Genomic DNA, 72,089 nt, shown 5'->3' with positions numbered 1-72,089 from the left:
TCACTGAACTATATGTGGCAGTCATGTTGTGGAGAATTGAACCAAACTGACGTTTTACCCATTTGTGATTGCGATCCACCTTTTGATGAAGATTGAGGAGAAGCTCACGATCAGCCATCACCCTAGGAGCTATTGCCTGAGGACTTTGCTTTAAGGCATTAGAGGCAGAATCATGAGTAGCAGAGTCATCATTGGTGGAGTATGAAGCAGCTTTGCGAAACTGTCCATCTAATGGTCGAATGCCCTCAACAATAACAGCAGTGGCCTTGCCCTTTTCATCAGCTGAGGAAAATGTCTGTTTGACAACTTCAATTGGGGGCAAGTAGCTGACATGGTTGAGTGTATTAGCTTTGTAGTTGAGTGAGGACCTTGATCTGAGGAATCTCATAATCCAGGGAGCGTAAGGCTTCAACTCAAATGGGGACATTGAAACGTTTGCCAAAGTCCTCATGAAGAAATCATGATAGTTCATGGGAATACCGTGCATGATGTTCAAAAGAAGATTCTTCATGGTGCCAACGACTTCTTCATCATTTGAGTCGTGGCCTTTGATTGGACTCAATGTCTTCGTCAGAATGCGATAGACTGTCCTTGGCACATATTGCAATTTCTTCACAAGGAATTTTGTCCTTGAGGCTTGTCCAGGCTTCAATGGCTTCATAAGCACTTGCATGAAATGATCTGACAACTCAGTTTCAGAGTAGATGTGACGTGCACCTTCTGGGGGAGGACTGACAGGCATGGCTTGAAGAAACTCAGTGGACGGTGCCTTATAGTGTGTGTTCTCTGTCATCCAGTCCAACACCCATGAGTTTACATCTTCAGCATTGCCGGTGATGTGTAGCGTCGCACAGAATTGAAGAATGATTTCTTCATTTCAATCACAAATGTCAGTGCAGAAATTGAGTACACCAGCATCATGAATGGCATCGAGGACTGGCGTAAAGCAAGGCGGTGATTCCATATCCAGGTGAGGAATATGCTCATGGTCGAAGACTTTATCCTTGTTGAATATCACTGAAGAATAGAAATTTGCTTGACTAGCTGTCCAGAAGCGCTTCCTCCTCAGACGAGTAGGATCATAGGGATTGTAATTAGTGAAGAATACATGTTCATTGAAGAAGGCATCAACCTTGAGCTTCGGAGTTTTGGAGAATGGATTCTTCGGCTGTGGCTGAGGAGTGTCTGTGATTTGAAGAATAACTTCTGGAATGTCAATTTCTGGAGCCGTGGGCTGAGGAATATTAGCTTTTGCTTCAGTAGCATCCTCGGCTTCCATTTCTTCAGCAGCATTTTCATTAACACTGGTGGCTGGAATTTCTTCATGAATGGAAGGGGCAGTGTGTATTTCTTAAGAGCCCTTCTGAACTTCTGTTGGTGCTGGGGACTAAGGAATTTTCTGTAGTGGAGTGAACAGAGGAGAGTTGGGGTGTTGACTATCCCAAAAATCATCGTTCATCACTGGAGTGGTGTAGCCAATGTCCACATCCTCATCCACTTCCATTTCTTCAACGCCGGCTTCTTCAGCAGTAAACTGAGGCGTTGGCGATGATACTTGAGGAGTTGAAGTGAAAGTCTCAACTTCAGTTTCTTCATCCATCTGCTCTATGGAAGCAGCAGAGGAATTTTCTTCAGCAGATTCATCTGGAATCTAATATTCTTCATCATAAGGAACAAGTTCCTTTGATGGCATGCTTGCAAGAGGAACATCATCAATGGGATTGTCCATTGAACTTGTCAAAATCTTCGCCTTCTTGGGGGCCAAAGATTCTGAGGCAGCCGATGCTTTCCTCTTCTTCAGAGAAGCACGCTCCAAAGATTTGGTTTTCTTCACTTCCAGAGCAGAAGGAAGAACTGGGCTTGGTGTTGGTGCAAGCAGAGCAGTGGGAGTAGGATCAATTTCTTTAGGCCCAACTAATGCAGTTGGCCAATCTTGAGCAATTTCTTCAGGCACATCAACAGAGTCTTCAGCTGGCCTGGCAGATTCTTCAGGCGCAACACTAGTGGTTGCCCTTGCAGTTTCTTCAATGGATGGAATTTCTTCAGCAGCCCGGGTGCTTGCACTTTCATCAACAGCCTGATTTTCATCACCGGTGCAGGCAATTTCTTCAGTGGCTTGTGCAGATGCTTCAGCCGGAATGACTTCAATGTGCACAGGAGCAGCATCACTTGAAGTGAATTTCTTCGTCAGCTTGACGAATCTGACCTTGGCACCCTGCCATTCAACCTTGTAGGCGTCAAATTCATTGTCCTTTAGATAGCGCTGCTTCTTGTACTGTGCTTTCTTAACCACTCTGGCTTGGTCATACTTCCATTTTTCTTCAGCAATGCACACCATCACCATGTGCCTTTGTCTAGGAGTGAGGCCCAACTCTGGCATTGGAGCATTGGGATATTTGTGCCAAAGATCGATGAAATCAAGGATCTTCTTCGGATCCAGTAGAAGGGGCACAACACTCCCTTTGGCTCTAGCGGCCCGCTTCTATCTATCCTTGATGATATCAGCTAATTCATCATCATTAGCCTCATCATCAGATGGAGTTTGAAAGACCACCTGCTTCTTGTGAGGACTAGGTCTAGTGCCTCGTCCAGCAGTGGCCTTTGTCTTCAGCAGAGTGGGACCGGTTGATGAAGGATGAGCTGAAGAACTTGTTGAAGCTCCTGAGGCAATTGATATGCCAGTGGTCCTTTGGCATGTGGCGAGATGCATGGGTGCTGAGGACTTTGCGAGAGGAGCTGAGGGTTTTGAAACCCGAGGAACTTGTGCAGCTTGAGGAATTGGCCTTGGTGGCACTTAGGAGATTGGCCATGAGGGCATTGAGGAAGAACTAGGCCGTGAGGGCATTGCTGAGGAAGGTGGTTTCTTGGCTGGCTTCATTGGCATAGCCTTTTTGCTTGAAGAAGCCTCAGCAGCGGCAGCGGCAGCAGCAGAATCCTCATTAAATTTCTTCACTGCTTCTTTGGCCAGCTTGGCCAACTTAGCTTGCTGCCTGGCACATTCATCAACATAATACTCACCACGTTTAAGGCTTGTTGGATCAGCTCTTTGGCCAGGTGCCAGAGGAGGTCTTGAGCATGGAGGGTTAAGAGAGAATTTCTTCATGTATTTGGGAATGACATATCTGTACTCCCTCCACTCTCTAACCCATCTTCTTTCAATCCTCTGAATGCGCACTTTGCGCTCATTCTTCGTCTCCGTGCCATGAATTGCCTCATCAGGCATGCAGTACCCTACATAGATGTCCGCAGGGATCTCAAAAGCAATATTAACTTCAAGCTTCTTTCCTCCTTTCTGAGGCCGTTTACCATCTGCAATTTTCTTCAACCGAGGAATTTGCACAATCGAGTTCTCTGAAGAAGTATGCAACTTTTCTTCGAGGAACGCTACAAATGAGTTAAGTTGATGAGAACCTGGTGATTCAGCAGCAGACATGTGTACCTGTGAACAGAGTATAGGTGCGAAGAATTTGGAGAGGTCATATGCGTTCTCAGAAGTTTTTGTAAAATTTGAACAAGTTTGAGGAAATTGACCCGATGTGTCTTGAAGAATTTCACTAAGCGTTCTTTGTCTTAGGATCCAGAGTTGTGCGGCTCGTGAGATTCACACAATTGAGGAATCATGAAGAAAAACGTCACTTAGAGAAACAGATCAAGAACTGAAGATTTGTGCTTGGTGTTTAGAGTGTGGAGGTTGAAGAATAAACACCTTTTGAATATTTGATGAAAATCATCAGTAGAATAAATGCGGTAAAAAATAACTTTTAATTACCCTTGATGAAGAACACGACGAACAAGAGGTGTAGATTTGGAAGTTTGTCAGCTAGGATCTTCCACGCCCTAACTTGGCCGAGGAAGACATCTACGGCGGCGGCGGAGGGAAGATTTCCGCGGCCGGCGCGAGTACAACGGCGACGAGGTCGAGGCAGTGAAGCTCTTCCTCACCTGCGACGATGGAGGTAGCGGTGGTGCTAGGGCTTGAGAAGCTCGAGCGAGGGAGTGAGGTCGGGCGGAGTAAAAGTGAAATGAGGATGGGAAGGGGGTTGTTATTGCTGAGGTGAAAAACCATTCGCCTGAAGAATTTGGATGAACGTGCCCCTGACCCTTCTCATTCGCGCGACATGTGTCACCCACGTACTGAGAGGTGGAGATCGTGTGAGATCGTGGGTGAATAGATAAGTATATCATGGAATGCGTAACAGTTTGAGCGGAAAAAGTCGAAAATTCGGATAAGAATGTTTTAAAGTTTCGTTCGCAATTTCTTCAGCTGACATGTACACAGTGAAGAATTTGAACGAGTTTCAAATAGAACACACATGAAGAATTTGTGAACATACTGGGTTGAGTTTAGCATAGAGGGGGAAGGGTCCGATCACATTCACTTAGCAGAAAAGTCAACTTAAAGAATTAACAATAAGTGAATGCTGTAGAGGACATAAACTCACATATATATAATGACATGAAGAACAACGATGGAAAGAGTGAAGACAATGCAAAGTTGAAGAATTTGAAAAACTCAGGAATTTCAAAAATGAAGAAAAACTCAAGTTGAAGATTTTCAACTTTGGTTTGTGGCGTAACCCACCATATAAGAAAGCTGATTTCACACACCGCGTACAACTCTCGTAGGGTCCTGAGAATCAATTTCTTCATTAATTTCTTCACACTTAGAGGGTTAGTCTTCATTGATTGAAGAAAAAATGTTACTTCATGTGTTGCACATCTAAGTCATCAAGTCAACATAAGTGTTAGGATGTGTGTCCTTTTCAAAGAACATTCGAAGATTCTAAGATATTTAGCTCACACCGCAACTTGCTAAATCTCTTCTCATCCAAGGGCTTTGTGAAGATATCGGCCAGCTGGTCTTCAGTACCAGCATGGTCGATGGACATGTCGTCCTTCAACACATGGTCACAAAGAAAATGATGACGAAACTGGATGTGCTTTGTCTTCGAGTGCTGAACTGGGTTGTGAGCAATCTTGATAGCACTCTCATTGTCGCAGTAGAGTGGCACATTCTTCATGTTGATGCCATAGTCCTTGAGTGTTTGCTTCATCCATAGTAATTGAGCACAGCAAGATCCAGCAGCAATGTACTCAGCTTCTGCAGTGGAGAGTGATACGCAGTTCTGCTTCTTTGAGGACTAACATACCAAGGATCGTTCGAGGAAATGACATGTGCCTGACGTTGACTTGCGGTCCACCCGATCGCCAGCATAGTCAGAGTCTGAATATCCAATGAGATCAAAGGAAGAGCCCTTGGGATACCATAATCCATGTGTTGGTGTGTGAGCTAGATATCGAAGAATATGCTTCACAGCCTTATGGTGTGATTCCTTCGGTGTAGCTTGAAATCGGGCACACATGCAAACACTAAGCATAATATCCGGCCTAGATGCACATAGGTACAATAAAGAGCCAATCATGGAGCAGTATACCTTTTGATCAAAGTCTTTACCATTTTCATCAGTGCATAGATGGCCATTTCTGGGCATAGGAATTTTGACGCCTTTGCAATCTTGCATGTCGAATTTCCTCAACACATCCTTGAGGTATTTCTCCTGAGATATGAATATGCCATTGTATTGTTGACGAATCTAAAGACCTAAGAAGAATTTCAGTTCTCCCATCATAGACATTTGATATTCTTCACTCATCATATAGGCAGATTCATCATTTTAACGTTGGTTAGTACAACCAAAGAGAATATCATCAACATATATTTGGCACACAAATAATTCATCATCATATGTTTTGGTGAAAAGAGTTGGGTCAAGTGAACCGGGTTTGAAGCCTTTCTTCATGAGGAATTCCTTCAGTGTGTCATACCACGCCCGAGGTGCTTGCTTGAGGCCATAGAGGGCCTTGTTGAGTCTATAGACGTGATCTGGAAATTTTGGATACTCAAAACCTGGTGGTTGAGCAACATATACTTCTTCCTCAAGCTTACCATTGAGGAATGCACTTTTCACATCCATTTGTTGTAAGATGATATTATGATGGTTAGCATAAGCAAGCAATATGCGAATAGCCTCAATTCTAGCAACAGGTGCAAAAGTTTCATCAAAATCAATTCGTTCAACCTGTGTGTAGCCTTGAGCTACAAGACGAGCCTTATTCCTCACCACGAGGCCATTTTCGTCTTGTTTGTTGCGGTAGATCCATTTTGTACTGATGATGTTGTGATTGCATGGGTCTGGTCGCTTGACAAGCTCCCACACATTGTTGAGCTCGAATTGATGCAATTCATCTTGCATGGCTGGAATCCACTCGGACTCCATGAATGCTTCATCTACTTTAGGGGCTCTATGATAGAGAAAAATGCAAAATGCCCACAAAAGTTAGATAAATGTGAAGCTTTTGAGCATGTGAGGGGACTTGGTGCACGAATGTCATCGATGATCTTCTCAACTTGCACTTCGTCTGCAATGCGAGGATGTGCGGGTTGACGACTTTGCTTAGGCCCAATAGTTTCTTCAGGACCAGTTTCTTCAGCAACACCAGCATGATTTTCTTCACGATCAGGAATGACTTCTTCTGCAGATTCTTCGGTAGGGATGACATCCTCAGTAGCTTTGAACTTGATGGATTCCTCAGGCAACATTTCATCTAGCACAGGAGGTAGGTGCTCTCTTTGTGAGCCATTAGTTTCATCGAACCGCACATCTATAGTTTCAACAACCTTGTGATGATTGATGTTGAAGACTCTGTAGGTGTGCGAGTCCTTTCCGTAACCAAGCATAAAACCCTCATGTGCTTTCGGTGCAAATTTAGAGTGATGGTGAGGATATCTAATCCAGCATTTAGCACCGAAGACTTTGAAATAACTTACATTGGGTTTCTTGTCAGTGAGGAGTTCATATGAGGTCTTTTTGAAGAATTTGTGAAGGTATACCCTGTTGATGATGTGGCACGCTGTATCAATTGCTTCAGGCCAGAAATGCTAAGCGTCTTGTATTCATCAAGCATAGTGCGGGCCATCTCAACAAGAGTCCTATTCTTGCGCTCCACGATGCCATTCTGCTGAGGAGTATAAGGAGTAGACAATTCGTGAGTAATACCAAGCATATCGAGATATTCATCGAGGCCAGTATTCTTGAACTCGGTTCCATTATCACTCCTGATATGGTTTATCTTCACACCGAAGTTAGTGGAAGCCCTTGAGGAAAATCGTCTTAAGACTTCCTGCACTTCATTTTTGTAAGTGATGATATGCACCCATGTGTAATGAGAATAGTCATCAACTATCACAAAGCCATATAATGATGCCGAACTAGTGAACGTGGCATAATGAGTAGGGCCAAATAGATCCATATGAAGTAATTCAAAGGGACGAGAAGTGGTCCTCATAGTCTTCGAGGGTTGCTTGGCTGTGGTGATCTTTCCAGCCTCACAAGCCCCGCAAAGATGATCTGTGAGGAATTTGACACCCTCGATGCCAATGACGTGCTTCTTCTTTGCCAGTGTATGCAAGTTCCTTATCCCAGCATGACCAAGTCGTCGATGCCATAACCAGCATTCTGAAGCTTTTGCAAGTAGACATGTGGCAGGCTGTGGTCCCACAGAGAAATCAACAATATACAAGTCTCCTTTCCTAAAGCCTTCGAAGACTTTGGAGTTGTCAGATTCCATTAGCACAAGGCAATGAAATTTTCCAAAGACAACAACCATATCAAGATCACAAAGCACTAAGACATACATAAGATTGAATCCTAAGGACTCAACAAGCATGACCTTGTCCATGTGTTTATCCTTTGAGATTGCAACCTTACCGAGGGAGTCCTGGATTAAGGGGTCCTCGAACAACCAGACTATATGCTTTGGCCGGACTATTGGACTATGAAGATACAAGATTGAAGACTTCGTCCCGTGTCCGGATGGGACTCTCCTTTGCGTGGAAGCCAAGCTTGGCAATTCAGATATGTAGATCTCCTTCTCTGTAACTGACTTCGTGTAACCCTAGCCCCCTTCGGTGTCTATATAAACTGAAGGGGTTAGTCCGTAGAACAACAATCATAATCATAGGCTAGCTTCTAGGGTTTAGCCTCTACGACCTCGTGGTAAATCAACTCTTATAATACTCATATCATCAAGATCAATCAAGCAGGAAGTAGGGTATTACCTCCATCGAGAGGGCCCGAACCTGGGTAAAACATTGTGTCCCCTGCCTTCTGTTACCATTAGCCTTAGACACACAGTTCGGGACCCCCTACCCGAGATCTGCCGGTTTTGACACCGACATTGGTGCTTTCATTGAGAGTTCCACTATGCCGTCCCAATAAGGCTGATGGCTCGCCTTGTTGTCAAGGACAACATCACCTCTGGAGGAACCCTGGCTGTAGGCCAGACTCTCCGGTTGGGCGGTTTTGTTATGGTCGCCCATTCGGCTACCACGCCGATAATGACTTCTCAGGTCATCAAGAACAGACTCCACGTCAGCTCGGAATTCACCGAGTAGATGGATCCAATGGAGCTCTCTTCACTGAACGAGCTCTTGGATCACATCGCCGCCCTAGGAGTCGCTACAGACTATGATCAGATCGGGATTAAACCCGACCAAAGGGAGATTAACTCTCCGCCGGTCACCCATCAGATAGTGGTGGTGGAGGTACAAAACAACGATTCTTCCTCTATTTTGAGGACAAACTATGTCCGGATTCCTGAGCTCTCTGAGCCGGACACCCGTCTACGGGAGGACATGGCCCAGGCTCCAAACATAGAATCGGGCAACAGGCCACAAATATTGGGCAACATCCCGGAGTCCGAGCTGCCAAGCTCGGGGGCTCCCTTGGCCCTGGGTCTCAAATTGGGTCAGGATTTGGACTTAGGTCTACCCACCCACCCAGACACAAGTGATCTTTCCCACATTAGACAAGAGCCCCAAGAGACAGTACATCACTTCTGGGCCAGATCCCTCCTTGTAATGAGAAAGGTTCAGGACTGTCACGAGAAAGACGCAATCTCATTCTTTTGCAAAAATTGCACGGACAAGGGAATCCTCAACGCCATAAGTCACCGTGACATAGCACACTTCGCCGACTTGGCGGCCATAGTACAGAAGTACTGTGCGATGGAAAGCGCCTGGAAAACCCAAACAAAATTCTGGGATCCTCCGGCTCTAACTAAACCCCTCGTCCGAACTAAAAGGATGCGCTCTCGCAAGTCACCCAATCCAATTACAAATAAGCCAAAGCCCTCTACAGGGCGCGGAACCGTACTGGAGGGATGGCTCAACATGCCATGCAAAATTCACAGCACACTGGGCATCATACCAACACACAGCCTTAGAGCATGTTGGATACTTCGACATGTGGCCAAGAGCGGCGAGGACCTTCTCGTCAACAATACCGCAGAGCACCATCACGCTGAGAATAACAACCCAGTACTGACAGTCTTTGAGACTTTCGCCTCAAACAATAGGCGTAAGAGAGCGCTCTGCAGCCTTGCCGAAGTCTGCCACGTCGCAGCAATAAACCCGTGGAATGATACGGTCATAACCTTCAATGCCAGCGACGAACCCCAATTCGGAACAGTCCGAGCACCGGCCGCTTTGGTCCTTAGTCCAATTGTGGATGGCTTCCAGCTTACTAAAGTGCTCATGGATGGCGGCAGCGGATTAAACCTCATCTATGAGGAAACTCTTAACAAAATGGAAATAGATAAGAGCCACATTGAGCAAAGCAGTACAACCTTCAGGGGAATCATCCCTAGTCGGGAGGCATGATGCGCAAGAAATATTACACTGGATGTGGTATTCGGCACGCCGGAGAATTATAGGTATGAAGAAATCACATTCCAAGTGGCCCCGTTTAACAGCGGATACCAGACCCTTTTTGGGCAGGATGCCTTCACAAGCTTCCAAGCCATACCCCATTACAGGTACATGAAGCTTAGGATGCCTGGGCCCAATGGGATCATCACTCTAGCCAGTGATCCGGACATAGCACTCCACGCCGAAAATAAAACCGCCGCACTAGCCCTGGAGGCATTATCCGAAGCCCTTGCGGCCGAAGAGTTAGCTGCGCTGTGCTCCGCGGTGGACAGAGACGACGTCATACTCGACAAATGACCCAAGTTCACCTCTTTTAAACCAGCAGACGAAATACTCAAATTCCAGGTCCACCCGACGGACCCTACAAAAATAGCATCAACTGGGGCACAGCTAAACCCCACAATAGACGCCGCACTACAAGAGTTCTTGCGTGAAAATTGGGACATCTTCGCTTGGCATCCTTCAGACATGCCAGGTATCGCACACAAGCTGGTCGAGCATAGCCTAAACACACTAAATGGATACAAGCCGGTGAAGTAGACTCTTCGGCACTTTTCATAACCCAAGCGACAAGCCATGGGAGAAGAGCTAGCCAAACTACTCGAGGCTGGATTCATCAGAGAAATAAAACATCCAGACTGGCTAGCAAACCTGGTGATGGTACCAAAGAAGGACAAATCCTGGCGCCTATGCATCGATTTCAAGGACCTCAATAAGGCTTTCCCCAAGGATCCCTCCCCCCTCCCCCGCATCGATCAAATCATCGATGCTACCACAGGACACGACTCTTCGTGTTTCCTCGACACATACTCCGGATACCATCAAATCAAGATGGCAGAGTCCGATCAAGCGGCAATGGCATTTACCACTCCATACGGCCCCTACTGTTTTAACACCATGCCTTTCGGGCTCAAAAACGCTGGTGCAACCTATCAACGCATGATTCAGACATGCCTGGAAACACAGATCGGCAGAACAGTGGAGGCATGTGTTGATGATGTGGTCATCAAAACCAGACACGTTGAATCTTTAATAGACGACTTGAGGCTTACGTTTGACAATCTCCGAACATATGACATCAAGCTCAACCCGGAAAAATGCGTTTTTGGCATACCTGCCGGAAAGCTCTTGGGCTTTATCGTTTCCAATAGAGGAATCGAAGCAAACCCGGCTAAAATTCGAGCTCTGTCACGGTTGGCTACCCCAACAGACCTCAAGCAAATCCAGAAATTAACTGGATGCGTGGCCGCCTTCAGCCCCTTTATCTCCCGATTGGGAGAAAAGGCACTGCCTCTTTATAGCCTTCTTCGACGCACTGAACACTTCAAGTGGGCGGATGAGGCTACGGCCGGACTGGAAGAAATAAAAGCCCTCTTGGCCACCAAAACAATCCTGGTCGCGCCAAATATCAGCGAACCCATGCTGCTATATATAGCTGCAACACACCAGGTCGTAAGCGCAGTGCTAGTCGTCGAATGAGAGACAGATGGAAATAGGTTCCCGCTTCAAAAGCCGGTATATTACGCATCCACTATCCTCACTCCATGCAATTCACAGTACCCACATTATCAGAAGATAGCATAGACGGTCTTCATGGCATCCCAAAAACTACGACACTACTTTCAAGAGTGTTCAATCACGGTGGCCTCCAAAGTACCACTCAATGACATAATAAACAACCGCGATGCCACGGTCTGGATTGCTAAATGGGCCATCGAGCTCCTCCCGTTCGACATAACATACAAACCACGGCGAGCCATTAAGTCGTAGGTACTGGCCGACTTCGTAGCCGAATGGATAGAAGCCAAACTCCCTAAAGAGTACGTCGCTTACTCCAATTGGATCATGCACTTTGACGGCTCTAAGATGCTGGCTGGTCTAGGGGCAGGCATTGTCCTAACATCCCCCACTGGAGATACAGTCCAATATGTACTCCAAATACTATACACAGATTCCAACAACGCAGCCAAATACGATGCCTGTTACATGGCCTCCGGATGGCAGTCTCCATGGGCATTCAACACATAGAAGTGCGTGGGGATTCAAACCTCGCAATATCTCAAATAAATGGAGAATTTGATGCCAAGGACCCTAAAATGGCGGCCTACTGCAATGCCGTCCTCAAAATGTCAGCTCGGTTCGAGGGGCTCGAATTCCACCATGTGGTCCGAGAAAACAACCAAGCGGCGGATATCCTCGCCCGCATGGGCGCTAAGCGCGACCCCGTCCCACCTAATATCTTTTTGGAAAGGCTGTTCAAGCCATCCGTGGTATGGGAAGGGGAGACCGGCAATACCAGTCCAGATCCGAACACAACCCCAGACCCTGAACAATCTGACGTAATCGGAGGCTCCGCCACCGAAATAACACCTTCAGCCCACATGATTATGGCTGTCATCGCCTCGTGGACAGAACCCTTCTTGGCCTACTTAAATAGGCAAGAACATCCCGAGGACCAAAATGAGGCCTGTTGCATTGTGCGTCACTCTAAAGCCTACAAGGTCCACGAGGGAGAGCTCTATAAGAAAAGCGCGACTGGAGTGCCCCAAAGGTGCATCTTCGAAGAGGAAGGGCGGCAGCTCTTGGCCGAAATTCATGCCGGACTCAGCGGCCACCATGTCGCAGCTCGAGCGCTAGTAAGCAAGGCCTTCCATACAGGTTTCTACTGGCCGACAGCTCGGGCAGACGCATAGGACCTTGTCCAACATTGCGTCGGTTGCTAGCTTTTTGCAAATCAAAGCCATATGCCACCTACTGCTCTCCAAACAATCCCCATAACTTGGCCCTTTGCAGTCTGGGGGCTCGATATGGTTGGACCCCCTTAAAGGAGGAAGCCATAAGAAGAAATACTTGTTGGTCATGGTCGATAAATTCACCAAATGGAAAGAAGCCAAACCAGTTAAAACGGCCAAATCCGGACCAGTGATAGACTTTATATCTGGGGTCGTACACCATTACGGTGTCCCCCACAGCATCATCACCGATAACGGCTCAAACTTCACAACCGACGAGGTGAAAACTTGGTGCAGCAAAATGGGCATAAAACTTGATTATGCCTCCGTCTATCACCCCCAAACAAATGGTCAAGTCGAACGAGCGAATGGTCTTATTATGAGCGGCATTTAAACAAGACTAGTGCGATCCTTGAAGGAATCAGATACACACTGGGTCGAGGAGCTCAACTCTGTACTATGGGGGCTGCGGACCACGCCAAATCACACAACCGGATACACACCATTTTTTATGGTATATGGCGCAGAGGCAGTGCTACCCTGCGAAATCATCCATGACTCACCTAGAGTGCGCATGTACGAAGAGAGAGAAGCCGAGCTGGATCGGCAGGATAGCTTAGATGCCCTAGAGGAGGAGCGTGACGTCGCAAAAGCCCGTTCCTCATTCTATCAACAACAAGCTCGAAGGTATCAAAGCAGAGAAGTACGGGCCAAAACCTATAACATTGGCGAGCTCGTTCTACGCCTACCAGAGAAGAAAAAGGACAAGCTCAAGCCCAAGTGGGAGGGTCCCTTCATCATTGATAAAGTTATCACCGGAGGAGCGTACCGCCTGCGTGATGCATCAGATAATCGACTCGCCGAACCCATGGAACGCGGCCAGACTCCAAAGATTCTACGCCTAGTGCCGAACTCTGTGTTTGTCTCCTTACCTACGTCTTTCTTTTTTATATCCTCCTTCTCTCTCTCTCCTTTTTATATATATAGCCTTAAAAGCTTCAAGTATGCTTTGACTGCACAATCCTGCCGCGCTATGCGCTCTCAATATACCTTGGGGCTTCTTATACAGAAGCTTAATGTAATATCTTCTGGGATACACACCCACCACATATGCGTCACTTCTCCATATGTGCCTTTTTTCACCACTATATGCATCGATATGACTTAAGTTTTGGCCAAGCTGGGTTGCCTGGCTTTTGTGTTTATGCCCTACGTTCCTGTTAATTCGGCTAGGGCATAAGGGGAGCACCTCTGCGATTGTTACTGCCGGGTCAGCCGGATGTGTACCTCAGACTGGGTGAAGCCGAGAGCTAGCGTTCTTAAGGGAATATTCGGTCGGTGAATGAAAGATGTCTTTTACCTATTACAAAACATGCCCCCGGATGTTTATATCCTGCATAGTTTTTTGCAGTTCGGAAATGCACATTAACGCATGCACACCTAGGGAAAGGAACCCTTAATGGAACTATTCTCCCTGGAAGATATTTCTTACTACCTATGTAATATAACATAACTAGTTGGGTACTTGTCTGTTCAAGCAATTATGACCCCTACGCCTGGTTTCCACACGTGCCCTAGTTCTCACATAACCGAGCGGGTATTCGTATACATTCTGGACTATCGGGTCCAGAGGTTGAAGTGAAAAGGTCCGCCAAGACAAATTATTTACAATCCGGCTAGGGACAAAATGTGTTCTACGAAGTACAAAGTCACTTAGACTGACTAAATTCTTCCTCTATACCATCCAACATGCTGTCTAGCCTACAGTCCTATTGGGAATACTTAGCGGCTAATGCTACCTGGTCATACACCAGATTTACAGGGATCTCTTTCCCATCTGACCCTACAGGACTGACCTCGGCCATATGGTTCGGGTCAGCCTTGGTGTATCACGTCTTCACCATGGCCAAGGCTTCCCTTGCGCCTTGTCGGCAGGCCGATATCTTCCACAATCGGAAGCGATGCCTCACTCCCTTGAGCATCTCCACAAGCTCCCCCATGCCCCCTGGCAGGGAGGCGGATGACCATAAGGCCTGGGCAATGCCCTGCATCACCTACCGAACTTGTTCGTGCAGTTGTGAGAGCTCTTGCAGAAGATCGCCGGCAGATCCGGGCATCTCTTCTTCGGGACGACCTGTCACCATACCTACAGACATAATTCTGTTAGCACGCTTCTTCTCCGAACTTTGTCGAGGTTCGTTAGAGCACTTACTAAATATGCCGCGTCGAACCCTCTTATTATCCTTCACGGAGTCAACAAGCTGGGCCCGAACATCCTTTAATTCGACGTCCAGTTGGGTGTTTGCGTCCTGGAGATTATTTTTCTCCTGTATAACCTTTGTAAGCACGCGCTCGCCAGCCTTCAGCTGTCGTTGAGCATATTGCTCATCCTCTGGTACAATCTCCGGATTGCCTCTGAGATTGTCTGCAGAATCTATTGTTAGATTTGCATTCATACCGAATACTAACTGATACATGCTTTTACATTATTCTCGATCAAAACAAGCATTACCAGATGGTGCCTTCGTGGACTCTTCCATTCCGGCAATTGCGGCCCGCAGTTGGGCCTTGCACTCCTCCAGCTCTTTAGACAGCTGAGTATTCTTCTCTGTCAGAACCTATGCACACAAGGATCCTTAAATCAATTGTGCCAACTGTTTCAAGTCTCAGGGGCTACTGATATACATACTTATCAAATTTTCTTACCCGTATATCCTTTATGTACTGGTCCGTGGCTCTGGCGAGGCCATCTCGAGCAGCCTGGATGTATGCGTCCCCTGAGTTGAAGGCATTGAACGCCTCGTCAGAGAAATTAGGGTCGCGTAGTGTGGCCCGTCTGCGCCTATGATTCATGGCGCTCTCCACTTCGGAGTTTGTAGCGGAGAATCTATCTGCATCCTCTGTAGGAGGATTGTACGGCGTTGTCCCCGCGTTGACCTCCGCCCCTGAGTACGGCCTCTGTGTCTGGCTGGTGGAGGCGTGGCCGGCAGGCTCGCCGGATATAGTCCGGCGAGCGTTTTTTCTACCAGGAGACAATGGACATTGTCATATTTTAACAATGATAATTGAGTGGCAAGTTTTTAAATATACCTTTGCGACGGCGTCTCAGTCTTGACCACCTTCCTTTTAAGCCTACCCGGCTTCGGTGCCCCTTGTTTATGAGTCACCGCGGGTTCGGCAGGGCGTCCTGACGGCCTTCCTTGTAAAACGCAATATGTGCAGTGGGTAAGGCACAAATAGGGAATCCTTCTTGGAAGTTGGGACTCCAGTTTTACTTACCTGAGATGCAGGGAGTAGGCCAGGATAGTCAGCTATGATGGCCACCAACGCACCATCGTAGCTTAACTGATAAAATATCCTGTCGATGAGCTCACAAATGTGTCCAGATCTTCTTTGAGTCCGGGGTTGAGGGCCCGGTTGGGGTCCTCTGGCTATGGAGATGGGCTGTGAACATCCCTCATAACTATTCGATGTTCCTGCTATCAACTGACGAGGTAAACATTTGTGCTAAAAAATGCGGGAAAGACTAGAATAAAAGATAGCAGCTCACCCAGCTTGGGGGGTTGTACATGGAGAATCCATCCCGTGGCTTGATATAGATGAACTCGTCCTCTTCTCCTTTGTACAAATCGGACATTATCTTCACCAGAGCGGTGGGAGAGTCTGGACCTTTACGGCCGCAGCGGGTTGATACGTCCATTTTGCATCATGCTTTTGTATCAATATTTATTGCATTATGGGCTGTTATTACACATTATATCTCAATACTTATGGCTATTCTATCTTATTTTACAAGGTTTACCATGAAGAGGGGGAATGCCGGCAGCTGGAATTCTGGCTGGAAAAGGAGCAAACATTGGAAACCTATTCTGCACTGCTCCAAAAATCGTGAAACTCCACGGAACTTATTTTTGGAATTAATAAGAATTCTTGAGCGAAAGAAACACCAGAGGGGGCCCACACCCTGGCCAGGAGGGTGGGGGGCGCGCCCACCCCTACTGGGCGTGCCCCCTATCTCCTAGGCCCCCTGGTGGCCCTCCGATGCCCATCTTCTGCTATATGAAGGCTTTTACCCTGGAAAAAATCGTGGGCAAGCTTACGGGACGAAACTCCGCCGCCACGAGGCGGAACCTTGGCGGAACCAATCTAGGGCTCAAGCGGAGCTGTTCTGCCGGGGAAACTTCCCTCCAGGAGGGGGAAATCATCACCATCGTCATCACCAATGATTCTCTCATCGGGAGGCTCTATTGGAAAAGGCAGTGCCTAGGAGGCGCTTAGGCACGCCTAGGCGCAAGGCAATGGCTAAACGCCTCGCCTAGGGCACAAAAGGAGGTCTAGGCAGGGCAAGCAAGGAATTGCCTACCCAAGCAAGAAATCATGCCACATACTGCACTGATATGCAAAATGTGTTATATTCCAATGGCTGTAGATGGTAATTAACTTATTTATATGCCCTTAACTAATATCAACACCCATATAATAATCACAAATGCACTACGATTGAAAACTATATTACCGCCTAGGCCGCGCCTACGGCGCTTAGGCACTGCCTAGGCACTAGGAGATGGCCAGCCGCCTCACTTACGCCTACCGCTTTTTCCAACCTTGTCGGGAGGGGGTCAATCTCCATCAACATCTTCACTAGGACCATCTCCTCTCAAAACCCTAGTTCATCTCTTGTATCCAATCTTGTATCAAAACCACAAATTGGTACCTGTGGGTTGCTAGTAGTGTTGATTACTCCTTGTAGATGCCAATTGGTTTACTTGGTGGAAGATTGTATGTTCAGATCCTTAATGCATATTATTACTCCTCTGATTATAAACATGAACATGCTTTGTGAGTAGTTACGTTTGTTCCTGAAGACATGGGTGAAGTCTTTCTATTAGTAGTCATGTGAATTTGGTATTCGTTCGATATTTTGATGAGATGTATGTTGTCTTTCCTCTAGTGGTGTTATGTGAACGTCAACTACATGACACTTCACCATTATTTGGGCCTAAAGGAAGGCATTGGGAAGTAATAAGTAGATGATGGGTTGCTAGAGTGACAGAAGCTTAAACCCTAGTTTATGCGTTGCTTCGTTAGGGGCTGATTTGGATCCATATGTTTAATGCTGTGGTTAGGTTTACCTTAATACTTATTTTGTAGTTGCGGATGCTTGCAATAGGGGTTAATCATATGTGGGATGCTTGTCCAAGTAAGGGCAGTACCCAAGCACCAGTCCACCCACATATCAAATTATCAAAGTACCGAACGCGAACCATATGAGCGTGATGAAAACTAGCTTGATGATAATTCCCATGTGTCCTCGGGAGCTCCTTTCTCATTATAAGAAATTGTCCAGGCTTATCCTTTGCTACAAAAAGGATTGGGCCACCTTGCTGCACTTTATTTACTTTCATTGCTTGTTACTCGTTACAATTTATCTTATCACAAAACTATCTATTACCTACAATTTCAATGCTTGTAGAGAAAACCTTACTGAAAACCACTTATCATTTCCTTCTGCTCCTCGTTGGGTTTGACACTCTTACTTATCGAAAGGACTATGATAGATCCCCTATACTTGTGGGTCATCAAGACTCTTTTCTGGCACCGTTACCGGGGAGCGTAGCGCTTCTGGTGAGTGGAACTTGGTAAGGAAACATTTATATAGTGTGCTGAAATTTTCTGTCACTTGTTACTATGGAAACTAATCCTTTGAGGGGCTTGTTCAGGGTATCTTCACCCCGACCAGAAGAGCAAAGAGTTTCTCCTCAACCTACCGAACCTACTGAAAATATGTACTTTGAGATTCCTTTGGGTATGATAGAGAAACTGCTAGCTAATCCCTTTGCAGGAGATGGAAAATTGCATCCCGATTTACACCTTATCTTTGTGGATGAAGTTTGTGGATTATTTAAGCTTGCAGGTATTTCCGATGATGTTGCCAAAAGGAAGGTCTTCCCTTTATCTTTGAAGCGAGATGCATTGACATGGTATAGGCTATGTGATGATACGGGATCTTGGAATTATAAACGATTGAAGTTGGAATTTCACCAGAAGTTCTATCCTATGCATCTTGTTCATCGTGATCGTAATTACATATATAATTTCTGGTCTCGCGAAAGAGAAAGCATCGCTCAAGCTTGGGGGAGGCTTAAGTCAATGTTATATTCATGCCCCAATCATGAGCTCTCCAGAGAAATGATTATTCAAAATTTTTATGCTCGGCTTTCTCTCAATGATCGCAACATGCTCGATACTTCCTGTGCTGGTTCTTATATGCTGAAGACTATTGAATTCAAATGGGACTTATTGGAAAGAATTAAATGCAACTCTGAAGATTGGGGTTCCGACGATGGTAAGGAGTCAGGTATGACACCTAAGTTTGATTGTGTTAAATCTTTTATGGATACCGATGTTTTCCGTGGATTTAGCGCTACATATGGACTTAACTCTGAGATAGTAGTTCTTTCTGTGAATCTTTTGCTACTCACGTTGATCTCCCTAAGGAGAAGTGGTTTAAATATAATCCTCCGGTTGAAGTAAAAGTAGTTTCACCTATTACAGTTGAAGAAAAGACTGTCACCTATAGTGATCCTATTGTTCCTACTACTTATGTTGAGAAACCTCCTTTTCCTGTTAGGATAAAGGATCATGCTAAAACTTCGACTGTTGTTCGTAAGAGTAATACTAGACTTATACACCTCCTGAGCAAATCAAAGTTGAACCTAGTATTGCTATGGTTAAAGATCTCTTGGATGATGATTTAGATGGGCATTTATTTATTTCTTGGGTGAGACTGCTAATATTGTCTAACCAGATGCTAAGATACATAGGACCTGTGGTAGGCATGCCTGGTATTTCTGTTAAAATAGGAGATCATTGTATCATGGCTTATGTGATATGGGTGCTAGTGCTAGTGCAATACCCTATGACTTATATAAAGAAATTATGCATGATATTGCACCCGCTGAATAGAAGACTATTGATGTTACTATTAAGCTTGCTAATAGGATACATTAACCAGTTGGGATTGTTAGAGATGTTGAAGTCTTGTGTCGGAAGGTTAAATATCCTGCTGATTTCTGTGTTCTTGGTTCCCCACAAGATGACTTTTGTCCCATTATTTTTGTAGACCCTTCTTGAATACTGTATGCTAAGATTGATTGTGAAAAGATATTGTCAATGGCTAGAGGGTATGTCTCATGAGTTTAATTTTGCTAAGTTTCGTAGACAACCTCGTGATAGAGAATCAACTAGTAAGGATGAGATTATTGGTCTTGCTTCTATTGTCGTGCCTCCTACTTATCCGTTAGAACAATATTTGCTAGACAATGAAAATGATATGTTTATGAAAGAAAGAAGGGAAATATATAAAGTGATCCTTCAACAGGAACCAATGCTAAAACACAACCTACCCATTGAAATTCTAGGGGATCCCTCTCCACCCAAGGGTGATCCCGTGTTTGAATTCAAACCATTACCTGATAATCATAAGTATGCTTATCTTGATGAAAAGAAAATATATCCTGTTATTGTTAGTGCTAACCTTTCAGAGCAAGAAGAAGAAAGATTATTGAAACTCTAAAGAAGCACCATGCTGCTATTGGATATACTCTGGATGATCTCAAGGGCATTAGTCCCACGTTATGCCAACACAAAATTAATTTGGAGGACGATGCCAAACCAGTTATAGATCCTCAATGACGACTGTATCCTAAGATGAAAGAAGTGGTAAGAAAGGAGATACTAAAGCTCCTTGAGGCAGGTATAATCTATCCCGTTGCCGATAGTGATTGGGTAAGCCCTGTCCATTGTGTTCCTAAAAAGGGAGGTATTACTGTCGTTCCTAATGATAAAGATGAATTGATCTCGCAAAGAATTATTACAGGTGATAGGATGGTAATTGATTTTCTTAAATCAAATAAAGCTACTAAGAAAGATCATTACCCTTTACCTTTTATCGATCAAATGCTAGAAAGACTATCCAAACACACATATTTCCGCTTTCTAGATGATTGTTCCGGTTTCTCTCAGATACCTGTGTCAGCGAAGGATCAATCAAAAACTACTTTTACTTGCCCTTTCGGTACTTTTGCTTGTAGACGTATGCCTTTTGGTTTATGTAATGCACCTGCTACCTTTCAAAGATGTATGATGGCTATATTCTCTGACTTTTGTGAAAAGATTTGTGAGGTGTTCATGGATGACTTCTCCGTTTATGGATCCTCTTTTGATGATTGCTTGAGCAACCTTCATCGAGTTTTGCAGAGATGCGAAGACACTAGTCTCGTCTTGAATTGGGAAAAGTGCCACTTTATGGTTAATGAAGGCATTGTCTTAGGGCATAAGATTTCTGAGAGAGGTATTGAAATTCATAAAGCCAAAGTTGATGCTATTGAAAAGATGCCATGTCCCAAGGACATAAAAGGTATAAGAAGTTTCCTTGGTCATGCCGGTTTTTATAGGAGGTTCACTAAGGACTTCTCTAAAATCTCTAGGCCTCTGACTAATTTATTACAAAAAGATATTCCTTTTGTCTTTGATGATGATTGTGTAGAAGCATTTGAAATACTTAAGAAAGCTTTGATCACTGCACCTATTGTTCAACCACCTGATTGGAATTTACCTTTTGAAATTATGTGTGATGCTAGTGATTATGCTATAGGTGCTGTTCTAGGGCAAAGAGTTGATAAGAAATTGAATGGTATCCAGTATGCTAGTAAAACTCTTGATACTGCCCAGAGAAATTATGCTACTACTGAAAAAGAATTCTTAGCAGTTGTGTTTGCATGTGATAAGTTTAGACCTTACATTGTTGATTCCAAAGTTACTATTCACACCGATCATGCTGCTATTAAATATCTTATGGAAAAGAAAGATGCTAAGCCTAGACTCATTACATGGGTTCTTTTGCTCCAAGAATTTGATTTGCGTATTATTGATAGAAAGGGAGCTGAGAACCCCGTTGCAGACAACTTGTCTAGGTTAGAGAATGTTCTTGATGACCCACTGCCTATTGATGATAGCTTTCCTATCGAACAATTAGCGGTCGTTAATGCTTCTCGTACTGCTCCTTGGTATGCTGATTATGCTAATTACATTGTTGCTAAATTTATACCACCTAGTTTCACATACCAGCAAGAGAAAAAGTTCCTTTTATGATTTAAGACATTACTTCTGGGATGACCCACACCTTTATAAAGAACGAGTAGATGGTGTTATTAGACATTGTGTACCTGAGCATGAACATGAACAAATCCTACGCAAGTGTCACTCTGAATCCTATGGAGGGCACCACGCTGGAGATAGAACTGCACATAAGGTATTGCAATCTATTTTTTTGGCCTACTTTCTTCAAAGATGCTCATAAGTTTGTCTTATCTTGGGATGAATGTCAAAGAATTGGTAATATTAGTAGACGTCAAGAAATGCCTATGAATTATTCTCTTGCTATTGAACCGTTTGATGTTTGGGGCTTTGATTATATGGGACCTTTTCCTGCCTCTAATGGTTACACACATATTTTAGTTGCTGTTGATTACGTTACTAAGTGGGTAGAAGCTATTCCAACTAGTAGTGCTTATCATACAACTCTATTAAAATGCTTAAAGAAGTTATTTTTCCGAGGTTTGGAGTCCCTAGATATCTTATGACTGATGGTGGTTCACATTTTATTCATGGTGCTTTCCGTAAGATGCTTGCTAAGTATGATGTTAATCATAGAATCGCATCTCCTTATCACCCGCAGTCTAGTGGTCAAGTAGAGTTGAGCAATAGAGAGCTCAAATTAATTTTGCAAAAGACTGTGAATAGATCTAGAAAGAATTGGTCCAAAAACTTGATGATGCATTATGGGCCTATAGAACTGCATACAAAAATCCTATGGGTATGTCTCCGTATAAGATGGTTTATGGAAAAGCATGTCATTTACCTCTTGAACTTGAACATAAGCATATTGGGCTATTAAAGAGCTCAATTATGACTTCAAACTTGCCGGTGAGAAGAGGTTATTTGATATTAGCTCACTTGATGAATGGAGAACCCAAGCCTATGAGAATGCCAAGCTATTCAAAGAAAAAGTCAAACGCTGGCATGATAAAAGGATACAAAAGCGTGAGTTTAACGTAGGTGATTATGTTTATTATTCAACTCTCGCTTAAGATTTTTTGCAGGAAAACTTCTCTCTAAATGGGAAGGTCCTGACATTATTGAGGAGGTCTATCGTTCTGGTGCTATAAAAATCAACAACTTCGAAGGCACGAATTCGAGGGTGGTAAACGGTCCAAAGAATTAAACACTATATTTCAGGTAATCCTATCAATGTTGAAACTAATATTATTGAAACTGTAACCCTTGAGGAATACATAAGGGACACTTTCCAGAATGTTCAAGACTCCGAAAAGGCGTAGGTATGTGGTAAGGTAAGTAAACCGACTCCAAAACAACTTCAATGGCAATTTTTATCAGTTTTGGATTATTTAAGAATTTTAGGAAGAAAGAAGTAGTCCGAAAGGGACACAAGGCTCCCTCGAGAGTGGAGGGCGCGCCCCCTGTCTCGTGGGCACCTCGTGTGCCTCCCGAACTCCATTTTCTTGCATGTTACATATTTTGGTCGGTAAAAATTCATTATATATACTCCCAAAGGTTTTGACCACCGTATCACACAAATATCCTCTGTTTTTGTTTCGAGTTATTTCTGTTTCAGATTTAGAGCACCATGACTTTAGCCTCCTCCAACAATGAAGACAAGGATGCTTGGCTATTGAAGATAGAGCTGAAAAGAGAAGAACTGGAAGAGATCAACAAGGATGAAAGGGATCAAGGAAGCCATGGAGGTTCAAGCTCCGGCGGTGAAAGAAGAAGATATCCCTCAACCTTACCTAACCTCTTTACTCCAACAGAGATTGAAGCTTTCAGGATGATCGAGTTAGCTCGCATACAGAACAAGTATCTCACACAGGAGAATATTCTGTTGAAGGATCATATTGCTGGACTTAAGGGCATTATCCGCAAGTTGGAGGAGCTTTTACGCTCGATGTGCGATTATCCACCATCATCATCACCACCTCCATCACCTCCGAGGACATAATCACATGGGTATGGGCACTCCCCTTGGCAACTGCCAAGCTTGGGGGAGGTGCCCCGGTATCGTATCACCATCACACTCCTATCTCTACCGCTTTATTTAGTTCGATCCTTTTAGTAATGTCTTGATTTAGTAGTTTGAGTTTTGCTTTGTGATTTCTTTATGTAATCAAGTCCGTGTGCTATCTATAATAAAGTTTAGTGTTGAGTCAAGGGCTTTGCTATGTGCTATTATCTTGAGAAAGTAGAAAGAATAAAAGAGTTCATATTGATCTTCTGGATAGTAATAACTTCACATATAGAAAGTATGAGGCATAAAAATTGTTGAGAGTTGATGAACGTAGCCTTGGTCATCGTTGCAATTAATAGGAAATGATAAGGAAAGAGGGGTTCACATATAGATATATTATCTTAGACATCTTTTATGATTGTGAAGCACCCATTAAGTATGACATGCTAAAAGAGTTGATGTTGGACAAGGAAGACAGCGTAATGGTTTATGTTTTCCGACAACTCAGTTAAAGTATATTGTCATTAACCTCCCAAACATGTTGAGCTTGCCTTTCCCCCTCATGCTAGCCAAATTCCTAGCACCAAGTAGAAATACTACTTGTGCTTCCAAATATCCTTAAACCTAGTTTTGCCATGAGAGTCCACCTATACCTACCTATGGATTGAGTAAGATCCTTCAAGTAAGTTGTCATCGGTGCAAGCAATAAAAATTGCTCTCTAAATATGTATGACTTATTAGTGCAGAGAAAATAAGCTTTGTACGAACTTGTTGTGGAAGTAATAAAAGTGACAAACTGCATAATAAAGGTCCACATACAAGGGGCAATATAAAGTGACGTTCTTTTGCATTAAGATTTTATGCATCCAAGCCCTAAACGCGCATGACAACCTCTGCTTCCCTCTGCGAAGGGCCTATCTTTTACTTTATGTTTTACTTTATGCTTGATTCAAGGTGATCCTCACCTTTCCTTTTCATTTTTATCCTTTGGCAAGCTCTTCGTGTTTGAAAGATCGTGATATATATATCCAATTGGATGTAAGTTAGCATGAATTATTATTGTTGACATCATCTAAAGGTGAATACGTTGGGAGGCAACACAATAAGCCCCTATCTTTCTCAGTGTCTGGCTGAAACTGCATAACCACAAGTATTGCGTGAGTGTTAGCAATTGTAGAAGACTACATGATAGTTGAGTATGTGGACTTGCTGAAAACCTCTATTCTTGACTCTTTATGATGTTACGATAAATTGCAATTGGTTCAATGACTAAGATTATAGTTTGTTAGTTCCCAATGAAGTTTCTGAACCATACTTGACATTGTGAATTGATTGTTACTTGAGTACAAGAAATCATATGATAAAATCTATTTATGTTGCTGTTATAAGAATGATCATGATGCCCTCATGTCCGTATTTTATTTTTATCGACACCTCTATCTCTAAACATGTGGACATATTTTTCGTTATCGGCTTCCGCTTGAGGACAAGCGAGGTCTAAGCTTGGGGGAGTTGATACGTCCATTTTGCATCATGCTTTTATATCAATATTTATTGCATTATGGGGTGTTATTACACATTATATCTCAATACTTATGGCTATTCTCTCTTATTTTACATGGTTTACCATGAAGAGGGGGAATGCCGGCAGCTGGAATTCTGGTTGGAAAAGGAGCAAATGTTGGAAACCTATTCTGACAACTTCAAAAGTCCTGAAACTCCACGAAACAAAATTTTGAATTAATAAGAATTTTTGAGCGAAAGAAATAGGCCAGGGGGCCCACACCCTGTCCAGGAGACAGCCCCCCCTATAGGGCGCGCCCCCCTATATCCTGGGCCCCCTGGTGGGCCTCCGGTGTCCATCTTCTGCTATATCATCACTTTTATCCTGGAAAAAATCGTGGGCAAGCTTACGGGACGAAACTCCGCCGCCACGAGGCGGAACCTTGGCGGAACCAATCTAGGGCTCTGGAGGAGCTGTTCTGCCGGGGACACTTCCCTCTAGGAGGGGGAAATCATCACCAACGTCATCACCAACGATCCTCTCATCAGGAGGGGGTCAATCTCCATCAACATCTTCACCAGCACCATCTCCTCTCAAACCCTAGTTCATCTCTTGTATCCAATCTTGTATCAAAACCACAAATTGGTACCTGTGGGTTGCTAGTAGTGTTGATTACTCCTTGTAGTTGATGCTAATTGGTTTACTTGGTGGAAGATCATATGTTCAGATCCTTAATGCATATTATTACTCCTCTGATTATGAACATCAATATGCTTTGTGAGTAGTTACGTTTGTTCCTGAGGACATGGGTGAAGTCTTGCTATTAGTAGTCATGTGAATTTGTTATTCGTTCGATATTTTGAAGAGATGTATGTTGTCTTTCCTCTAGTGGTGTTATGTGAACATCGACTACATGACACTTCACCATTATTTGGGCCTAGAGGAAGGCATTGGGAAGTAATAAGTAGATGATGGGTTGCTAGAGTGATAGAAGCTTAAACCCTAGTTTATGCGTTGCTTCGTTAGGGACTGATTTGGATCCATATGTTTAATGATGTGGTTAGGTTTACCTTAATACTTCTTTTGTAGTTGCGGATGCTTGCAATAGGGGTTAATCATAAGTGGGATGCTTGTCCAAGTAAGGGCAGTACCCAAGCACCGGTCCACCTACATATCAAATTATCAAAGTACCGAACGCGAATCATATGAGCGTGATGAAAACTAGCTTGACGATAATTCCCATGTGTCCTCGGGAGCTGCTTTCTCATTATAAGAAATTGTCCAGGCTTATCCTTTGCTACAAAAAGGATTGGGCCACCTAGCTGCACTTTATTTACTTTCATTGCTTGTTACTCGTTACAATTTATCTTATCACAAAACTATTAATTACCTACAACTTCAGTGCTTGCAGAGAAAACCTTACTGAAAACCGCTTATCATTTCCTTCTGCTCCTTGTTGGGTTTGACACTCTTACTTATCGAAAGGACTATGATAGATCCCCTATACTTGTGGGTCATCACGGGTGTCGTCGTCTTCTCCATTTTAGTGCCACATGGGTTTCCCCTGATACTGAAGTGGCTGCACTCCCCGCATTATACATATTGACATAACCTCGATTATTTTCAGTCCTGATTTGGCCAGCGTCTTTATCCTGTCCATCAGGAAAATGATCTCTCTGTTATCTTCCCCCTGGGGGCTCCAAGGGCGCCAGCTGTGGTGTTTCTTCAACGGGGCATTTACAAACTCGGGAAGGCCCTTCCGAATAGGGTCCAGAAGAGGGACGTCCTCTATGTAAAACCACTCCGAAGGCCAGTCCTCAGATGTATTCTTCGGGGTACCGGACAGGTATCCGGTCTCGGCGATGCGCCATATTTCGGCTCCGCCCACTTGATATACCGACCCCTCCTAAGTGCGGGGTACGAGGCAGAATAGCCTCTTCCACAGCTCGAAATGAGCTTCACAACCCAAGTATAGCTCACAGAAGGCGACATAGCCTGCTATATGCCGTATGGAGGCTGGGGTAAAGTTATGCAGCTGGAGGCCGTAGAACTCCAGGAGCCCGCGGAGGAATGGATGGATTGGAAATCCAAGTCCCCTCAGCAAATAGGGGACAAAGCATACCCGCTCCCCCTTTGATGGGTTTGGAGAACTCTCCGCTTGCTCCCCGCCATTATAAGTGGCTAGTCCAGCTCAGATAGGGACCATGTACGCAGGCGGGAGAAACCCCTTGGTCTACAACTCTACTAATCGGCTGTGGGGGACATAACATTTCTCCCAATCGCCTGGCCTAGTGCTTTGGGAGCAAGAGGAGGAGCTGTGACGGCCGACCATGATAGGATTGTTTCTTCCGGGTGCACTCTGATGAATACTTGCTGGGAGAGGATGGTGTGATTTGGATCTGAGGATCCTCAACTCTTTAAATAGACGATTTACATGTATGGTCAGTGTGGCAAATGAAAAAATGCCCCGACTTCTCACATTCGCCCGACACGTGGAGATAGCCATTATTGAAGCACAGAAGCCGAGGAGTGCGACATTGATGAGGAGCCGGACACTGCTCGCTACAACAGATACTCTGGAGAATTTGGAGAAGAGCCCGCCTTGCAATGCCGAAGACAATCTGCGCGCCGAACTCATCATCATTGAAGCCTGGTTCGAGGGCTACTGAGGGAGTCCTGGATTAAGGGGTCCTCGGACAGCCGAACTATATGCTTTGGCCGGACTGTTGGACTATGAAGATACAAGATTGAAGACTTCGTCCTGTGTCCGGATGGGACTCTCCTTTGAGCTTGGTAATTCAGATATGTAGATCTCCTTATCTGTAAACGACTCTGTGTAACCCTAGCCCCCTCCGGTGTCTATATAAACCGGAGGGTTTAGTCCGTAGAACAACAATCATAATCATAGGCTAGCTTCTAGGGTTTAGCCTCTACGATCTCGTGGTAGATCAACTCCTGTAATACTCATATCATCAAGATCAATCAAGCAGGAGTAGGGTATTACCTCTATCGAGAGGGCCCGAACCTGGGTAAAACATCGTGTCCCCTGCCTCCTGTTACCATTAGCCTTAGACGCATAGTTCGGGACCCCCTACCCGAGATCCGCCGGTTTTGACACCGACACTTACCTAGACCCAATACCTTGCTTTTGCCTTTGTCAGTGTAGGTGATATGCTTCAGATGAGATGGTGACAAATAAGTGTTCATCAACAAACTCCTGCCACCAGTCATGTGATTTGTACATCCACTATGGAGGACCCACTCAGTAGTTTTGGTTTATTCATCTTGCAGATGAATTAGTGCAACTTACGAACCCATATACTTCATCAGTGAAGAATATGATATAAATTTCATCAACAGTAACTGATATACACTACAGAAAGAATACACTTCCGTGATGATACGAGTTTGTCATAGTAGGTCGCGTTTTTTGTCATGCATGTACATCCATGAAAAATTTATGACAGAATCAAGATAGTCATAACTGTGCTGTCGTAGAAGTGTTCCATGACATTACCAAAATTATCATCACGGAAGTGTCCACTTCCATGACGATAAATTGCGCGTCACAGAACTGCTTTTGTTAAGGGTGACCGACATGTGGCATCCACCGTAACGGAACGTCGTTAAGCTATCGGGTCGGGTTTTGGATCCGATAACCCGTTAATAGCCCCGACCAATGGGGATTTTCCACGTGTAAAATCATCATTGGCTGGAGGAAACACGTGTCGGCTCACCGTTGGGACAGATGTCATCCGCTCATTGGACCGAAGGCACCTATGATACGGCGACACGTGGCACGGCCCAACAGAGGCCCATTCCTGTGAAAAGGCCGGCCCATTTGACTTGGTCAAAAGGTGGCGGGCCGGCCCACGGAAAGCCTGTTAACGGCCTGTTCGCATATAGCCCATTTACAGCCCGCTAACCCAGGGCCCGTTACGCCCTATCCGAATTAGGCCCAGTAGCGTCATCTGGGCCGTCCAATATGATTCAGCCCGTTTTAACTTCCGGCCCATGTGTGGCCCATGACTTCTTTCGGCCCATATGAGGACCTTTGTAACTCTTGGCCCATTAACGGCCCGTGGTGAAACTGGCCCGTAATGAACAGTGTATCACTTTATACCCATTAACGGCCCGTTATTCCATTGGGCCGTTTCCAGCCCAAGTTATCTTTCGGCCTTCTCAGGGCCCATTGATTCTTGGGCTCATTTGCAGCATTCGGTTACATACGGCCCGTTACTGTCATTTTCTGCTTGTGGGCCAAATTCAGCCCGTCGTTACAGTCGGCCCGTTGCGGACCGTTAATACGTTGGGCCGTTTTCATGTCAAAAAAACCCGTTGGGCTGTTTTCATAGAGTTATCAAATACGGCCTATTAACGGCCCGTTATGGTCCACGAATAGTACGGCCCATGATTGGCGAAATGATGATACGCCCCGTAGAAGGCCCATGGATCCTACGGCCCGTATGAGGCCCATGGATAGTACGGCCCGTAGAAGGCCCATGGACCCTACGGCCCGTAGAAGGCCCATTGATCCCTAAGGCCCGTATAGAAGGCCGATGGATCCTACGGCCCGTATAGAAGGCCAATGGTCCTACGGCCGAACGAAGGCCCATGGATCATACGGCCTGCAGGAGGCCCATGGTTACAACAGTCCGTGTGTTGCCATGATTATTTTGGCCTAGTTACCAAAAATAGGCTATTGTGGCCACTAGAAAAACACAGAAAAAGAACTGCAGTGACTACAAGCAAACAACTAAACAAGACAATAAGGAAATAAATAAGCAAGCAATTAAGGCTAGCCTATTACCGCTATTACACATATTACATCCACTGGGCATCAAAGTTCGCCACCAGTGCAAATATAGGGAACAAAGCAGCATATTACATACACTGGCCGTCAAAATTGGCCACCAGTGCAAATAAACGCGGCAGCAAAACAAGAGCATAACTGAAACAACTTCAGAAGAGCTCAAGAAACGTTATCCTGGGTATCCACCATGCTGGCAATAAGCTTAGCAAGCTGATTAGCTTTGTCCTGTTTGGCGCTAAAATCCTCCAACGCTTGCTGTTGCACCAGAAAGTATGCATCTGAATGCTCCAGGGACTTCCGCAGTCCTTCCGCTTCTTGTCGCAGCACAGCTGATCGATGTCTTTCAGCTTGTAGTTGAGACTCAAGAAACCGAACTGATTCAGACAGTGAGTTTGAATAGCTTGTGCAAGCGGTAGTGGCCAGTAACTCGAACACTAAACCAAGACAGGACTTTGGGGTTGTCTCGCTGTCTTCAAGATAGTCTTCCTTAGCTGTTTTATCAGCTTTGTTGGAGACCAACAAGGATGTGTCACTATCCTGAACCTTATCTGCATTACTTCCTTTACCATTGCTTAATAAGGCACTCTTCCCCAATATTCTGTCAGCATTCTAAAAGAAGAAACAAGCAGACACATAACAAGTTTAGCATGTACTAGTATATGAAACTCATTTCGGTGAACCAGTTCATTAGTAAGGTGGACAGGATTAAACTACCAAGTCTTCTATTGCCAAGTACTAGTACATAATAAAAGCATCAAACAAACATATATCTATGTCCTATGGTCACTGCATTGTCTTGCCAAATCAAAATAGAGACACGGTTCAAATCATATCAGTTCAAGACAAAGCAGCAGTGAAAGAATACAAAGCGTGGGAAACTACACGGCACAACAAGATTTCAGATGGGTACCACGGGTCTACATGTACAACAACACTATTGGCTCTGTTGTGATGCTAGTAATGTGCATGATATGAAAGTCAACTGTATACACAATTGAAATTGAAATCAAAAGAGCTATTGATAAGAGCAAACCTGTTAAAGAAACATGCGTGAACATACCTGCTGTGCCATTGGAGTTTCGATTGGATCCTTCAATTTAAAAATAAGTTTGTATGAGTAAATACAGTGATACAAGAGCAAAGCAATCATAGTTAAAAAAGGCGCGCCTAAGCGAGCGCTTAAGCGCGCCTAGGCTCTAGGCGTTGGCAAAACGCATTGCGCATAACTACGCTTAATCTGTGCATAACTGCGCATAAGCATGCGCTTTGGTCAGTAAAGTGCAAGGCGGTGGCAAAACGCACAATTAACGCCTAGCGCTTTTTTGAACTATGATAGCAATGGAATCTTAAATTAGAACAGTTGTTCTTCAGGTTTAGGCACTTGTTCTACATGAACAGAGTACAGTAAGACGCAAGAATATAATACTTAAAAATAGAAAATGAGCTCATAGACCTTACCACATTCTTGGTTCGGGACCAGTACAGAACAAGGCGTTCCCAGTCATCGTCCAGTAAATGTGTCTCAGGAGAACGTAAGGGAATTTGATGAGTTTCTTTGCCGGTGAAGTACGTTTTCTTCAGGTAATTCCGATACTGCCACCAAGCATTCTTGAAGATAGCAGAGGTATTAGCACAGGTTACCTCATCCTGAGTTTCCAAATCGGTCCTTCTCTATAGAGAAAAATGGGAAAATTTGCTGTATTATAACCATCATGGAGGTAGGATGTATGGGACGAAGCAAAGTAATTGCCATGAATAACATTACTTACACATAACTCCTGGACAAACACCTGCAACTGGCATTTTCCTTCATCTTCAGTATAATATTTCCAAGATGGGAAGATACGCACATACGATTTAACAACATCAAATGCGATAGATGCTAAACTACGACTGGCTGGTTGTGCTTCCTCCACAGGAATAGGCGTACTAACTGGTGGAGTTGGGGTTCGCCGTGATAGTACTGGCCCTTTGGGCACTGGAGCTGCCTTACTAACTGCTCTTGTTTGGGAGCTCTGTGGTGGAGATGGTGCTGTGTCAACAGGAACTGGGTTACTATCGGCTGGGGTTGGGGTTAGATTGGGTGAAGCTGGTTCTCTGTCCATCGCAGTAGGGGTACAATCTGCGAGAGTTTGGGTTATGTGTGGTAGGGCTGGTTCTTGTGCATGTACAACCGGGGTGCTATCTCCACCAAGAGGTAGCACTGTTTTATTTGAAGACCGTGTTTTTATTCCGCTAGATACTGGCATCACCCGCTCCAATTCAAATGGCTGATAAACAGGAAACATAGTTGAATGTACAGACATTGTATGAGAGACAGATGCAATAGATAGTGTGGAAAAAAGAGGGCATGAAATAGTTGACATGTATATTGTTTAACTAAAACGGATAGCATGACATAATTTCACATATATGATGTCTATCTAAACTGGATAGCATAGCATAACATAATTCAAAGATATGATGAATAACTAAACAGGATCGCATGACATAATTCACCTACATGTTATCTAAGTAATCAGGATCGCATCATTTAATTCACATATGTGATTTATATGCTAAACAGAGGGCATTCGATATGATGTCTGAACTAAGAACATGGTGTTGAATATTGTGTATATGATGTCTAAACTATGCAATGCAAGACACCGTATGCATGATATGAGCAGTATAACCGTGCCAAGTTAGAGCATACACCTCAGTAGGGGAATAGGACTGGTCATCTGTCTCTGAATCCATCTCTGAGGAGCTATCGGGACCCAACAAGAGATCTGCTTCGACAGGTAGCACTGTCTGCTCTGAAGGCCTTGTTTTCACTCCAGATTTTTCCATCTCCCACCCAAATGGCTGATTCACAGGAAGAGTAGTTTAATGTACAAACATTGTCGACAAATGGAAATGTAATGAAGAAAAGGATGGGCAAGATATCATTCAAATATATGATGCCTGGTTAAACAGGATGGCATTGCACATTTCACATATATTATGGCTGGCTAAAAGACATGAGACTGCATAATTCCCATATATGATATAGAAACTAAACAGGTGGCATTACAGAACATGTCTAAACTAAGCAGATGACATATATGATGTCAAAAGTAGGCACTGCAAGGCAACATATGCATGATATGACTAACATCATCATGCCAAGGTAGAGCAAACACCTTGGGGGGTAAATAGGAGTGGTCAGCGGCGTCTGAATCCGCCTCAGAACAGATATCTTCCTCTGGATTACAATCTGGAGAGGGGTGGGGAGGGTTTGCCATTGAACCCACCATGGAGCGATGTCTGCATGACATTGTATTGCCGCGCAAAACTCTTCTCTTTTTCTCTACATGTTCAGCATGACTGTGTACAATATCTGACATGCATACGAAAAAATATGGTGAGATTATGTAAGGAGAGCATGCAGAAATTTAGAGTGATGGTAACAACCAGTGGATGGATCCAAAAATAATGATAGCAGGCTGATGATTGCTTTAAATTAATAAAAAGACAGATGATGATTGCTTTACTATTTGTTTCCCACCCAAGATGAACAACATAGGCATACCCTAGGTGAACCAGATATTAGACAGACATACTATTCATTGCTGCCTCGATATGTGCCCCACAACTAATTTAGAACTCAAGTTTGAACATGAATTTGGACCTGAGTTGGGAGTCCAAGAGCTGAACAGGACGATAAAGTAGCAGGTAAGTTTAAGCAATGCATAACATAAGCAGAAACAAAAGAGTGCGACCTCTCTTGTGGACCCGTGTACTCCTCAGGTTCATCTGCTGAGTCGATGATGGTGATGCCGTTGGGGTGGGTGCCGGCGGCAGGGAAGGAGATCTGAGGCGGCGAAAGACGGTCAGGAGTCGTGATGTCTGGTTTGGTGGATGCTTCTGTCGATGGAGCAGCTCAGGTGAGGTGGACGACGTCGCGGCAGGAGCAGGACAAACCACACAAAGTTCCCTTCGACACGTACCTGTAACTGAAGTAATTCTGTAAGGGCTCATTTGGCTTGCATGATTCTTAAAACGCAGGGATAGGAAAAACACCGGAATAGGATAGGAAAATGCACATGGTAAACAGAGCATTTGTAAACACAGGATTTCTGTCAACTTGGGTGTTTGGTTTACAGGAATTGGAAGAGCAGAGGAATGCAAAGAAACATGGCCAAAATAAAGAGAAACCATATGAAAGCGTGTACAGTTAGAATGTTATTCTGGCACTAATGCACTTGGTCTTGTTTTCATGCATAGGATTTTGAAAAGTAGGTCCAGGTGGATGTTTTGCTTCATTCCTTTCAACAAAATGCATGAATAATTGAATAGTAGAGTGCCATTGGAAAATTCCCTATTGCTATGTTTTTCTGTTGAACCAAAATAGCCCTAATGGATCGACGTGAATGTATAGTAATAAGTGACGCAACAAGTGTACAACCTCTTTGCCATAGCCGTGTCGACCTCAGCATCATTGGGTTGGTCGCTGAAGCAGTTGAGGCAGAGGTGGCTGTCGGAGGTGTGGAGGAAGAACTAAGGAATCTGTAGACGGCGTCCAGGGCACTGCTCTGTTGTGATGGATCATTCTGTCGTTGGAGCAGCTCCGGGGAGCCGTAAGACATTAAGGCTGAAGCAGCACAAGACAGACATCGTCAATCTCAAGTGGGATTCTAATACCATCTCCAATAGATGATGAAAAATGGATGTAAAATTAACATCACCAAAAACCACCTGAATACAGATGAGGTAAAAACTGTTGACTCTGAACTTAACTGTCGAAACTGAAATTTACTGTGTTATCTGAATGCTACTGTCGATATTGAACGCAATGGTAGCAGAGAGGCACTTGACATGTAGTTTAAGGAGGGCCTGCAGTTCATCTTCAACCTGCACACCCCTGAGCCGCCTGCCACCACCGGCCGAAACGCAGGCCCCAGTGCCGCCCCGAAACAACTCGCCACCGCCGCCCCGGCCAGCCCTCTAGGCCCCCCGCGCCCCCACCCTAATCCCTAAGATAGATAGTGGGGTACCTCTCCGGCGAGCCTGCGTCCCCGCCGTAGGTGGTTCTTCCTTAACTCCGGCGAGCCCCCCCCCTAAAAATTGACTGACCCAAAAGTCGATTCAGTCAACTAAAGTGTGGCTTAATCGGAGCAGAGCAGCATCATGAGCGAGGGGGAGAGCAGTAGTAGCAGCTAGGCGAGTGAGCGATCGAGCGAGAGCCGGAACAGCAGCAGCGCGAGCGAGCGAGCGAGAGCCGGAGCAGCAGTAGCAGATCCGGCTGGTTTGGACGCCGCCGCTGAAGGGGCCTCGCACTAGGGGAGAGCCACCATGGAGATGTCGCCCGCGGCGCCGGCTTCAAGGTAGCCGCTCCATGGGGGTGTGGGATGGAGCGCCGTCAGCGCCGGGAGGTCAAGTTAAGGAGAAGGTGCGATGCGATGAGTGTACAACCTCTTTGGTGGCGCCGAGTAGGCCTCGACTTCATCCGAGGAGTCGGTGAGGATGTTGCGGTTCCTGTCGAGCAGGTTAAGGCGGCACTGTGGGGATGGAGCAGCTGCGATAGACGAGGCGATCTTCGGAGCAGCTCCTTGGAGGTGGAGGACGGGGCGGCTGAACCGGCGGGATGATGAGATGGACGGCGGATCCTCATCCGGGGAGGTAGACGAGGGACATTGAGCTGTTGCGGTGGACGACATCGTCGGGGAAGAGGCTCCGGCTGGGCAGCGGTGACGTGGCGGACGGATGAGGGTGGGGTTTCGCGGCTGGAGTGGAGAGGTTATGGAGGCCTGGGATTTCGAATGGCGAAAAGGGGGTGATGGGAGGGGGTGAAGCATGACTTAGGGACGCGCTTGTCCAGAATGTAGGGTGTTATACAAAAGTACCCCCACCGATTTGAACTAGCGGCCCTTTCGGCTCAGGGTTAGAAGGGGGATTTTGCGTGTCGAGATTTGGCAGCCGGAGGGAGTTTTCGCGCGCGTTGTAATTTCGGGATAGCAAGGCGCGGGTTGTGAAGGCGCCAGTTTTGGGAGCACGATATCTGAATTTTCGGGATATAACAAGACGCGGGTTGAATTTTAGGGACAAGCCTAACGTGTAGTAATATTGTACTTGTACGTACCAAATCAATTCGCACTTCCCTCAACCAAAAAGAAAACGAAAAAAATAAAACTATTCACACCACACAAAGAGAGAGTCTTGCCCCGTTTTACTATACAAATGCTATTCAAAGCTACTTCCTCCTTCCATCTATATAGGGCCTAATGCGTTTTTCGATGCTAACTTTGACCAAATATTAGAGCAATGATATATGACATGCAACTTACACAAAGCACACCGTTAACTTCGTCTGTGAAAGGTTCTTTCAATGATATAATTTTCACATTGTGCATGTCATGTACTATTAATCTTGTCAATAGTCAAAGGCGGTCTTAAAAATCTCATTACGCCCTATATAGATGGAAGGAGGGAGTATGAATCCATGTTATGTCTGATTAATTTTTTCGCTTGTTGTATAATGCATGTAACCTACTCATACCAACATTTTAGTGCATTCCAAATGTCTATACTACCGCTGCAATTCGAACTAAATTTGAATTCGTTTCTCTATTTCAATAAGAATCTACAATCATGATTGTTGCCAACTTCAACCATCATTCGTGTATTACCTTAATAACACACCACATGATTACTATAGAGATAGATATGAACTATGTGTACTACATGAACTCAAATTCTATTTTTTGAATACACTTGATGTTGATTCCAAATAATAGTACATTTGATGTACTAACTATATATTCATAATCTAAACCGTGTTCCATACGTACACCGTGTTTATCACACAAAGTATAGTGCCCCGCCCCCTACATTATGACAAGTATTTAGACCTGAGTTGCAAAAGCCACACATTAGCCCAAATTATAATCAACGTTCTACATTATGATATCTTCTTCAAGTATCCGTATCCACCTTTTTATAATGAATTATGATCTTTGTTCGTCTTTTACACCTTCACGATCCTCTTCTATTTGTAGCTAGCTAGCGCTAACTTTCTATCGTGCATGCACACGCCCGCCCCCTCACACACCCTTAGCGTCCCCTCCATCGCGCACGTTCATTATTTCTCTTTAGGTCGTCCACCAGCGGTGTGTGTAGGCCCCCGGCTCCTTCTTTCTGGCACACACCGGTCGATATACCTCTCTAGCCAAGTGTGCCTACAACAAACACATATATACTTCCCCTCTTCTCTTCTCACCTTCCATGCCCCCATATGTCCAATACGATTCCACGCGGGTGCACACTCCCGCCCCTCTTTTCATTAGTCACATGCTCGCACACTCCTCCCCCTCGACATGGTAGGCCTCTCGCACCACCTCCTAGCCACACCCTCTCCCCCTGTCTGCCTCTCCGGACCTTATTTGCTTCTAACACATGCAGGCGTGTATATGAACTGATCTCCCTACATATAGCCAGGTCGACTATAATTCGTTTTCACCAAGCACCGATACACTTACCTCGCTAGTTATGTCTCTCCTTTTCTCGGACACACGACGGTTGATCTTCCTATGTAGTTACGCATGCTTACCACAACCATATCTTCTCCCCTCATCATCCTTGAATACCTCCCGACCCGTCTCTCACACGCACGTGCATAGACAGACAGACATCCCCCGCCCTCTCTTATTGATATTGCACTCATACCCTCCGTTTGTCTAGCAGGCCTCTCCCACCATTTGTGAGACGCCACTCCACCACCAACCCTCCGACGCTCTACCTTTGTCTTTTTCCCAACCTTATTCCTCTGCTACACATATCCATGGATGTCGATCGATCTCCATCAATACATAGCTAGGTCTCTCTCCTTCCCCACACATATACTAGTCGACCGGTCTCTACCCCCCCCACACCGATAGTCGAACGTTGTAGGTAGGTATCCATGCCACGGAGAAGAACTGCACCTCTGCCCTCTCAAATTCCAGTAGGCCAGCCGCCCTGTATCTTTGACATGGGCAAACACAAATTCGATGGCACTCTTTATCGATCGCGCAGCCACACACTTCATCCCTGTTTTCAATTCTATCGATATCTCACGTCCATGACTCCGTTTCACACACATTGCATATGTTACGTTTTTCTGATTGAGATATGATCAACACATTGCCTCTGTTTCGCACAAACCATCTCTCTCACACCCACCCACGTACGTACCTACAGCTAAAGAAGAAGTGCACGCAGGACGCACGTACTCACGTCTCGTTCCCGGCCACACCCGCGCGGGTACACGGTGGAGTTCGTTTCTGTATGAAAAGGCAGCCCACGTGATAATTTGACGTGTGTAGCGGTTGTTTACTCGAAGGATGGTCGGGTACCATGCCTAGAATATAAAATGATTGCCATGGGGAAAATGGAAAAATGGGTTTGTCTCTCGTGAGTCTCGTCACACAATCTCACACAAGGCCGCCGTGGCCTCTCTCTTTCAGCATTGGTCAGTGATCCAGCTGCATCCCGTCCGCCGGCGGAAAGGGAGGATGTGAATCGTCTCTCCGTTCGACGGTGTTGAAGCAGATCGTCCCGATCTCGGTACCCGCCGTTCTCTCTGACCAAGCTCCGGCGCGGTAGGGCCTTCGCCACTTGCTCGCTGCCGCAGTATGGGCAGATCCCGGCCGCCGTCGCCCTCCTAGTAACATCCCAATGACCCTCAGGTACAGCTTCCTCCGGCCTTGCTCCACTGCCCATCTTCCCACGTTGCTGCATGTGGATCTTCTTTAGTTGTTTGCTTAAATCGTATCTCGGCCGGCATACTTTCCATCTTGCAATCTCGTCCTCAAACCATTTTTGATAAACCACCATGTGCTATCTTTCCCTTTTTACATAGAACATACTTCATTTTTGTCGGCGTATGTGTCTTCAACTCGTGTTATTGGGTAGTAATTGTTTCCTTTCGACCTCCTTTTGCAAACAGGGCTATCCAGTTTCACCTTGTTGCTATTGCGACCTTTTGGTGAACTGCACAAATCACTTTTCTGAAGAGTGTTTTGTGCAGTTCCGCCAAAATGTCACACGGGCAATATTTTTACATTTCTGTGGGACTGCGGAAAGGGAGATTGGTTTTGCTATCCTCCTCATCCAACTCCATGCCTAATCTTCTCTGACAAGAAGTTAGTCCTAAAGAGAGATCGTAGAGGTGAACGGCTTCTATTTATGTGTGTTATGTTTCATCATCTAGTTCCACTATTATTGTAATCACACTGACTGGATATCTTTGCAAACAGGGATGGTCCGCCCGATTTTAGTGGAGCTGCACAAAATGATCGGATTGTGGTGTCCTTCATACACCTCTTTTTTGGCTACAGAGCTGGGTGAAACTAGCTGCCAAGCAATGAACACTGTGCCAAGGAAATGGAGCCATGCCTACGAACAACATCGATCAATTATATTTTTTTCTTTATTTGTACACCTTCTCACAATTTTGTCTTCGGTTGTGATGTGAATATTGGCGCTGATCTGCGAACCATTGAGATGCATTAGCCATGGTAGTTTCATTTGTATTTGATGGAATGTTGTAACGAGATAATCTCGAGGCAAGACACATGAATCCTAAGTTGAAACCTTTTTTTCCTGCGGGAACCAGAGTTGAAACCTTCATAGCATCACAGTACAATTTCATCAAAATTATGCATACATATAAACAAATCCTGAAGGATTGATAGCAATGCCAGAAACAATTCAAATTCGTTTTGCCGACATGTTGGACATCCTTCATCCGGCTCCACCTGCCATGCAGCAATATTGAGTGCACAACACAACTTCAGGGAAAGATTCACCCCGGTCGTTGCGCCGCAGTAGTAATGACTAGTGAGCAGTCAAATCACAGAGCCCCACCTTCACCACAGTAAGTTGCTCGGACGAAGAAACCATCATTTCTCTGTTCCTTGAATCCGTTGGTACTCCCATATTCCCATAGTAAAAGTTGCTCGGGCGAATCAACCATCACTATATCCGCTCACGTGTGATGACCACAGGAGCTATCCATTTAGATTGCATGTTAAAAAAAATAAAGGTCGATAACTAATGCGGCAAACTTTCAAAAAAAAACTAATGCGGCACCTCGGGCCAACGTGGCCAAATCGCATTTTGCACGAGAAATTACACTCCATGTTTCGTTGACATGTGGTCCCGTTCCAACATATCAGTGAGACGAGGGCGAGTAGTAGGAGTATTTCCAATCCAACGTGTAGGCCGGGGCGCCCCTTCGTGAACCGTGGCAAACTGGCAACCGTCCACCGACGCTTCGCCTTTCCCTCTCGATTTGGAACTGCTGTCGCACGTTCTTCCTCTCCCTCCTCCATTTTCCTTCAGCCCTTCACGCTTTCTTCTGCCATTGTTCGATCGTCTTCTCCATGGAGGGAACAGGACGGAAACGACCCCGTTATTCTTGCCCCGATCGGAAAGATGACATGGTGGAGGAACTCATTGATCGGTGCGACGTCATCACCTCAGCTAGCATGGCAGGTTCGTTCAAGCCCATTCTTGACTCAACTAATAGCATCATTACAAGGAACCCAAGAGTCAAGGAACGGATTGATCTCCCCTATCTTCTTCGCCGTGACCCCTGATGACTGGCGCCGTCACGACGGAGGCCTCGCCCTGTGCAAGTTGATGCCGCTTGATAATGATATGTATGATGTTAAGATGCCATCGCTTGAGGGCAAGGCCTGGGTAGGCGCAAATGGAAATTGGGTTGTTTACATTGGGTCCAACTGCGAGTGGGAACTTGTGAATGTGTACACTCGTGACCGGGTTCCACTTCCAAAAATCTCAGCAGACTGCCCAGAGGTTGAGCATACCGGTATTGTACGCACGTTCAAATACAATCATGGTGACTGTCTTCTACGGAAGATAGCAATTTCTCGAGTTCCCACCCGCTCTTGGAATTACAACAACTATGAAGTTGTTGCTATCTTCGACAAGCTTGTTGCCGTCGTTGCTGGTTTGACTCGATGGACATTGCTCAAAAATCAGTTTCTGTACACGGATGAGTACTGTGATGCAATTGAATACGAGGGCCTTGTGTTTGCTGCCACCAGTCGTGGCACTGTTTTTGCATGGAATCGTTATGATTTCAGTATGTTTGTCTTCCACCGTAATTATAATTGTTTCATCCACATGCATGTGGGTTAGCAAGTTTCCCTTCACTAATTAACCTTCTTCTTGTGTTTCCAAGGTCCTGTGAACATTCCACCACCTATACTTGAAATTTTTATAACCAAGGGGGAGATGACGATGGTGATGATCACGAGCATGAGGACGAGCAGCGCCCATATACTCCTTGGCGCCTGGCAACTAATTTCGATTGATCACCTCTTCTCGTGTGTATACAGCCCACTGATGATGTTACTGCTAAGGAAGCAGGTGTAGTCTCCCATGGTCGCACTCTCCGGACCTATTCCAACACCCGTTGCATGGTATTCGGGATGGATAGTAGTGTGCTAGCGCCAACACCTTCTCCCTGGTACAGAATTGATAGTCTTGGAGAAAACTCGCTCTTCCTTGGACAAAACTAGCCGATGATGGTGGAAGGCGATCCAACTGCTGTTGACACAATGTTACTAGCACCATTTATGAGAAGCAACTGTGTCTATACCTCGGACATTAGCGTGGTTCCCTACCCTGGTACTGATATAGTAGGCCGCTTCAGCCTGGATGATCAGTCCTGCATTGGTCTCGAGATTGAAAATAGATGCCCCGTGCCAGAGAATCACTTGTGGTTCAAAGCAAGCGTTTCCAACGCCGAGGAATGGTTGAGTTGAAGTTCATTTCATTGCTTGTTATTTGTTGTGTGGTGAAAACTTTAGTATTTATAATGTATCCTTGTTGTCCATGTGGGTTGATGACCTATTGTATGTAATAAAATGATATGCCTGTGATAAACTTACTAAATTTATGAATGGCTTTCGAGTTGCTTCTGTGAGTGAGTGGTGCGACGAGGCAAAACAATATTTTCCGACTACATAATTGTACGTGCATTGCAACAGGTTATCGGATGAGGCCAATCATCAACAATAGTAGTACACTATTTGTACTAGCTTCACATGCTTCGCGCGTCGTGCAGGTGTTTTTACTGTAGCCATATTGTACTACGTAACCAGCACCTCGAATCCTCGATACTAGTAGTACTATATAGTAAGTAGTAGGAGTAGTAGGGTGGCATGGGCCAGAACAAGCATTCACGTCCAGGAGTACGACACACGCCACCAACACGACTTCCATCTGACAGCATATTTCTTGGAGTCCGAGCTAGAGCAATCTCTTCAACCTCATCATTTCTCTAACTCAGCCATCGCGCGGCGGGCGAGGTGGGGGTTTGCCGATAGTCGGTTTCCTCAACTGCGGTCTCACTTGTAAGGCCAACTCCAACGCTCTATCAATATATGGATGTACTCTTCTTCCCAATACAACAACTTGCATCCTTGATATTCGCGTGTGGTTGTTTCTAGAATAAAAAAAGGAGGTACCTCTACTTATGTTACTCCCACTACGCCTAGCCTAAGGTTAGTAGGTGACCTTGCGCTTGGCTCTTCGCCTCTTCCGGAAGTCGATGGTTCTACAGTAGTGCTTCTGGCAATCTGACACCAAATGAACTGCTGCACATCCACCGCTTGTAAGCAAAAGTTTCTCCTCGTGCTGCGAGCCACCGCGCATGCATTGGCGAGGGAGAAGGCGTAATCAAGCTTCTCGTCGTTCTGCGAGTTGATGGGACACATCAAAGTTATTTACTAGTAGTACGTACTCTCTCAAAAAAAGGGCTGACCATGTCATTGCTACCATCCCGTGCTCCGTCGTTGAGTACGTGCACTATTCACGTGCCATCGAGGAGAAAAAATATTGCGTAGGTGCCATCGAAGTGCACGACTCACTTACGGAAAAGGGTTTCCCCCCGCTTTCCCCCCGCATGACTCACTTATGCAGTACTTATCCGATTATCTCCATTTTCTTGCATGACACGTGCACCTTGATGCTAGATGTCTCGCGTGTTGGGAAAAGGATGAACAAAGCTCACGTAAAAGAAAAGAGTTGAAGAGCATAGATTCCCGACGACTGAGGAGGAGCAAGGAACCATGCGGTGGAGCATCTGCAAGGAACCTTGCACGTTTTCCCCTATTTTTTGCCACCTGCCCACCTATAAACAACTAAAAGAACATGAACTTTTCTCTAACCACTAGAAACGGTACATCAGGATGCTAAGTTGGAGATGTTTTATACACCCTCCATTCCCAAATATAAGTCTTTTTAGATATTTCAATAAGGGACTACATACAAAACAAAATGAGTGAATCTACACTCTAAAATATGTACACAAGCGAACGCACTAACTCCATCTGATCCAACTCATACACATACGCGCATAGCATGGAGCACACAACGCATGTACACAAGACGTGCATGCACACACGCTCGACCGCAGAATGCACGTGAATAACACATGCATGCGCACACACTCGGCTGCATGGAGGCGTGCGCCATCCGCGGTGATGTCCGCTTCTTCATGCTACGGCGAAGCTCGCATGCAACGGCGCATACGCATCTCTTGCAGCACCTCTTTGCCGTCGTTGCTCAACTACTAGTCGGAGACGAAGACAACCACAACCTCGGCCTTAGAGCTAGCACCGATGGAAAAACACGCACACTGCACGCACACGAGCACATACGGAGTGCCCACGATGTGGTGGTGGTGCGTCCCCAGTCGCCTCTACTCCTTCTGCACACGTTGTCTATCAAGGCGGCTGCATGCTAATGATGATGTGGGTGAGATCTTCTAGGACTCAGATGATGACGAGGAAAATTATGAGACATAAGGTGACGTACACCGTCAAGGTCCACGGTCAAGGGGGTGCTAGCAAGTTCTTAGATGTGCTTAGAGCAAGTACAATAGAGCTGAGTCAGCAGGCTATAAGGAATAAACAGTAGTATATTTCTGCTTAGTTGGAGGAAAGAGAAGAGGAGAGAGAAGGTAAGCGGGCTCTTCGTGAAGAGCCAACTCTAGCACGTGCTCCTAGGCACTTTGTAGTACATGTTGACTATAAGATGTGTTGTAGGCTTATAGCCAGTAGCTAGCTATACTATTAATGGTCTTTAGATGAGGTGCTAAGTGCATTAAATGGCTTAGTAACACAAGTGTTCAATGCATAGGTGCTTAGTTTATTGGTGCCACATCATATTTTATGCCTACGTGGCAGGCTTAGCAGCTATACATGGTGGACCACTGGGAGAGGCCAAGGCTGGTCATAGTGGGGAGTAACTTGTACTGTAACGTATTACTATGTTACTCTAAACATCTCTATAAACCGGAAAGGAGGGAGTAGTAACATACACTAGTGTCATATGCAGAGTATGGGAGCACATGATATTTCCCCGTTCGGACCGATCCCAAGTTGGATTCTCACCTTCTTGGCCCAACAAAAACCCCTCCCCCCTCCCGCGCGCGCTTCCCGCCCGCTGCCAGCTGAGCCCGCCGCTCCACATTGATGGCAAGTCAGGGCGACGCGACCTCTCACTGCTTCAGCCGTTGAAGCGGTGTGCCGACCGAGGGCACCGCCCGCTGCACGCCCGACATTTCAGACTACACAGTGGATAGTAACTTTTAGAGCAAGTACTACTATAATTAGATGACATAAGCAGGCTATAAGGATTTAAATATAGTATTTGTGCTTAGTTGAAGGAGAGAGAAGAGGAGAGAGAAGAGAAGCGGATTGTAAACGTGTAGCCGGTTGTACTCCAACATACTCTACTTTGTGAGACAAAAGGTGGGGCCATTATTAATGATATTGTATTTATACTAAAGGGACTAATGGATGCCTTAATTACTCCATTTTTTTGAGACAAACCTTGGTGGGGCTATTATTGACTTTTTTTTGAGCTATTATTGACTTGGACGTGGGGTTTGGGGGCCAAAGGCCTACTATTATACTCTGACCTGACATGCTCTACCCTAGCCGCCGCTGTATCATATGGTTTCGCACCGTTCCAAATCTTAGTGCCGCCACGCAATTCTTCTCCAGCCCTCCTTCCGGCGTGCACCGCGAGAAGGGACATCAGTCCTCCGAACCCCGCCTTTCATGATCCTGTACGGGAGAGGGGAGATCAGGTTTTTGGGGAGCACACTCCTGTAACTGCTGCCAGCGACGACTTCCTCAACGACAGCCTTCTTCCCTGACCTCGGTAACCTCTTCATCAACGACATGAGTGACAACATCAACCACATCGGTTCTGCTCCCGCTGTACAGTATGTGATTCTGTCCTCCTGGTTTAGTCCGCATAATTACTTTGATGTTTCCAATTGTTGTCATGATCTATTTAATCTGATTTGGATTAAATCTCATACTAAATTGCTCATATATTCAACAATCCAATCCAAAAACCTGATCACAGGCAATTTACTCTGAGTGGTTTTGCTGCGCTTTTGAAGCCACCTACTTTTAAGGGGGTGCAATATAAAAGGTGGCACACAAGAGCAATATATTGGTTTCAGATCATGTCTGCTATGACACCACTAAGGGTAAGCCTGAGGGCGATCTTAATCCTACACAGCAGGAAGCTTTTCAGAACATGGATACCCTCTTCAAAGCCCCCCTGCTGAGTGTTCTTGATGATTCCATTGTGGATTCATATAGGTTGTTTGACAGCGGCAAAGACATGTGGGCTGCGCTCGAGGCCACGTTTGGGCCCTCGGGCGCTGGCAACGATTTGTACGTCATCGAGCAATTCTGTGACTACAAGATGACTGATGAGCGCTCTGTTGTTCAGCAGACTCATGAGATACAGTTACTCTCTAAGGAACTTGAGTACTTTAAGTGTGTGTTGCCGGACAAATTTGTTGCTGGGACCATCATTGCCAAGCTTCCACCTTCGTGGAATGATTTTGCTACTTCTCTGAAAAACAAGAGACATGAGTTTTCTGTTTTGGATCTCATTAGCAGTCTTGATTTTGAGGAGAAGGCGAGAGCAATAGACACACGTGCTCGGGTCGCCGAGGGAGCTTTTAGTGCCCACATGGTACACGAGAAGAACTTCCAGCCCAACCAGCCCCAAAACAACAAGAACAAATCTCAGGGGAAAGGCAAGTTTGATGCAAAAAAAAGCCGTCACATTCTACCAACTTCAAGAAGAATTCTCGTAACGGGAAGGGATACAAACCTTAATTTTGGCAGCACCGCACAAAATTTATATGGCTGCATCTACCTGCTGTCAGCTAACCTCATGGTGCTCCAAGTATTCCTACATTCGTAACTAGGTACAATGACCACCGCAAGATGAAATTAGCTTATTCGTACGTTGACTTGCTAAATGCAGTGCAGAATGATCCTGTCATGTCTGGAGGAGCAAACAAGCAGTGCAGCCGAAGGTGGAAATCAACCAAGGACTTATGAAATTATATGTAATCTTCCTCAGGCAGGTCAGTATCCCCTTCGTCCAGATGATCGTGTTTTGTCATGCTGAGCTATTGATATGTGCTACTGTTTTGCAACACCATTTAAGTATAGCTACTGTTTTCCTATCTTTTCAGATTCAATACAATTAATAGGATATCAGGGGAACTGCACAATATGGACCCATGTTGAGTCATCTCTATTGCCTCATGTGTTTGCTGCAAATGTGTCAGCATCAATTGCAAGATGAGGCAACTAGATAGCTGTGGAGTTGCCAACATGCTCAAATTGCTCGCATGTGACGTCCGGATAATCAAGCTACAGTAACCTCTGCTAATGACGCCATGTCACCTCCGTTACTGTCGCTAATCTCGCGTTAGTTCAAAACGATTCGAATTCAAACTTGAATTTTTGGCAAACAAACAAAGTTTTCAAACTTTAAAACAAAAATGCTCGGACCGTGTCAAATATTGCATAGATAATTATGGTGAAGTAAAAACATTTTTAGAATATGCATAAATATTTTAAATTGAATAAAACAGAAAGGAAAATAAATAAAAAGAAACAAAACAAAACAAAACAAAAATAACAGACCCCCCCCCCCCCGCTGGGCCAAGTTTTTTTTTTGAGACAAACCCCGCTGGGCCAAGTGGCCTAGCTGGCCTCCGCAGCCCGAACGGGCCGGCCCAACCGCCCCACACCCCCACTCCATATACCCCCTGGGGGCACCGAACCCTAGCCCCACGACCACCACTCCCCCACTCCCTCTCGTTAGCCCCCACCTCTCGATCCCATCTGGATCGGGAGGGGTTCGAACCCGGCGCCCTATCGCCGCTGCTCGGAGCTCCTCCGCCCCGTCCTCATCTCCTCTTCGTCTCCTCTCGCTCCGGCGAGCCGTGGAGCCATCGCCTTCGCCCAGCGACTCCTCCCTCCGTCCTTCGGCGACCGGCCCCGCCCCGAGTGGATCTGGATCGGGGCAACCGACGCCCCGAGCCATCGCGCGCCATCGCGCCACCACTCCCGACGCCGACGTCCCGGAGCGCTCCATCGCCGGCATGCCTCCTCCTACGTCGACGTCGTCCCCGTCCTCCTCCACAATGGACCTCCCCGACCTCCGTCGAGCTCCCTGCCCTGTCCCTACAAACCCCGGTGAGGACCCCAGTCCTCCTCTCTCCCTCGCCCCGCGACCATTGCCGCGCCCACCGTTACTCCGCTCCGGCCGCGACCATGCCTCGCGCGCTCCGGCCCCGCGCTCACCGCGGTCGGGCCGCACCCTGGCCATGCGCCGCGCCGTCCGGCTGTGCCGTTCGCCCCGCGGTCACCGCGCCACTACCACCCGCGCCGTCCTCGCGGCCACCACGGCCTCGGCCGCTCCCGCTCGACCCGTGGCCGCGTCGACCTCCCCCGCGCCCTCTTCCCCTGGCCACATCCACTCCGGCGCTGTCCTGCTACTCTCCCGCCGGCGTCCCCCTCCGGTGACCGCCCGACCTCGATGGCCTCGTCCCGCCCTGTGGGCGAGCGGTCGCTCGGGCGCGCACGCACCCGCTAACGCCCGAACCCGATAGGCCCCTATGGCCCTATGACATGTGGGGCCCGCCCCAGAACGTAATTAATAATAAAAATAAAATTAATTAATTAACTTAATTAATTAGATTAATTAAATTAAACAGCTAATTAAACTAATTACACATTAGTTACCTAATTAACCTGATATGTTAATTAGTTAATTAAGTAGTCAATGACAGTGGGGCCCACCCCTAATTGATACTAATTAGGTTAATTAAAATGTTTAATTAAAATGTGTCACTGACCAGTGGGACCCACTGGTCAGGTTGACCAGTCAACTCTGTTGACTGCTGACGTCAGCATGACATCGTGTTGATGTCATTATTCCATTTTCGAATTAATTTAAATAACTAATTAAATTCCAGAAATTAATAAAATCTTTAGAAAATCATAACTTTTAATCCGTAACTCGGATTAAATTATTTTCAACATGAAAGTTGCTCAAAACGACGAGACGATTTCGGATACGCAACCCGTTCGTCCGCCACACCCCCCTAACCTATCGAACTCGCAACTTTCCCCCTCTGGTTCATCTGTCCAAAAACGCGAAACACCGGGAATACTTTCCCGGATGTTTCCCCCCTTCACCGGTATTACCTCATACCACGTTAGGGCACGCCTAGCATCACGCTTTGCTTTGTCATGCATCGTTATGCATCTGTTTGCATTGTATTCACTGTTTCTCCCCCCTCTTCTCTCCGGTAGACCCCGTGACGATGCTAATGCCCCTATGGTCGACTACGTCACCGACGACCCCTCCTTGTCTGAACAACCAGGCAAGCCCCCCTTGATCACCAGATATCGCCTATTCTCCTCTATACTGCTTGCATTAGAGTAGTGTAGCTTGTTACTGCTTTCCGTTAATCCTATTCTGATGCATAGCCTCACATTGTTGCTACATCTGTTGATACCTTACCTGCAATCCTAAATACTTAGTATAGGATGCTAGTTTATCATCATTGGCCCTACATTCTTGTCAGTCTGCCTTGCTATACTATTGGGCCGTGATCACTCGGGAGGTGATCACGGGTATATACTATACATACATACATACTATACAGATGGTGACTAAAGTCGGGTCAGCTCGATGAGTACCCGCAAGTGATTCTGATGAGGGGGCTGAAAGGACAGGTGGCTCCATCTCGGTAGAGGTGGGCCTGGGTTCCCGACGGCCCCCGACTGTTACTTTGTGGCGGAGCGACAGGGCAGGTTGAGACCACCTAGGAGACAGGTGGGCCTGGCCCTGTTCGGTGTTCGCGGATACTTAACACGCTTAACGAGATCTTGGTATTTGATCTGAGTCTGGCCATTTGGTCTATACGCACTAACCATCTACGCAGGAGTAGTTATGGGTATCCCGGTGTCGTGGTATCAGCCGAAGCCTTTTTGACGTCAGCGACTGAGCGGCGCGCGCCGGGTTGGACTGCGTTAACGCAACTTCCTTTGTAATGGAGGTTGCTAGGTCTTCTCACCGGCCGCGTACGCAACATGCAGGTGTGCTAAGGGCAATGGGCCCAGACCCCTGTGCGCATAGGTTTAGACCGGCGTGCTGACCTCTCTGTTGTGCCTAGGTGGGGCTGCGACGTGTTGATCTTTCGAGGCCGGGCATGACCCAGGAAAGTGTGTCCGGCCAAATGGGATCGAGCGTGTTGGGTTATGTGGTGCACCCCTACAGCGAAGTTAATCTATTCGAATAGCCGTGATCTTCGGTAACATGACGACTTGGAGTTGTACCTTGAACTTATGACAACTAGAACCGGATACTTAATAAAACACACCCTTCCAAGGTCCACAGACAACCCGGTGATCGCTTTTCCACAGGGCGACGAGGGGAGGATCGCTGGGTAGGATTATGCTATGCGATGCTATTGGAGATGCTACTTGGAGATGCTACTTGGAGTACTTCAATCTACTCTCTTCTACGTGCTGCGAGACGGAGGCTGCCAGAAGTGTAGTCTTCGATAGGACTAGCTATCCCCCTCTTATTCTGGCAGTCTGCAGTTCAGTCCACCGATATGGCCTCCTTACACATATACCCATGCATATGTAGTGTAGTTCCTTGCTTGCGAGTACTTTGGATGAGTACTCACGGTTGCTTTCTCCCCCGTTTTTCCCCCTTTCCGTTCTTTCTGGTTGTCGCAACCAGATGCTGGAGTCTAGGAGCCAGACGCCACCGTCGACGACGACCCCTACTACACTGGAGGTGCCTACTACTATGTGCAGCCCGCTGACGACGACCAGGAGTAGGTAGGAGGATCCCAGGCAGGAGGCATGTGCCTCTTTTGATCTGTATCCCAGTTTGTGCTAGCCTTCTTAAGGCAAACTTGTTTAACTTATGTCTGTACTCAGATATTGTTGCTTCCGCTGACTCGTCTATGATCGAGCACTTGTATTCGAGCCCTCGAGGCCCCTGGCTTGTATTATGATGCTTGTATGACTTATTTATGTTTTAGAGTTGTGTTGTGATATCTTCCCGTGAGTCCCTGATCTTGATCGTACACATTTGCGTGCATGATTAGTGTACAATTGAATCGGGGGCGTCACAAGTTGGTATCAGAGCCGACTGCCTGTAGGAATCCCCCTTCCATACTCCTTGGCCGAAGTCGAGTCTAGACTTTACAAAACTTTTACTAACATGGCTGTGTGGCCCATGGGCCCACGTCGCCATTGGGTGGTATTAGGGTCTTTTACTCCTCGACCTTTACTCTGGGATTCTGAACGCTCTTCTATTCAGGTTAAACAATTTTTACTAATATCTAACTTTAGGTTCTCGAAAATACTTTCTCCCGGAGAGGCCTTTCAGTCCAGTTGATCACCGACTGCACCAGAAGATTTCGGAGATACTCTTTGATATTCTCACGAGACTTTGTGCCCATCACTTTTGCTATTCCCGACCACCGATAAATCCGTATGAAAAACTACTTACACTTGCCATTCATACGATCATCCCCCATTGATCTTGTTATTACAAGATACCCCGAAGTTTTCTCTATTGTTCTAAGAATACTTTGTGCCTACTGCCTAGCAGTTCTTTGCCACATGAATACCCCTTCAAATAAATACTCGCACTTGTCGAGTATCCGCTCATCCCCAGTTGTTCATGTGTTTCACAAAAGTCTTCAAAATACTATTCGATCTTCCGAAAATCCTTTGGAGCCTTGGCTCTTGAAATTCTTGCTTGCTTGCATTATGGTTAATCCCATAAGTATCATAGTCTTATTGCCATTCCTTGTCATTATCATTTTGAGTCCGTTGACTCAATATGTTTGCGAATACATGCAATCATCATTGATCCTTATAAATTACTTTTCCAGCTGAGCTGCCATTCTTTTTAACCGGAATTGGTTCTCGACCAATCCAATTGTCGTTGATTGTACCCTAAGGCTATTCAACTTATCCATCCCTAATCAGAGCATTGCTTCTGATCCCTTGATTTGGAAATCATAATTCCTTTGCATTTGACCATTGAGTTAGTCAGTTGTTTCTATAATCTGATCTCCTTGCATTCTTCTTCCTCTAGTTGAGTACCGATGCTCACATCAGATCCCTTGTGGATCACCAGATCCTTTGTTGGATTTTATCTGACAACGCCCTTCATATTCAATAACCTTGTGAGCCTTTCCTCTGATACATAATGCCTTTGGTAAATTGTATCCTCTGCTTTCTCAACCATGCTTTGCCTTCGAGCTTGAGTTAATTACTTCTAAAGATTCTGGTATATGATTCTAAGATGCCCCGATGGGTTGAACCTATGCCTTCCTTAATATGTGTGAATTCAAAAGTTTTCACGACTCGTACTCTTCTAGTATTTTGCCAGATAAAATTTCAACACTACAACTTCATTGAACGCGAGAAGTGAATGAAAGGTTGTGCATTGGAGAAGTGGGAGTCGACCTTGAACTTTGTGTTCATGCCCATGGACACGATGTAGAACTTATCATGAAAGCTTCTCTTAAATTAAGTATTCCCTTGGTATAAGTTCATCTTATATCTGGGATCTGGCCTTTTGCAATCGTGGTTTCGACCATGTTCTCCTTTAAATACCATTTCTCGTGCAAGTTTAAGCACTTGACTTCTGCAGAGCAATACCCAATTCAACCTCTATTTTGTTCTACCTCGAGTATTGCCCCCTGGTATCTCGAGGATATCAACCCATTGCACTTCATTCTATGAATTTCTAATGAAGTAGTACCCTTCCCCGTCATAGTGACTCCATGAGTTCTGGGTTGTCGTCAACCGAGAACATCGATAAGTGAATCGATTCCGCACTCTGATTCCATAACTCTAAGTAATTTTTGTTGATTACAAATTTATTAATCCTTCAAGTCATTCCAAGCCTGATCGGCTCATTATCGAGCTAATTTTAACTGTGCTACCCGGTCCTTCTTCTCGGAGCACAAATTTCGACGATGAACTAACCTTACATCGATCCTCATCGTCATATCATTTCGCCTTGAACAACAAGCTTGGTTTCGAGTTTGTGTCGTACCCTTGGTTCCAATAACTTTTCGCTTCATCATTCCTTTGACTTGATGTTATCGCCAATTGATTACATCTTCTCGTAATCCCTCAACAAATGTGTCGTGATCATCATCAACATTCTGATGCTCCTCCAGGATATCAATCGAATTCATGATGAGAAACGCCATTCGTGCCCCTCGATGATTGTGTTATCATCGACGACATTCTTGCCTTCCCCCAACACAAACTTGTTCATGTTTTGTGTTATACCTTGAGTTCCTTGCTATCCAACTTATGTTATGATCTACCGTGGAGTATTACCATCTTTGATGTCAGGAATGTTGTGAGGATTGCTCCTCCTCTTAAGAATTCTTGGTATGGTGATACTTCTCACCATCACCATTCTTCTTGGGTCCTCGTGTTGATTCCAACCAGGGTACCAACAAGTGAGCGGTGCTGCTTGGATTCCGCCCTTCTAGCAACCATATTGCTTTGAAGTTAATGGTCGACCGTTCATTCTTAGACTATTGATTATTGAATCACCATTCCAATGTTGGCCGTGCAACCCAGCCCATATTTCGGGTGCACCTTTCTACCAATGTTTAATTGTGTATGTTTTCCTCGAGCATGCATCATTATACCATTTGATCTGACAAATGCTATCTCGTTGTTCACATAATTGGGGAAATCCACCTTTTTGGAAATCTCAAGGATTGTTACTGACTCCATCAGCTACCCCGTCATCTTCTCTTTGGTTTAAATGATGAACTCTTGAGTTGAAACTTGCTTCCATAATACATTCCCCAATAATCTTACAATGTCGTCTCGTCAATTTGTTTTGCACCTTTTCTTCTCGGGCATCCTGAGTCTGAGGTATCCTGACACCAATCAGATCTGAATCTCGGTCAGATATGATGGTGGGAACATATTTCCAAGAGTTATAACGTTGGTCTTTCTATGACGCGATAAGGTGATGTCATGCCTAGCACACCTGACCGGAGGACCTATTGTTATAATTTTCCTTTTAGCAATGCTATCCATTCTTCCATGAGGAAATTGTAAGACTTATTCTACAAGCTGTTCCTGATGGATCCTTCGAGTATCCAAAGTCTGATCTTTACCCAGTGACCACGTCAAATGCTATCTCGAAGCATGTCTGTGATACTCTGATTTTCAACAAGAACATTTGAAGCCCAATGCTAAATGTTTCTTGCTCAATTATCCAAACACCGTTGTATGGGTAATGTCATGAAATTTCTCGCCCCTACCTAAGTAGTTTTCTACATAATATCCTGTCATGGATATCATGCTCTGCTTATCGTTGGGAAGGATATACCCCTGAAATATGTGTTTAAACACATTTTCCTTTCCATTGTTCTGTTTAATCCGAGAATCTCATTTTCCTTTCCATGGGTTTTCTTAACCCTTCTTGTGATATATATGTAGAACACCTTGGTGTACAAACCGTGTCAGTAAGACCCTGTTTCTATTGTTGATGACATTCCGGCAACCACTGATGGATGAGAACTTTGCCTATTGGTACGCCTCGTTCAACGAGGAGGAAAATGGTTCTCTTCGTCCCTCGCCCTTGGTATCGATGTTGTTGCCGACATAACTGACGGACTACCCTCTGACATGCCTTGCTTACATGATCGTGCAAGATGTCACCGACCTTCCTACTTTTAACCACATGGTGGGCCCATAACCCATAGTTCCACATGATCAAAACCTGACTCTCCTGTACACCCCCGATTTCCAAAGTTATTCCTCGAGCTTGACTTCTTATGTGACTCACGGGCCACCTGCCAAGTGATCTATTCGGGTATCAGACACAAAACTTATTCCCATTGCTCTGGACCCCTTTTACACTTTGTTTCAGGCATCGAACGATTGCCTACCCGCTTGAAACTTCTCATGGCACCTTCTTACTTTGCTCTCGATATCTTCTTAAGTTTCAATTCGAGAGATACTTATGCTTCTTCCCCTGAGCTAACCGTCTGATGCTCAATTTTGTTAGAATCCGTCCTTATAGAGTTTCCCCCCTCTTATCCTTTCGTAAGTACGGTAAAGATCCCGAAGGAAGAATGACAACTTCATCATGATGCATCGATGCATAGGAATGGAGACATCAACGCTATGGATTGACCTCTTCGAGAAGAGTAACCAAGACCGAGAAGACACGTTAGAATTTCGTAACCAGACCTTTCCCCCTTACTCCACCTCTTAAAATCTCGGGACGAGATTTCTTGTAGTGGAGGAGAATTGTGACGCCCGGATAATCAAGCTACAGTAACCTCTGCTAATGACGCCATGTCACCTCCATTACTGTCGCTAATCTCGCGTTAGTTCAAAACGATTCGAATTCAAACTTGAATTCTTGGCAAACAAACAAAGTTTTCAAACTTTAAAACAAAAATGTTCGGACCGTGTCAAATATTGCATAGATAATTATGGTGAAGTAAACACATTTTTAGAAAATGCATAAATATTTTAAATTGAATAAAACAGAAAGGAAAATAAATAAAAAGAAACAAAACAAAACAAAACAAAAATAACAGACCCCCCCCCCGCTGGGCAGAGTGGCCTAGCTGGCCTCCGCCGCCCGAACGGGCCGGCCCAACCGCCCCACACCCCCACTCCCTATACCCCCTGGGGGCACCGAACCCTAGCCCCACGACCACCACTCCCCCACTCCCTCTCGTTAGCCCCCACCTCTTGATCCCATCTGGATCGGGAGGGGTTCGAACCCGGCGCCCTATCGCCGCTGCTCGGAGCTCCTCCGACCCATCCTCATCTCCTCTCTGTCTCCCCTCGCTCCGGCGAGCCGTGGAGCCATCGCCTCCGCCCAGCGACTCCTCCCTCCGTCCTTCGGCGACCGTCCCCGCCCCGAGTGGATCTGATCGGGGCAACCGACGACCCGACCCGTCGCGCGCCATCACCCCACCACTCCCGACGTCGACGTCCCGGAACGCTCCATCGCCAGCATGCCTCTTCCTACGTCGACGTCGTCCCCGTCCTCCTCCACAACGGACCTCCCCGACCTCCGTCGAGCTTGCTGCCCTGTCCCTACAAACCCCGGTGAGGACCCCGGTCCTCCACTCTCCCTCGCCCCGCGACCATTGCCACGCCCACCGTTGCTCCGCTCCGGCCGCGACCACGCCTCGCGCGCTCCGGCCCCGCGCTCACCGCGGTCGGGCCGGACCCTGGCCATGCGCCGCGCCGTCCGGCTGTGCCGTTCGCCCCGCGGTCACCGCGCCACTGCCACCCGCGCCGTCCTCGCGGCCACCACGGCCTCGGCCTCTCCCGCTCGACCCGTGGCCGCGTCGACCTCCCCCGCGCCCTCTTCCCCTGGCCACATCCACTCTGGCGCTGCCCTGCTACTCTCCCGCCAGCGTCCCCCTCCGGTGACCGCCCGACCTCGATGGCCTCGTCCCGCCCTGCGGGCGAGCGCTCGCTCGGGTCCGCACGCACCCGCTAACGCCCGAACCCGATAGGCCCCTATGGCCCTATGACATGTGGGGCCCGCCCCAGAACGTAATTAAGAATAAAAATAAAATTAATTAATTAACTGAATTAATTTGATTAATTAAATTAAACAACTAATTAAACTAATTACACATTAGTTACCTAATTAACCTGATCTATTAATTAGTTAATTAAGTAGTCCAGTGGGGCCCACCCCTAATTGATACTAATTAGGTTAATTAAAATGTTTAATTAAAATGTGTCACTGACCAGTGGGACCCACTGGTCAGGTTGACCAGTCAACTCTGTTGACTGCTGACATCAGCATGACATCATGCTGATGTCATTATTCCATTTTCGAATTAATTTAAATAACTAATTAAATTCCAGAAATTAATAAAATCTTTAGAAAATCATAACTTTTAATCCATAACTCGGATTAAATTATTTTCAACATGAAAGTTGCTCAAAACGACGAGACGATTTCGGATACGCAACCCGTTCGTCCGCCACACCCCCTAACCTATCGAACTCGCAACTTTCCCCCTCTGGTTCATCTGTCCGAAAACGCGAAACACCGGGAATACTTTCCCGGATGTTTCCCCCCTTCACCGGTATTACCTCATACCACGTTAGGGCACGCCTAGCATCACGCTTTGCTTGGTCATGCATCGTTATGCATCTGTTTGCATTGTATTCACTGTTTCTCCCCCCTCTTCTCTCCGGTAGACCCCGTGACGATGCTGATGCCCCTATGGTCGACTACGTCACCGACGACCCCTCCTTGTCTGAGCAACCAGGCAAGCCCCCCCCCCTTGATCACCAGATATCACCTATTCTCCTCTATACTGCTTGCATTAGAGTAGTGTAGCTTGTTACTGCTTTCCGTTAATCCTATTCTGATGCATAGCCTGACATTGTTGCTACATCTGTTGATACCTTACCTGCAATCCTAAATACTTATTATAGGATGCTAGTTTATCATCATTGGCCCTACATTCTTGTCAGTCTGCCTTGCTATACTATTGGGCCATGATCACTCGGGAGGTGATCACGGGTATATACTATACATACATACATACTATACAGATGGTGACTAAAGTCGGGTCAACTCGATGAGTACCCGCAAGTGATTCTGATGAGGGGGCTGAAAGGACAGGTGGCTCCATCCCGGTAGAGGTGGGCCTGGGTTCCCGACGGCCCCCGACTGTTACTTTGTGGTGGAGCGACAGGGCAGGTTGAGACCACATAGGAGACAGGTGGGCCTGGCCCTGTTCGGCGTTCGCGGATACTTAACACGCTTAACGAGATCTTGGTATTTGATCTGAGTCTGGCCATTTGGTCTATATGCACTAACCATCTACGCGGGAGTAGTTATGGGTATCCCAGCGTCGTGGTATCAGCCGAAGCCTTTTTGACGTCAGCGACTGAGCGGCGCGCGCCGGGTTGGACTATGTTAACGCAACTTCCTTTGTAACGGAGGTTGCTAGGTCTGCTCACCGGCCGCGTACGCAACATGCAGGTGTGCTAAGGGCGATGGGCCCAGACCCCTGTGCGCTTAGGTTTAGACCGGCGTGCTGACCTCTCTGTTGTGCCTAGGTGGGGCTGCGACGTGTTGATCTTCTGAGGCCGGGCATGACCCAGGAAAGTGTGTCCGGCCAAATGGGATCGAGCGTGTTGGGTTATGTGGTGCACCCCTGCAGGGAAGCTAATCTATTTGAATAGCCATGATCTTCGGTAACAGGACGACTTGGAGTTGTACCTTGACCTTATGACAACTAGAACCGGATACTTAATAAAACACACCCTTCCAAGTTCCACAGACAACCCGGTGATCGCTTTTCCATAGGGCGACGAGGGGAGGATCGCCGGGTAGGATTATGCTATGCGATGCTACTGGAGATGCTACTTGGAGATGCTACTTGGAGGACTTCAATCTACTCTCTTCTACGTGCTGCGAGACGGGGGCTGCCAGAAGCGTAGTCTTCGATAGGACTAGCTATCCTCCTCTTATTCTGGCATTCTGCAGTTCAGTCCACCGATATGGCCTCCTTACACATATACCCATGCATATGTAGTGTAGTTCCTTGCTTGCGAGTACTTTGGATGAGTACTCACGGTTGCTTTCTCCCCCCTTTTTCCCGCTTTCCGTTCTTTCTGGTTGTCGCAACCAGATGCTGGAGTCTAGGAGCCAGACGCCACCGTCGACGACAACCCCTACTACACTGGAGGTGCCTACTACTACGTGCAGCCCGCTGACGACGACCAGGAGTAGTTAGGAGGATCCCAGGCAGGAGGCCTGCGCCTCTTTCGATCTATATCCCAGTTTGTGCTAGCCTTCTTAAGGCAAACTTGTTTAACTTATGTCTGTACTCAGATATTGTTGCTTCCGCTGACTCGTCTATGATCGAGCACTTGTATTCGAGCCCTCGAGGCCCCTGGCTTGTATTATGATGCTTGTATGACTTATTTATGTTTTAGAGTTGTGTTGTGATATCTTCCCGTGAGTCCCTGACTTGATCGTACACATTTGCGTGCATGATTAGTGTACGATTGAATCGGGGGCGTCACATCGCAACATTGAGAAGAAACAAGCATGCCCAGGAAATTAATGCGTGCGCAGGGAGGCCCTTTGCTCAGAGAAGCATCGACCGATTTTCTTTATTTCCACACCTTCTCACAGTTTTGTACTCCCTCCGTTCCAAAATAGATGACCCAACTTTGCACTAACTTTAGTGCAAAGTTGGGTCATCTATTTTGGAACGGAGGGAGTATATTGGTTATAGTATGGTGAATCATTGAGATGCATAGACATGCTGAACTTTTTTTCTTCTGAATGTTAGTTTAATGTGAGTGTCTGCATCCAGTACCGCATCCTCTAATTTGGTGGATGCACACAGAGAAAATCAATCTCCTTAATTTACTCCATAACCACCCTATTAAATAGGCCTAGTAACAAACCAGGCGCATGCAGTGGCCGGCGGGCACATGCATCCTACGTGCATGGCCAATCATGCAACAATGCAAAAGAAGAGAGCGGTTCTTGGGAAAAAATGAGTAGTTAGTGCAGCAGGCCTTATAAACACGAACAGCTCACTCTCCCGCTTTCGTCTCCCCTCCCAATTTTCCCCGCTCCCCAATCTTCCTCACTCGTCCAGAAAACCCCGCTCACCTTCTTCCTCACTCGTACAGAAAACGCCTGCTCCTCTTCTTCCACTCCTACAGAAATCCCCAGCCCTCCTTCTTCCCTACTCGCACTGCCACTAGGCTCGTCTCTGGCTACTCTGCTCAAACCCGTGAGCTCGGCGCGATGCCCACAAGGAAAATGGAGTCGGATGGCCCTAGCGCCAAGAAGATGAGGCTCCCACCAGCGGCGACGCCGGTTGTAGATCCCGCACCCGGTTGCGCGGGGAGAAGCGGCGAGGCCCCCCATCCGGATCTGAGGAACTGGTAGAATCTTCGGTGGACTGCATCAACGATCTCCCGGACGTCATCCTTGAGGATATCATCTCGCTTCTCCCCACCAAGGATTGCTGCTGCACACAAGTCCTCTTAACTCGGTGGTGCCCTCTATGGCGCACCGCGCCCTCAATTTCGACTGTCGTCAGATATCTGTCCTTCCTGAATTTGATCTCATCAGAGCCATCGTCTCTTCTCACCAGCAGGGCCCCGTTCAATGCCTCTGCATCCCGACAAGCTACCTGCTGTCCATACCCGGCAAGGTGGACGCTTGGCTGACATCCCCTGAATTCGGAAAACTCCAGCAGTTTGAGTTCTACCATTACCACGAAAGTTTCATACCACGAACATACCAAGAATTCGTGCCCACACCACCATTGTCCATATCGCGGTTTTCCTCCTCTCTCCACACCGCCACCTTCGCCCGGTGCCATCTACCAGACGATCTGGTACAAATGCTTCGACTCCCACTGCTAAAAAAACTTTCGCTTGTGGTGGTTTATCTGTTGGAGGCCTCACTGCACATCATCATCCACTGTAGTTGCCCTGCCCTGGAGCGCTTGATGATTGTTTTGGGAATAGAAATCAGTATTAGTTGTCTCCAAATAAAGTCGCCTCACCTTAAAAGAATTGGAATTTGTTTTGAAGGACAACAGCTCATCATCGAAGATGCCCCTTCACTTGAAAGGTTGCTCCTTCATAATTGTTATACACCTTCAGAAATAACTGTCATCTCTGCGCCCAAACTGGAGACCTTGGGTGTAATTCGTGACCCGTTTAATAATCACAAGGAGTTGGTGTTTGGCTCCTCACCTTTTCAGGTACCGTATATTATCATCTACACATTTGTAATCATATGCTGCATTTTTTATTTATGCGCATAAGTTTTATATCATATTGGAGTACACTTTGGGTACTAATATTATGTTATATGCTCAATGAAGAGTTCGTCCATTGATAGCCTATCATTGCTGCTGGATTCTATCAAGATCATATATATCAGAATGTATAGTTTTGATCTGGACATAATTATTGGCTTGTTGCGATGCTTTTGATCTTCTGGAGAATTTATAGATAGAGGTGATGATTTCATGCACATTCAAAGCCCGTATATATTGTACTAGAATTAACTGTTCAGCTGTCGTTCTTTCGACATACTCTTTTTTCAGACCTTAACTGTTTTCAATCTTCATGTCTACTTAGGCAGAACCACATGGATAAAAACATATAACCAATCATTGGCGTAATAAGCACAAGGATTTTCTCAGTTCTTAGGACATTCATTTGAGGACAATAACGATGGCATGCTATACATCCAACCAGGCAAAAAGAAGCTTTGTCACATTCTTCCTGTTGAATGCGATGTATTGTCCATGAGGCTTAATTTTCACAGCAAGAGATTTCTCACGGACGAACATGTTGAACAGAAAAAAAGAAGTTTCAGGTGGACAAATGGGCTTCTAAACGTGCTCGGCTTCTATTTATAACAAGTTGTAGACATCATAAAATAATTTTTTTTGCACAGGATGTTGATTTTATGGATCAGACTGATCCATTTGTTTGTGACTGCAAAAAAGAGTGGTTGGGTTAGATGTTACTGTCATGCTCAATCTGGGTTTTGTCTAAAAATTAGATGAACAATTAATCCTTGGGCTTTTTGTACCATTTGTATGCTTGACTTGCATGTTGTTGCCCTCGTATTCCCCTCCACATGCCACTACACTACCGCATCTTCCATGGCTGCTGTTTGTTCCCATCCAAGGCCTTGCCGTCGTTCTCCGCCTTGGTTAGCTCGCTGTGCTCGCCGTCGTCTGGTGTTGTCAACATGGTCAACAACCAAGAGGAATCAGGAGATGACTGTACGTGGAGAGGCTGACAGTAGGGACCCACCAGGGTCATTGCATTTCGCAAGCAGGTGCCTCGTTATTACAAGCCAAAACAATACTTCCTCCTAATTGTTTGACAACTAGGTTCCACGCCATTGTCAATGTTGTCAATAAACGAGAAAATTACACAACGAGCGGATAACACCAGGGACCCAGCAGCTCGCCCAGTTGTTTTTCAGTTTCAGAGATGGAGCTCAACTGCGCGCTGTGCGGGGGCTGTGGCCCGTCTAGCCCATGCTTACGCTTTTATTAAGCAAATGACGAGCCCAGTTGATATTTTTTTCTTTCTGAAATTGGCTAGCCCAGATCTTTTTTTGGAGAATACCAAAACCGAGGCATACTTGCTTTTCTCAGCCCTGCTGGGCTGCAAATCTTTCAAGACGGGGAGGGATAAGAAATGGGCATCCCTAGAAAACGGGCTATAAGTTGTAAGAAATGGGCTGTAAATTCTTAAACAAAAGCCAACCGTCAATTGCATTAAAATATCATTTTTTTCAGGATTTCTCTACTCTCTACTCTTATAAAAACCAAAGCCAACTGGGAATTACATTAAAATATCATCTTTTCACCCACAAGATAAACTACTCATACAAATGCATCTTCATGTTCCGTGCAACGAACGGGCATCTTGCTAGTTAAGATTCTAAATTTCATTCATTTTTTTGCAGAGAATTGTTTTTTGAATTTTATTTTGATATAATTTTTTGAAAACTATTTTTAACATGACTCGGAATTTTGTGATTAAAAGAGTTCGGACCCCACCGAAATATGCAAAATTTCGTTGAATTTTTTAGCAGTGCCCAGAATAGATGGTATGTAATGCTAATAAAAAGAATATGGGCTTCAAATATCCTTAAGAATTAGCAGATGGGCTGTAAATTATTGAAAATAATGGCTAATTGGCTGTATGCTGTTTTCCACAGATTTGGAGGCTGACTTTTGGGCCTACTAGGTTGACGATGACACTGTCCTAATTTTTTTTGACGCATACGCAAGGCTTTGTAAACTTAGTCAACACACAGCAGTGACTGTTGGATGTCCATCCAATGGCCGCTGTGCTTCTTCAATCTCTGATCTTCCTGCTCCAGCCGCCCAAACCAGCGCCGGTGGGACTACCTGCTCCCTCCTCCCGTGGCTGGCTGTGCTGCCGCCAGGCCATCCCTCTAACCACCCACACATCCTGTTATTTTCCGGCGACATCAGCCTCACCCCGCAGCCGACCAGTCAGTGCTTGTTCTCCCCTTAGCATGGGCATCCGCTGCGGTGGCTTCACCGGCTCCGGGTGGTTCTCTTCCTGGGCCCCACCCTCGTCCACTGCGTTTGTGCTCTTGGCGCGGCGAGGTCAACATGGTCAACAAACAACAACCATCGGAAGAGGCTGACAGTAGGGGCCCACACAGGAAAATGCTTCCTTATTACGCGCAAAATAATGATTCCTCCACCTGATAGCTGGGACCCACCGAAATGGTCTCTGTATTTCACGAAAAAACGTTCCCGTCGCTGTCAGCTCAGACCCACCGGAAATGCCTCCTTATTACACACAAAAAATGAATATTCCCCCTGCTAGCTGGGACTCACCTTGGTGGGAGGCTGACTTGTGGGCCTACTAAGTTTACGGGGATAGAGGGCTTTGTCAACTTAGTCAATATGAACGACTCTAGCTCCAGTGACCGTACGATGTCCATCCAACGGCCATAGTGCTTCTTGAACCTCTGGTCTTCGTGCTCCAGCCGCCCAAAGCAGCGCCAGTCGTGCCGCGTGCTCCTGCCTCCCGTGGCCAGCTGTGATGCCACGGAGGCCTCACCGCCCCCTACTACTCCCACCGCTGGCCAGGCCATCCCTCTACTCACCCAAACCCCCTGTTATTCTACGGTGACGGCAGCCTCACCCTCGTACTCCTCTTCGCGTGGGCATCCACTGCCGCGTCTTCCCTGGCTCCGCGTCATCCCCTTCCTAGGCCTCGCCGTCATCCACCGCCGTGGTGCTCTCGGCGCGGCGTGGTCAATGTGGTCAACGACCGACTTCCATCGGAAGAGTACTGTGCGTGGAGAGGCTAATAGCTGGGTCCACGGCGGCCGCAAGGAAGTGCCTCCTTATTACGCGCAAAATAATTATTCCTCCACCTGACAGCGGGGACCCACCGGACGGGCCATCGTATTTCGTGAAAAAAGTGTTTTCCCCTTGACTGCTGGGACCCACCAGCTACATCTTCGCACGCAAGGAAGTGCGTCCGGGTAAAAAAATTGATTCGCCCCCCTGACTGCTGGGACCCACCAGCTACATCTTCGCATCCAAGGAAGTGCATCCGGGCAAAAAAAAAACAAAACGATTCGCCCCCCTCACTGCTGGGACCCACCAGCTACATCTTCGCAGGCAAGGAAGTGCGTGACAGTCGGGACCCACCTGGTCGAAGCGTACGTAGCATTGTCATTCTGGTCACGAACGTGTACGTACATACTGGTCGTAGTAGAGGCGCGCACGTACACGTACGTACAGCGACGACGGTGCAAGAAAGAAAATACGGCCACGTATGTACATACGGGCAGGGTCTCGAACGCCTACTTGCGCATACATACATGGCTGGGTCAGAACGGAGAAACAACGTCGTCGTCGTGTTCCCGGGGAGCCAACCGGCTGGGTTGGAACGGAATGCATGGTCATGTTCATTGGGAGGGCTTGGACGGAGCAGGCGATGGAAACGAGGCCTAGCGTATCGCAGAACGGAGGAAACGGATCTCCTACGTTTGGAACGGGGTCCTGTTGATCGGGATTGGTGTGGCGTATCGCAAAATGGAGGAAACGGACCTCCTACGGTCGAAACGGGGGTCCTGTTGATCGGGAGGGGTGTGGCGTACCACAAAACGGACGAAACGGACCTCCTACGGTCGAAACGGGGGTCCTGTTGATCGGGAGGGGTGTGGCGTGCCACAAAACGGACGAAATGGACCTCCTACAGTCGAAACGGGGGTCTTGTTGATCGGGAGGGGTGTGGCGTACCGCAAAACGGACGAAATGGACCTCCTACGGTCGAAACGGGGGTCCTGTTGATCGGGAGGAGTGTGGCGTACCGCAAAACGGGACTCCACGGGATACTATTCATCTCCACCATCGACCTCCTCCAGCCTCCACGGGCTCCAGTTCATCCAGCCTCCACCGCGCGCTACTCCATCGGCTACTATTCAACCACCCCTCCACCGTCTACTGTTCATCCATCCCTCCACCGTCTACTGTTCATCCAGCCCTCCACACCACGGGGTCTTGTTCAACCACCCCTCCACGGCCAGCCCTCCACCATCTACTATTCATCCAGCCCTCCACACCATGGGTTCCTGTTCATCCAGAGGCAACGCCACTGCTCACTGTTCCTCCACCCCCCCCCCCCGCAACACTCACTGTTCATCCCAGAGGCAACATCGATCGGCTTCAGTTAGCAGCAGTAGCGAACAAATCGCCCATCGGGTTTAGTTAACTGCCATCGATCGATCGCTCAGGTTCAGTAATGCGTAGCCTGTAGTGCAATCGCCCGGGTTCAGTTAGAGCCCAATGCCTCGCTCGGGTTCGGTTAGAGCCAACGCCTCGCACCTATACGAGAGAAATGCGCATCGCTCGGTCCCCGACCTCCCACCGTAACCGGCAACTCCCTGAAATTTTCCTCCCCCTTGCTTCTACCACGGTTTTTCCGTCATGGACGGCCCAAAGAATGTCATGCAGCTGCGTCTCTGGCCCGCCCAGGACGAAGAGCTCATTTTCTATCATGATTTTTTGTCATAGAAGTAGGAGCCCACCACATCTATGATGATACCAGGTTTTGTCACAATTATCGCACAGAAGTGTCATATGTATGACAGAAAAAAAATTTCGTTCGGCCCAAAATGTCACGGATGTGTCTTTTTTTTGTAGTGATAGCAATACGAGGACGTGAGAAATGAATGATTCATTTCTTCATGATTAGCTTGCCTCCTTTCAAGCACATTCAGCTTTCCAGCAAATTCTTCAGACGAGTAAGTTCTTCTGGAGACCTGACCCTGCATTAGAGATTAGTTATTTTTCTTCACCACCCACATCTGGAGGGGTGGCAAAGAGTTCATCATTCTGCGAGCTCCATAAGAAAATGTTGGCATTGAAGCCAGTGCACTTCGTTTCACAGAAGAGTGGTTAGGATAAGCATATGCATAAGTAGAGAAATTCCTCGAGGACTTATGAACATAATGATTTGAAGAATAATGCACATAATCATAGCCTTTCGACTTTCCCTGCGAAACAAAAGTATTATCACGATGATGTTCATATGAGGATTTTGATCCATGTGAGGAATTTGATCCATATGAAGAATGTGGTCCATATGAGGACTTCGATCGATAATAAGAATTTGGTCCATATGAAGAACTTGATCCGGGGTTCCTATTCTTCATTTGTGGTGTCATGATGATGTTCACTTGAAGATTTTAAAGGCATCTTCTAGGAACCCAGATTTTCTTCATAGGTGGACCGTTCCTGCAGTTAGTTCCAACATATCAAGCAAATAATTCATCATTCTGATTCTTGAACAGTTTATAGCTGGAGTCAAATGACTCACCAGAGGAATATGAAGAATCAGAGGTAAAGACAAATAAATTGCATGGATCTACAGGAGGTTATTTTGTAGCAACCCATGAGGTTTTGGGATACTGCTCAGGTTTCTAGTAGGTCCCATCAGCATTGAGTTTCCTCTCAAAGGCAATACCGTCTTTCCTAGGGTTCCTGTTCAAGATCTACTTTTTGAGCACATCACATAGAGTCTGATGCCCTTTGAGGCTTTTGTAAATGCCTGTCACATACAATTCCTTCAGCCCTGCATTATCGTCAGTGATACATGTGGTATCCTCAGATGAGGAATTTGTAACCACAAAGAGTTGAAGAATTTGCAGCAAGAGAAGCATTTGGACATTCTGGTGATGAATTAGCAGATTCACGCTCAATGCATTTAAGACTTGGTGGAATAAATTCTTCCTGAGCGGAACTGATCTGTTGAGCAAGCAATGAATCATTTTCCTTCTGAGGATCTTCATAACTCGCTTTTAACTTCTCAAGATCTTGCTTTCTCTGAAGAAATTCATAAGAAAGCTTTTCATGATGAGTTAAGAGAGTGTTATGATGATTTTGAAGGTTGTCAAACTTTGACTGAAGTTTTTGAATACTATCTGTCAAAGCTCATCTAGCATGATTTGAACTTTTTCAAGAGCTTTTTTTTGTTTAGTGGTAAGGGAAGCAAGTTTGACATAGCTGGGGCCAAATTCATCACCTCATTCATCATCACTAGATTTGGAAAGGTAGCATTCTATTACCTTGGCACCCTTTGCCATAAGGCATGGTCAAGAGGATGATGATTCAGGTGCGGAAGTTATCTCCTTGAGTGATTCCTTGAAATCCTCAAACCAAGGATCATGATGAGTACCATGGCCTTCGTAGACCTCAGAGAGTCGGTCCCAGGTTAGCTTTGCATGGTTGAGATGCATGACGTTCCTGAACTTATTTTGGGACAAACAGGAGCAGATGACTTCCTTTGCTGTGAGGTTGAGTAGAGTGTACTTGCGAATGTCATCAGCCTCCGCCATCTTGCATAGATTGGTAAGACCAATCTCAGTGATGGTCCACAGTTTGCTTTTCATCGCCATGAGTCACTTCTTCATCATGGCCTTGCACTTGGGATACTCATGATCGTCAAAGATGGGGCAGGACACACTCCTCATTCCTGCAGTCGACATAACTAAAACTCCAGGTGGTTAAACCAAAATCACACAGAACAAGGGAGTACCTTGCTCTGATACAAATTGAAAGTGCGTTACGTCGACTAGAGGGGGGTGAATAGGCGATTTTTATGAATTCTTCACTGAGGAATTCAGGGTGAGGAAATTCCTAAGCGAAGAACTACTTGTAGAATAAGTACTCAGGTATAAGCATAGCAAAGCAACAACATAGTCATCATGATGAAATGAAAGACAAACACAGAGTATGGAAAGCATAAACACAGGATAAGCAGGATGAAGACAAACAGACTGAAGAAATAGGATTGAGGAATTTGAGAAAGTCTTCATTCAAAGTCTTCAAACAGTAACGATCAGGTACATCAACACATAACTAAGGAAATGAAAGGGTTGAGGAAATAGAACTAGTTGGCTTGGTAAAGACAATGATTTGGTAGACCAGTTCCAACTGCTGTGACAGTTGTACGTCTGTTTGGAGCGGCTGAGTATTTAAACTCGAGGCCACACAGTCCTCACCATATTCTCCTTGAGCTAAGATCACACAGATCTCGCCCAACAGTAGTGGTAAGTCTTCACAGGTGACTTCCAAACCTTCACAGACTTGGTCACTCGGCAATCCACAATTCCTCTTGGATGCTCAGACCATGACGCCTAACCGTCCAGAGGATACACAGTCCTCAAAGGTAACAAGCATTGGTTCCACCGAGTAACAATCTCTTCAGTGATGCTCAATAACTTTGGGGTTTGTAGGTTTGGGTTTGGGATTTGGGTTTTCCTCACTTGATGATTTTCGCTCAAAGTCCTCGGAGGATGGGATGCTCTCAAACGACAAGTGTTAGTTTCTCTCAGAGCAGCCAACCAGCTAGTGGTTGTAGGGGGCGGCTATTTATAGCCTAGGGAGCAGCCCAACATGATAAGACATAAATGCCCTTGTCTGAGATGACTGTTAGGTGGTAGGATATTTTGGGACAGCTAGCGCGCGACACAACAACGGTCGGATTTGAGGTTCGAATTCCTTAGGGCTATCATGTTCCTCACTATGTAGGCAATCCGCACTAGCGAATTCCTAACTCCTCTGTTAGAACAAATTTCTCAGATACCAGAAGATCTTCGTCTCTGTCACTGAAGAATTTGACTAAACTGATATGAGATTTCCAAAGGCTTCACTTGAAGGATTGGGAAGGTATAGGATTTTGAGATGAGCATCACTTGGAAATCCGTTTCCTTAGTATTACCTCGACCCCCTTTAAGAGTACGGTGTTTCCTATGACTCAAGAAGAAGAAAATGAAACTACGAAAACAAAAGTCTTCACGCTTCAGATTCCTCGTATGAATATCAAGTCTTCAAGGTCACACCAATTTCTTCACTTTCAAAGTCTTCAGTAGAACCAAAGTCTTCCGACAAAGACATTCATTTTTAGGGGTCGACTTTCACTGTTAATATCAAACTCCTCATTGACTTATAGAGCATGTGTACACTCACAAACATATCAGTCCCTTAACCTATAAGTCTTCAATACACCAAAATCACTAAGGGGCACTAGATGCACTTACACGTATGTATTTTGCAAATTTCTATGTCTACAATGATCTGCATGGAGCTACTCTAGCTAATTGCTCCCACTTTCAATATGTATACAGATTGAGACTCAGTGTCATCCGGATATCGAAGCTTGCATCGATATAACTCTTTATGATGAACTCTTAATCACGTCCATAACCGAGAAACATTTCCATAGTCCTCTTTAAGTACCTAAGGATAAATTTGACCGGTGTCCAATAATCTACTCCTGGATCACTATTGTACCCCCTTGCCAAACTCACGACAATACACACAACAGGTCTGGTACACAGCGTGGCATACTTTATAGAACCTATGACTGAGGCCTAGGGAATGACTTTTGTTGTCTCTCTATATTCTGTCCAATCAATAATATGTCATCACATATAATATCAGAAATGCTACAGAGCTCCCACTCACTTTCTTGTAAATACAGGCTTCACTGTAAGTCTATATAAAACCATATGCTTTGATCACCTCATTAAAGCGTATATTCCAACTCCGAGATGCTTGGACCAGTCCATAGATGGATCGCTGGAGCTTGCACATTTTGTTAGCACCTTTAGGATCAACAAAAACTTTTGGTTGCATCATATACAACTCTTCTTTAAGAAATTCATGAAGGAATGCACTTTTGACTTCCATTTGCTAGATTTCATAATTATAAAATGCGGCAATGGCTAACATGATTCGGACTGACTTAAGCATCACTACGGGTGAGAAAATCTCACCATAGTCCACCCCTTGAACTTGTCGAAAACCTTTTGCGACAAGTCGAGCTTTGTAGATAGTGACATTACCATCAACGCCTGTCTTCTTCTTGAAGATCCATTATTTCTCAATGGATTTCCGATCATCGGGCAAGTCCACCAAAGTCCACACTTTGTTCTCATAGATGGATCCTATCTCAGATTTCATGGCCTCAAGCCATCTGTCGGATTGTGGTCTCATCATATATTCTTCATAGTTTGTAGGTTCGCCTAGGTCTAATAACATGACTTCCATGACAAGATTACCGTACCACTCTGGTGCGGATCGTGCTCTGGTTGACCTACAAAGTTCTGTAGTAACTTGATCTGATGTTTCATGATCATCATCATTAGCTTCCTCTCTATTTGGTGTAGGCATCACAGGAACGGTTTTCTTATATGTACTACTTTCCAATTCGGGAGAAGGTACAATTACCTCATCAAGTTCTACTTTCCTTTCACTCACTTCTTTCGAGAGAAACTCCTTCTCTAGATAGGACCCATTCTTAGCAACAAAGATCTTGCCTTTCGATCTGTGGTAGAAGGTGTACCCAATTGTTTCCTTAGGGTATCCTATGAAGACGCACTTCTCCAATTTAGGTTCAAGCTTCTCAGGCTGAAGCCTTTTGACGTAAGCATCGCATCCCCAAACTTTAAGAAACGACAGCTTAGGTTTTATTGCCAAACCACAGTTCATACGGTGTCGTCTCAATGGATTTAGACGGTGCCCTATTTAACGTGAATGCAACTATATCTAATGCATTACCCCAAAATGACAGTGGTAAATCAGTAAGAGACATCATAGAATGCACCATATCTAATAAAGTACGGTTACACTGTTTGGACACACCATTACCCTGTGGTGTTCTTGGTGGCGTGAGTTTTGAAACTATTCCACATTGTTTTAAAGGAAGGCCAAACTCATAACTCAAATATTCGCCTCTGCGATCAGATCGTAGAAACTTTATTTTCTTGTTATGATGATTCTCCAATTCACTCTGAAATTCTTTGAACTTTTCAAATGTTTTAGACTTGTGTATCATTAAGTAGGTATACATGTATCTGCTCAAATCATATGTGAAGGTCAGAAAATAACGATACCCACCGCGTGCTTGAACACTCATCGGACCGCATACATCGGTATGTATTATTTCCAATAAGTCATTAGCTCACTCCATTGTTCTGGAGAACGGAGTCTTGTCATCTTGCCCATGAGGCATGATTCACAAGTATCAAATGATTCATAATCAAGTGATTCCAAAAGTCCATCTGCATGGACTTTCTTCATGCGCTTTATACCAATATGACCTAAACGGCAGTTCCACAAGTATGTTGCACTATCATTATCAACTTTGCATCTTTTGGCATCAATATTATGAATATGTGTATCACTACGATCGAGATTCAATAAACCATTCACATTGGGTGTATGACCATAGAAGGTATTATTCATGTAAACAGAACAACAATTATTCTTTGACTTAAATGAATAACCGTATTGCAATAAACATGATCTAATCATATTCATGCTCAACGCAAACACCAAATAACATTCATTTAGGTTCGCCACTAATCCCGAAGGGAGAGGGAGTGTGCGATGGTGATCGTATCAACCATTTAATCACTTCCAACACACATTGTCCCCTTGCCCTTAACTAGTCTCTTTTTATTCTGCAACTTCTGAAGTTACTAATCTTATTAACTGAACTGATATCAACTACCTAGGGGTTACTATGAACACTAGTAAAGTACACATCAATAACATGTATATCAAATATACCTTTGTTCACTTTGTCATCCTTCTTATCTGCCAAGTAGTTGGGGTAGTTCCGCTTCTAGTGACCATTCCCTTTACAGTAGAAGCACTGAGTTTTAGGCTTAGGTCCAGCTTTGGGCTTCTTTACACGAGTGGCAACTTCCTTGCCATTCTTCTTGAAGTTCCCTTTCTTTACCTTTGCCCTTTTTCTTAAAACTAGTGGTCTTGTTCACCATCAACACTTGATTCTCTTTCTTGATTTCTACCTTCACTCATTTCAGCATCGTTGTCGGTGTCAAAACCGGCGGATCTCGGGTAGGGGGTCCCGAACTGTACGTCTAGGCGAATGGTAACAGGAGACAAGGGACACGGTGTTTTTACCCAGGTTCGGGCCCTCTTGATGGAGGTACAACCCTACTCCTGCTTGATTAATATTGATGATATGGGTAGTACAAGAGTTGATCTACCACGAGATCAGAGAGGCTAAACCCTAGAAGCTAGCCTATGGTATGATTGTTGTTCGTCCTATGGACTAAAACTCTCCGGTTTATATAGACACCGGAGAGGGCTAGGGTTACATAGAGTCGGTTACAATGGGAGGAGATCTTCAGATCGAATCACCAAGATTGCCTTCCACGCCAAGGAAAGTCCTATCCGGACACGGGACGAAGTCTTCAATCTTGTATCTTCATAGTCCGGGAGTCCCGCCAAAGGTCATAGTCCGGCCATCCGGACACCTCCTAATCCAGGACTCCCTCAGTAGCCCCTGAACCAGGCTTCAATGACGACGAGTCTGGCGCGCAAATTGTCTTCGGCATTGCAAGGCGGGTTCCTCCTCCGAATACTTCATAGAAGGTGTTGAACACAAGGATAGTGTCCAGCTCTGCAAAATAAGTTCCACATACCACCGTAGAGAGAATAATATCTGCACAAATCTAATCTGCTGACGTATTTCGCAGCGTGACATCATGCCACGGCCACGCCTTTATTTGAATTGTTTTTATGTCCCACCTAAGCGTGTTTAGCGAGGCGGTTTCTTTTGGCACGTCTTGTCAAAGCAGAGATCGTGTCCCCTTATTTCGGGATTCTCATCAATACGGGCGTGGGTAACCCAACCGCGCCATTA

The sequence above is a fragment of the Triticum aestivum genome, chromosome 4B (assembly GCF_018294505.1).
Source record: "Triticum aestivum cultivar Chinese Spring chromosome 4B, IWGSC CS RefSeq v2.1, whole genome shotgun sequence".
Classification (NCBI taxonomy): domain Eukaryota; kingdom Viridiplantae; phylum Streptophyta; class Magnoliopsida; order Poales; family Poaceae; genus Triticum; species Triticum aestivum.
Note: the sequence above shows the minus strand (reverse complement) of the source record.